The 72,089-nt window shown below is 42.8% G+C and overlaps 1 protein-coding gene across 1 annotated transcript; it reads left to right on the top strand.

Moving 5' to 3' along the window:
• The first annotated feature begins 17,410 nt into the window (after positions 1–17,410).
• Positions 17,411–62,339, top strand: LOC124616063. Its single transcript, XM_047144298.1, has 4 exons — positions 17,411–17,587; positions 31,140–31,325; positions 57,247–57,477; positions 62,038–62,339. Exons 1-4 carry the CDS (start codon positions 17,574–17,576, stop codon positions 62,210–62,212), a joined length of 606 nt encoding a protein of 201 aa, XP_047000254.1. The 5' UTR covers positions 17,411–17,573; the 3' UTR covers positions 62,213–62,339.
• Positions 62,340–72,089: the final 9,750 nt, after the last annotated feature.

Below are 72,089 nucleotides of genomic sequence, written 5' to 3'. Positions count from 1 at the left end.
CAAAAAATGAAATGACTGTGCTGCCTGATGCTCCGTACTCTCCACACCTGGCCTCTGTGGACTTTTTTTATTTTCGAAGTTGAAATCCCTTTTGAAAGGACGAAGATCTGCAATGATAGACGATGTAAAAGAAGATTTTAAAACAGCGTTTTGCGTAATCCGTCTAGAGGCGTACCAGGACTGCTTCCACATGTAGAAACAACATTGCGAGCGGTGTTATCAATTGTGGTGGAGAGTATTTCGAAAGAGAGCGTGTAGAAATAGAAGGTAAGCATAGACAAATTTTTTGGACAAAGTTCTAGAATTATTTCAACAGACCTCGTAAGGTGTATGAAACAGGCAAAATACTCTCCGAGTTCAAGGAGGGTGTCACGATTCCAATTCCAGAGAAGGCAGTTGCTGTACTTACGGTTGTGTATTCTACTGGACCAACGGTTTACTAAACCATTGTTGCAAAATACTGACACCGTGAGGACAAGTCAACGAATAAGTCACAAATATCAGTTTACCTTATACTGTGTTTAAATCGCGCATACATACTTTGCCAGCAGATAGTGGCACGTGTACACATTTAGAGGCTGCAGGGAAGTGTACACGAGTAGAATAGTATGTGGTCGTGCATTTCTTGTGGGTGGAAGGGCTGTTCACAGGGGAAGTGTATCGTGAAATGGGTCCCGTGTATGTTGACAACTGTTTATCACAGAAATCTGCGTTCACTCGGATCAGGAGTTTATAAAGGGAAGGCAAAGCGTCAGAGATTGGGAGCGTGCTTGCTGTCCTGCAGTGGTTGCAACTGAAACCGAGAAGCAGTGTGTGGAGCAGATAATTCGTAACGAGTGGTATGTGGTGATCAGTGACGTAGCACGTGCTGTAGGCTGTTCGTGTCAAACAGCTTACACTATAATGGGTGAGCAGCTGAAGTTTCATAAAGTTTGTGCACAGTGGTTGCCTAGCATGGTGACTGAGGAGCACAAAATGAATATAATGGGCTTTTCTCAACAGCACCTCATTCGATGCTCTGGGGAAGGAAGGAGGGAAGGAGAGGATTTAGTGGCACAAATTGTTGCAGGGGTCAAGTTTTGGATTCACCACTTTCAACCAGAGACCAAACGACCATCCACGGAACGGAAGCATTCTACCTCCTCGACAATAAAAACACTGAAGGCCATTCCATCAGCCTGCAAGATTCTGCTCACCACGTTTTGGGACACGTGAGGGCTGTACTGGTGAAATTCCGGCCTCACGGTGAGGCACCGAATGCCGTGTCATACTGCACCAGTGTGTGGGAACTCTTGACACACCATTCACCACAAATGTAGTGATTCCTCTAGATGACAGTGCCTGCCCTCGTACAGAAAGACAAATACGGGACCTGTTACCGATATTTAATTGGGAATGCTTTGAACAGTTGCCCTACGGTCCCAACTTACCCTCGGAAGACTTCTTTGCTGCCAGTTATTGAAGGCTTGTAAAAAGGTGGGATAAGTGTCTGAATGTACAGTGTGAATATGTAGCAAAGTGAAACAAATTTCAGGAAGTTACTTCGATTTTTATTGTCTCTAGCCTGTTTTGCAACTTATTTATTGACACGCCATCATGCTTACAGAGGTACGGGAAAACTAGTAGAAGCTGGCCTGGAGGAAGGTCAGTTTGGGTTCCAGAGAAATGTAGAAACACACAGGGCAATACTGCCCCTGAAGTTAGCTGGCATAAAATACGGGGAGTGAAAGGATATTTATGGCACGTACAGAAAGTAGACTGCAGATGTAAGAGTTTAAGGGCACGAAAGTTGCAGTGCCGTACAGTATCGATACCGTGCCAGGCAGAACGCATCCGCTGCCGTCTTGAAGCCACATCTCTGGTCATACACGTATGTAGCACCACTGCTGAACTGGATAAGAAGACACTGCAATGAGCCAACTAGTAGTCTATGAGTGAAGGTTATAGTGGCATTTCTGTATTTTGATCATTTATAATGATTAGGCTCTGTCTAATGGAATCTCTTGGACATGCTGTACGAATTTACGTAAACAGCAGTGCCACTGTGATTGTGCATACTTCTAATCGTATCTGCTCTCTGTCTAAGCACCCGCTATTCCATGACACCCGCCACGTGCGGATCCGACGAAAGGGAAGCAGTGCTGCAAAGCGAGGAAGATGGGGTTGTAGCCTAAACCAGGTGTCGTTCAGTCTGTTCACTGAGCGAGCAGTAAAGGAAACTGGGAATAAATTTGAAAATGGAATTAAAGTTCAGGAAGAAGAAATTAAAAGCTTGAGGTTTCCTGATGACTCTGTAATTTCTGTTAGTGTCGGGAGAGGGCTCGGAAGAGTAGGTGAACAGAACGGATAATGTCTCGAAAGGAGGATATTAGATGAACATCGACAAAAGCAAGACAGGGTAGCAGAATATAGTCGAATTAAAACGGGCTGTGGCGAGAGAATTAGATTGGGAAATTGGACACTAAAAGTAGTGGAGGAGTTATGTTATCTGAGTAGCAAAATAACATAATTGCTGAATTAGAGAGGATGTATAAAATGCAGGTTATCAATAACAAGAAAAGCATTTCTGAAAAAGAGGACTCTGTTAACATCAAATTCAAACTTAAGTGTCAGAAAGTCCACCTCTGCAACCAAACGATTAATGTTGCTGCCTTCAGTGTGGAGGTCGCAGGTTCAATTCCTGGTACCTCTTCAGATATCTTTTGAGATAGGGAGATATGGTACGGTATTCACTCAGCCCTTGTGAGGTCAAATTAAGAAGCAACAGCATCATCAGGATTCATCTGGTGGCTACAACGGCTGGAGCAATTGTCAGCATGCCGATCACACGTTCCACCGTCGTAGACCGCTCCTCGTAGTGCCTTTTAGGCAGCAGTTGGCCAGCCAGAACAGGCCTGAGGCCTAATCCGTGAGCGGTGTTTACGTTTATGTTAGGAGACCTTTCCTGAAGGCACTTGTGTGGAGTCTACACTTGTATGTAATTGGAACGTGATTGATAAGCAATTCAGACAACAGTAAAACAGATCCTTTTGAAATATGGTGCTACAGAAGAAAGCTGAAGGTTAGATGAGTAACTGACAAAGAGGTACTCTGTGAAATAGAGGTAACATAGATTTAGGATTGTCTGACGACAATGCTCTCACCATTGAAATCCCTTTAAGGTCAAACGACGGTAAAGGTATAAATAATATTTACAAAAGAAACTTCTCTGTGGACAGCTGTCATCTGTTCATAAGTATCTTAGAAAAGAAAAACTGGTTAGATGTTATGAAACAAACAAGTACAGATGAGGCATATAGTGTATTTTCATCGAATTATCTGATGAACTTTGATATGTGTTTCCCAAAGAAACTGACCAGAATCAAGTCTAATGGACACATAAAGTCAGGTTCTCGGATGACTCTTGGCATTAATAAATCGTGTGAAAAAATGAAAAAACTCAATTCAGAGTTGAGGGAGTGTGCAGATACTGATTTTATAGAATATGTCAAAACGTATAGGAAAATATACTGCAGAGTAATTGCAAATGCAAAGTTAATAAGTAATGACATGGAAATAAAACAGTCCAGAAATAAAACTAAAATAGCATGGGAAATTGTGAGAAAAGAAACTGGGGTACCTATCAAAGATAAGGAAATTATTCTAAAAGATGAGGAGAATAAAATGTTAGATAAATATGCCATGCCCAGTTATATAAATAATTACTTTTTAAATACACCCCAGACATTAAGCAGGAATTTTGGGGAGCAGATGAGGAGAGCAGCACCCAAGGCACCCAGCAGTATGATGGCAGTCCCAACATATGAAAAGGAAGTTTTAAAAATGATTAAAAGTCTCAAGTCCAAGATGTCAGCTGGAGTAGTTGAGGTGTCAATAATAATAGCAAAGAAAACAGCTAATCAAATAGTGAAACCATTGGTGCACGTAGCAAACGTGTCAATGGCTGAGGGAGTGTTTCCACAGAAACTGAAAATTTCTAAAGTCGTCCCCCTGTTGAAAAAGAGAATTAAGCTTAAAATAGAAAACTACAGACCTGTCTCACTTCTCCCAACTTTCTCAATGTGTGACTCTATATTTCATTTGTATCTGTAAAACCTTAATCTTAATATCCACAATCTGGTAAACAGTAATCAGCACAGTTTTCAAGCTGGGAGAAGTACCAAAACAGCTGTACTGGAATACACAAAAGAAATAATCAGTAAATTGAGAGAGGGAAAAAGTGTAGTTGGATTAAATCTAGATCTGTCAAAAACCTTTGACACTGTTGACCACAGCATACTTTTGGAAAAACGTGAAGCTATAGGTATTAGAGGACCGGTAAAAAAGTGGTTTGAGTTGTATCTGGAAAAGAGGAGGCAGGTAGTTGAAATTACAGCACCAAATATTAACCAAAAAATTAAACTAAGGTCAGGTCCAAGGGAGGTCACTGTAGGAGTACCCCAAGGAAGTGTATTAGGCCCTTTGCTATTCCTCATTTACATTAGTGATATCCGGGTGTCAGAGAGAAAAGCTAGAATCGTGTTATTTGCTGATGATACGTTTAATAGTTAGTGATATGAAGCAGTCATTGCACAGTGCTGTGGACCATGTCTTACAAGATATACAAAAATGGTTTAGTGCAAACAAGCTAACAGTGAATGAAAAAAAAAACTAATTATGTGCAATATGAAAAAATAAGTGAACATGATGACCTAAATGCCACCATGGAGGACAAACAACTTGAGTACAGTGTGCAAAATTCCTCGGTATGCACAGTGATGAGAAGATAAACTGGAAGGACCATTTGGTGAGCTTAGCACTAAAACTAAATTCAGCATGTTTTGTACGTAGAATAATTTCAAGAGTTTGTAGTAATGACTGTACCAGATTAGTATATTTTGGCTATTTTCAGTCCATTGTGTCCTATGGGATAGTATTCTGGGAAAAAATAAATTGTCGTCTAAATGAGACTTTCAAATTGCAAAAATGCGCTATTCGGATAATGAGCCAGAGCCCACCTCAAACACATTGTAGGCCCCTTTTTAAAGCATTGAAAATTTTAACAATTCCATAATTATACATTCTGAAATTTCTGTTGATGATCAAAAGAAATCAGGACAAAATTAAAACCAATACAGACTATCATAATTACGATACACAGCAATGTAAAGATCTCCCCTTACAAGCTGTAACAAGGACCCGAAGTCAGAAACATGTTTGTAATCAAGGCATCAAACTTTTTTAATGCACTACCAAAACATATCAAAGAGCTGGAAAATGAAGATAAATTTAAAACTGTTATAAAGAGTCACATGCTTGACAAATGTTGATACAGTGTAAGTGAATTTCTAGGCTCAACTGTATTAGAATATAAAGAACCACATGCTTGACAAATGTCACTACAGGATAAGTGAATAGCTCTGCTCAACTGTATAAGAATATATGATATCATAAATGTGACAAATGAAATCACAACATCAAGGAATAGGTCTGTTAAGCACATAAGAAATTATGTTATAAAAACACTTATTAGTTGTATATTGTATTAAACATAAGATAGATTCATATGAATTCAGCATAGAAAAACATTTTGTTAAGATATTATATAGTTGTTGAAATGTATCCTGACAAATCCTATATCACAAGTGTGATCATTGGGATGATAATAAATAAATAAATAAATTGGGGGGAAAATAACTCCCTGGCACAATATGGCTAAAGGAAGGAGTAGCTCGATACAGCACAATCTGCGGCATTGAGGAGTAATTAATTTGGTGGTGAAGGGAAGTATATTTGATTATAATGCTTTACTTGGACTGAAGTTCAAAATACTTTTCAGTTACTGGTGCCTGCTATATGAAGCGGACTTTGAAGGAATATGAGGAAACTCTGTACACCATAATAAATCTCCATTTCATCGCAATAATATAATAGTTTTGTTGTAATACTTCCTTCTTTTGTTTACCCACCTCAGTGTAGAAAACTATTAGTAGATCAGTTTTCTTGGATTTAGTAAAATAATTTGTTCTTATTTTTAAGTCAAAGACAACTACCACTCATTGCTGTAATAAAAGGCTTATTACATTCTCTGAGTTTCTAATTGCAATCTTCCATTTGGGCTAAATGGGTCTTTAATGCTTCTTTTCCATATAACTTCCCAAACTCTGTGCAAAATAAATAAAAATACCCAGTTGCAAATTTTTTTAAATTGTGAATAATTCCTCTCACTACAGATAATGTGATATTGTGAATTGTGATAATTGTGATAATTCCTCTCACTACTCACTATGAATCTACATTATACATTCACAAATCATTTCCTATGATGAACAGGTGGAAAATAATTCTACTGGCAATAGGCAATAACTGAACATTTTCTTAATATAAATTACACGGTACAGTTACAGAGCCGTCACCTTTTTTTTATTGACTATACAGCTGCCGTGTTCTCACCTTTGCTGACTGTCAGCTAAAAAATCGTGGTGCCTGGTGTTGCATCAGATGAGAAAGATGATACCACACTGTCAGTATTGTAAACTCCACACGAAATGGAGAATGAGAAAACATTTGAGTAAATGTATCGAAAAGAAACTAAACTAAACTACGCCCGAACAGGCCGTGAAGGCACAACGGTACCGACCGGCTGCCATGCCGTCCTCAGCCCACAGGTGTCACCGGATACAGAGGGGGACGTGGTCAGCACACTGCTCTCCCGGCCGTACGTACGTTTAAGAGACCGGAGCTGCCACTTCTCGATTGAGTAGCTCCTCAGTTTGCCTCGCGAGGGCCGAGGGCACCCCGTTTGCCGACAGCGGTCGGCAGATCGGATGGTGACCTGTCCGAGTGCTAGCCCGGCCCGACAGTGCTTAACTTCGGTAATCTGGTGGGAACAGATGTTACCACTATGGCAAGGCCACTGCCAAATGTATTGAGATGAAGCTAACGTAAATGCTGTGAAGTATAAAATTATGAATGTTTGCCTGATGTCATTTGGGCAGGGAATGTTAGTAAGACTACATTCAAACAAGTGTAGGCTGAGTGGTTATTCAGAGATGAAGAGGCAGACAGCTGCATCAAACTAGGCAACTCATACAAATCTCTGGATGTAAGAATTTGTAGGGAAATTGAACTGAACTGTTTTGTAGCCTCTGCCATAGGTAAACAGGTGGCAGACTTTGGTTCATTGGTAGAACACTAAGAAAATAGAATGAGTGCACAAAAGAGATTGCTTGCAAAACACTTCTGCAATCCATTCTAGAATAATGCTCAGGTGTGTGAGACCCATACCAGACAAGACTGATAGGGAATATTCAGAGGATAGAAAGAAAGGCAGCCCAAATGATCACAGGCTTGTCTGACCCGTGAGAGAGTGTCACAGATATACTGCGGATACTGAATTGACAGACTCATCTACATCTACATCTGCATCTATACTCTGCAAACCACGGTGAGCTACACGGCGGAGAGTATGTCCTGTTTTACCAGTTACTGGGGTTTCTTCCTGTGACATTCGTGTATGGAGCATGGGAAGAATGATTGTTTAAATGCCTCTGTGTGTGCAGTAATTATTCTAATCGTACCATCGCGCCACCTCTGTGAGCAATACGTAGGGAGTTGTAGTACATTCCTAGAGTAATTATCTAAAGCCAGCTCTTGAGGGATCATTAACAGAGTTTGTTGGGATAGTTTACATTTATCTCCAAGAGTCTTCTGGTTCAGTTCCTTCAGTATCTTTGTGACAGTCTCCCACAGATTAAAAAAACCTGTGACCATTAGTGTTCCCCTTCTCTGTATACATTAATATCCCCTGTCAGTCCTATCTGGTACGGCTCCTACCCACTGGAGCAATATTTTAGGATAGGTCACACGAGTGATTTGTAAACAATCTCTGTTGTAAACTGATAGCACTTCCCTAGATTCTACCAATAAACTGAAGTCTACTACGTGCTTTATCCATGACTGAACCTATGTGATTATTCCATTTCATGTACCTACAAAGCATATACAAGCACCTGGTTGTAGAGATGGCTGATTCCAGCAGTGACTCATTGGTATTTTGGTCATAGGTTACTACATTTTTTTCATTTTGTGAAGTGCAAAATTTTACATTTCTGAACATTTAGAGCCAGTTGCCATACTCTGCATCATGTTGAAATCTTATCAAGATCTGACTGAATATTTATGCGGTTTCTCTCAATTAGTACTTCATTATAGATAGCTGAATCATCTGCAAAAAGACTGGTTTTACTATTCATATTGCCTACAAGTCATTAATATACAACATGAACAGCAATGGTCCCTGGTGCACAGCCAAAGTTACTTCTACATCTGATGATGGCTCTCCATCCGAGATAACAGGCTGCACTCTCCCTACCAAAAAGTCTTCAACCCAGTCACAAATTTCATTTGATACCCATATGATCAAACTTTTGACATTGCAGTACTAAGACAAATGCTTTTTGGAAATCGAGAAACACTGCGTCTACCTGGTTGCCTTGATCCAAAGCTTTCAGTATGACATGTGAGAAAAGTGCAAATTGGGATTTTCACATGATCAATTTTTTAAAAAACCGTGCATCACTTCTACAACGCTTCTTGTAGATGAGTGTGACCTGTGCCATTTTTTCAAAAATTCGGCACGGCTTTTTGTTCGAGGATCTACGATAGATTGTAGTGAGGAGAGGGGTTAACTTGGCTGCAAATTCAGCAGAGAATCTGACAGGAACTCCATTGGGCCCTGGAGCTTTGTTTAGTTTTAACAATTTCAGCTGTTTCTCAGTACCATTGACACTAACACTTATTTAATTCATCTTTCCAGTGGTTTGAGGATTAAATTGGAGCAATTCTCCTGGGTTTTCCTTTGTAAAGGAACATTTGAAAATTGAGTTAAGCATTTCACCCTTTCATCTACATCTACATCATACTCTGCAAGCCACCTAATGATGTGTGGTGGAGGGTACTTTCACTACCACTTTTTGACCCTGCAACCCTGTTCCACTCCTGAATAGTGTGTGGGAAGATTGATTGTCGGTAAGTCTCTGTATTGGCTCTAATTTCTTGAATTTTCTCCTCGTGGTTAATACACGGGATGTATGTCGGGGCGAAGTAATATGTTGTCGGACTCCTCCTGAAAAGTGCTGTCCTGAAATTTCAATAGGAAATCTCTCCATGATGCACAATGCCTCTGTTGTAACATCTACCAGTGGAGTTTGTATAACATCTCTGTAATGCTCTCTCGCCAGCTAAAAGATCCCGTGATGAAATGTGCTGCTCTTTGTTGGATCTTCTTTATCTTCTCTACCAGTTCTACCTGATAGGGATCCCAGATAGATGAACAATACTCAAGAATCAGATGAACAAGTGCCTTATAAGCCACTTCTTTTGTGAATGAGTTATATTTCCTTAAGATTCTTCCGATGAATCTGAGTCTTGTGTCTGCTTTTCCCAGTATCTGTTTTATATGGTCATTCCACTTAAGGTCACTCTGGATAGTTACACTTGGATATTTTATGGCAGACACTGTCTCAATATGTTTGTCATCAATAGTGTAGCTGTACAGTAGTGGATTTCTTTTTCTATGTATGCGCAATATGTTACATTTATTTATGTTCAGGGTCAACTGCCAGAGTCTGTTCCATTCATCAATTCTCTACAGGTTGTTCTGCAAATTCTTATTATCTTCTGATGTTGCTACTTTGGTATAGACAACTGTGTCATCTGCGAATAGCCTTAAAGAGCATCCGATGCTTTCTTCTAAATCATTTATGTATATTGTTAACAGCAACGGTCCTATCACACTTCCCTGTGGTACTCCGAATATTACCTTTACACCTGTCGATTTAGTTCCATTAAGAGCAACATGTTGAGTTCTGTCTGCAAGAATGTCTTGAATCCAATTGCAGGTCTGCTGTGATACTCCGTAACCACATATTTTTTTCATTAAATGGCAATGAGGGACGGTGTCAAATGCCTTACTGAAATCAAGGAACACGGCGTCAACCTGAGCACCATTGTCCACTGTGCTGTGGATCTCATGGAGGAATAGAGTGGGCTGAGTTTCACAGGATTCCTATTTGTGGAATCCATGTTGATTTTTATAAAGGAGATGTTCATTTTCCAAAAATGTCATAATTCTTGAGCATAAAACATGTTCCATAATTCTACAACAGATTGACATCAATGATATACGTCTGTAACTGTCTGGATCTGTCTTACGGCCTTTCTTAAAAACGGGAATGACCTGCCTTTTTTCCAGTTGTTAGGTATTTTTCATTGCTCAAGCGATCTGCAATAAATTACTGCTAGAAGGGGAGCAAGTTCTTTTGCATAATCTTTATAGAATCTTATAGGTATCTCATCTGGGTCTCAAACCTTTCCACTATTAAGCTATTGTAGCTGCTTTTCAGTTCCGTGATCAGTTATCTCAATATCTGCCACTTCGATGTTCGTACGATGGTTGAAAGTCCACGGTGAAGCAACTTCAGAAGACCGAATTCAGTATTTTGGCCTTCTCTTTGTTATCTTCCATTTTGGTGCCAGTGTGGTCACCAAGAGAATGAATAAATGATTTTGACCCACTTACTGATTTTACATACAACCAAAATCTCGTAGTCTTCGTTGATCCATTATGGACGCTGGCATGAACTTCCTGATGCGATAATTTACCAACAGCCGTATGTATTGTAGAAATTTATTTTATTTTATGAAATTCTATGTGCTATCAGTTTCGGCATTACATTGATGCCATCTTCAGGCCCCACACGTCATAGTCGTAAAATTGCTATACACGGAGGGAGCCATATAACTGGATCCGTGATTCAAATCATTGTGCAACAGCTCTTGGTGGCCAGGCGACACAGCCTCTCTTAGGGTTTTTTCTCAGATTTGTTGACAATGTCTTACTTTCAAAATCATTGAACGCTTCTCTCATTGCTCTCCTTACACTCATTTTTGCTTTGTTCAGCTTTTGTTTGTCACCTAGGTTTTTACTTCTCTTGAATCTGAGTTGAAGTGCTCTTTGTTTATGTAGTGCTTTTCTAACATGACTATTACACCATGGTGGATCTTTTCCATCTCTTAAAACATTACTCATAACATACTTGTGTAGGGCATATTGAACGATGCCTTTGAATTTTTTCCATTTGTTCTCCACATCTTTGTCCTCATCACCGAATATTTGATACTAACTGCTGAGATATTCTGAAATTTATATCCTGTCACCCTTGCTGAGCAAATATGTCTTCCTACCTTTCTTAACATTCCTTGTAGGACCCGTCATCATAGATTCTGTCACAGCCTTGTGATTACTGATACCTTTCTCTGCGTTAACTGATTTTATAAGTTCAGGTATGTTTGTTGCCAGGAGGTCTAAAACGTTATCCTCTCGAGTTGGTTCTCTAACTATCTACTCAGAGTAATTTTAGGGCAAGACATCCAGGACAATGGCTCATGATTCTCTGTCTCTGGCACCACTTTTGATGGCATAACACTTCCAATCTATACCTGGCAAGTTGAAGTCACCCCCTATTACAGCAGCACAATCAGAAAAATTACTAATGATATTGTGCAAGTTCTGTCCGAAGCATTCTACAACTACAGATCCTGACCCAGGTGGTCTATGAAAGCATTGGATAACCATTGTTGACCGTTATTTGATACTCAATTTCACCCAGATTAATTCACATTCGGAGTCCGTGGTAACCTCACTAGATATTATCGAATTTTTTACTGCAATATGCACGCTGCCACCATTGGCGACTAACCTATCCCTAGGATAAACATTCCAGTCTGAACTTAGGATTTCATTGTCACTGATGTCTGGTTTCAACCAGCTTTCTGTTCCCAATACTAACTGTGCAATGCCACCTTCAGTAAGCGATACTAATTCTTGGACCTTTCCTGGGATGCTCCTGCAGTTTACTAAAATCATATTAATCTTTCTATCTCTGATCTGCGAGGACCAAGAATCTCCGTGGTTGCTGTGGTTGATTTGACATGCAAATCATCTTTGCTCCCAAGGGAGGAGTTCTCTAACCTGAAACAGCTCCGTGTGCACACCACACGTACTCCACTACTGTAGTAGCCGCATCCTGCATTTATAGTTCAATTCTTTTATCTTGGCGGCTTGCGCATGCCCGCCCAGATGCGGGAGATTGCTGCATTGCCAGTTGCAAACGACGTACACGCCAAGAGAAGCAGCGCCAACTTACGTTTAGGCGGGAGCGCGCAGTTTATGAAGTAAAGCCACCACGGCCGCACTAACCCTTTCGCTGCTAAGAGACGTGCTGCCCGCATTCCGTTTAACAAAAGTCCTGGAGTACTCTAAAATATCAAGCAAAATACCGACAAACACTGTTGGTATTACCGCTTTTCTTTATTGCAAAAAAGCGGTTCGTGAGAATGATAGAAACACCTTTCCTTGCTATCACCTGAATTAGGAGGCTTATTGCTTGTTTGGCTTAATTAATTAATATAATATGAAGCAGTTGGTATAAAGAATGCTTTTTCCAAACTTTCTATAAAAAAAAGTCTGCTATCAAGACTTTGCTTTTGTTCGATTACTTTATTTATGACTGAACGTTTCTAAAACTTAAGACACTCGTCCGTGCTCTGCACTGCAGTCGAGTTCTGGCAACGTCGTTCTCTGTTCATCGGCTGACTGTGTTTTGTGACGTCAGATGCGCAGAAAGAACCTAAACTTGCCCGCCGTCGTAAATGATGCGCACTTTAGTGCACGCCTGACCTATTAATGGGAACCTTAAAATTCTGCACCCGATAGTGGAGGTCGTGAAATTTGCATCCGATACTGCCACAGAGTCGTCTGAGCCTCTGGTTTAGATCTTCCACTCTGCTCCAAACCGGAGGACCACGATCGACCCTGGGTACGATGCTACAAATAGACAGCTCAGCCTGCAACCTGTGTGCAAATTTTGAGGCAGTGGCTACCTTCGCCTTACACGCTTAATTACGGTTATATCTGTTATTGGTTGCTGATTTTTAAGTACTTTGTCACACACAATGATGATGGTTAACATTCACAACAATCCTCACTGCAATCGATGGTCGTTACTGGCAGACGCGGTTCATGCGAAACACAAAATTCGGCACTTGTCACTTTCGGTTTTATATCACTCACAAATCGGTATTGATGAGGGTCAACCCCACAACGATAATGGGGACGCGCTCATTTGTTACACTTCCGTGAATTTACGATTTACTCCTCATTCGGCACATCCGCCATTGACACCATACTCGGCTCGACCACCCTTCTTGCCCGTCTTCTCAGTACTGCCGCTCACTCGACACTCCTCTCACTGCCTCCTGCAGTGCTCGACAATCGACTCCTGTCTACTATTGACCTGGGCGTCGGATACTAGTATCTGTGTTCGTGGGATCACAGATCCCTTACAACATTAATCTCATTTCCTTCTTTCAAGACATTGTCCATTCTGTTCAGCTGCTCTTCCAGGTCCTTTGCTGTCTTTGAGAGAATTACAAAGTCATCGGCAAACCTCAAAGGTTTTATTTCTTCTCCATAAATTTTAATTCTTTCTCCAAATTTTCTTTTGTTTCCTTTACTGCTTGCTCAATATACAGATTGAATAATATCAGGGATAGGCTACAACCCTGTCTCACTCCCTTCTCAACTGCTGCTTCCCTTTCATGCCCTTTGACTCTTATAATTGCAATCTGGTTTCTGTACAAGTTGTAAATAGTTTTTCGCTCCCTGTAAATAACACCTGCTACCTTCAGTATTTGAACAAGATTATTCCAGTCAACATTGTCAAAAGCTTTTTCTGAGTTTTCAAATGCTAGAAACATAGGTTTGCCTTTCCTTAACCCATCTTCCAAGTTGTAGGGCCAGCATTGCCTCACATTTTTCAACATTTCTACAGAATCCAAATTGATCTTCGGTGACTCAGCTTCTACCAGTTCTTCCATTCGTCTGCAAAAAATTCGTGTTAGTATTTTGCAACCGTGACGTATTAAACCAATAGTTTGGTAATTTTCACATCTATCAACACCTGCTTTCTTTGGGATTGAAATTATTGTATTCTTCTTGAAGTCTAAGGGTATTTCACCTGCCTCGTACATCTTTCTCACCAGATGGAAGAGTTTTGCCATGACAGGCTCTCACATGGCTGAGTGTTGTGGAGTGTTGTCTACTTCCCAGGCCTTGTTTTGACTTAGGTCTTTCAATGCTCTGTCAAATTCTTCAGCCGTATCATATCTCCCATTTCATTTTCATCTACGTCATCTTGCATTTCCATAATATTACCCTCAAGTACATTACCCTTGTATAGACCCTCAATATACTCCTTCCACCTTTCTGCATTTCCTTCTTTGCTTAGGGCTGGTTTTCCATCTGCGCTCATCTTTACAGTTGACCTCTAGCCATCCCTGCATAAGCATTTTGCCCTCCCTGTCGATCTCATTTTTGAGATGTTCGTATTTCTTTTTGCCTGCTTCATTTATGGCATTTTTATATTTTCTTCTTTCATCAGTTAAATTCAATAACTGCTGAGTTACCCAAGGATTTCTGCTAGCCCTCATATTTTTACCTACTTGATCCTCTGCTGCCTCCACTATTTCATCTCTCAAAGCTGCCCATTCTTCTTGTATTGTACAGTTAACCATTAGGATTTCAATACTCTCACCTGTGGGAGACATTTCTTTCGATCTTACACTGATACTTCTGGGTTTCCTACATCTATTGTTATTTGGATTGGATGGAGAGTCGCCTAACCTGAGAAACCCTTGTGTGAATCCCACACACAGTGAGTTACCTCTGATGTGTAGTGCATGCCTGACCTACTTAGGGAGTCCCTACAGTTCTCAACCCTATGGTGCAAGTCCAGGAAGTTGTAGCCTAGTTTGTCACACAACTTTTGAATTCTCTGGTTCAGTCCTTCCACTCTACTCATAACCAAAGGGCCACCATCACTTCCGGGGACAATGCTGCAAATTGTGAGCTTCATTGAAACTCCACGCACAATGCTGGTCCTCTCAACCTTCTCTGCCAGTTGTCGGAATGACACAAGAATGATTTCAGAGCCCAGACGACAGACATCATTTGTTCCAATGTGTGCCACAGTCTGTAGTTGGCTGCAACTTATTCTTTCAATGACTCCTGGAACAGCCCGTTCAACATGTTGAATGAGGCCCCCCCCCCCCCCCCCCCCCAGGCACTGAGTGCACCTGATGTTCTTTCCCGTCCCTTGCTGCCATTTCCCTGAGGGGTACCACCATTCACCGTACATTCAAAGTGCTGACGATTAATTGACCCCTACCCTTTTGCGTTTGCTTCCTCCCGACACTGGACAAAACAGGTTTCCCCACAACAGGTGTAGTGGGTCCCACTGGCTCAGTTTCAGTGAAAGACGGCACTTCGAACTTGTCGGTTAGGGGGATCGGTACGACAGCCAGAGTCCTCCTTGGTCACCGTCCGCCCTGTACAAGCCACGCAAAGTCAGTTGGACAGGTAATGACAGATCCTGTACTTTCTGCAGAGGAGGCAGGATCCACAGGAGAAGAGGTACCTCTGGTAGAGGTACCTCTGGTAGAGGTATCACAGGTACACGACTCTCGGGAGTTCTTCCGACACACCAATTCGCAGCAGCTGTCAATCGTTTGTCAGTAGTCGTGGTAATTTCCGACTGCTTCTGAACGTCGACCAACTCGTATAGTTTACATATATCTTGAGAAAGCCTGTTAAAAGCTTCAAGAACATGCTTGTAATGATAATTCTATAAATATACTACATCCCCTTATATATATTGCTCACATAAGGATTGTGAGAACAAGAGTAGGTTATTTACAGCATGCAGAGGGGCATTCAAACAATCATTCTTCCTGTGCTCCGTACATGAATGGAATGGAAAGAAACCCTAATAGATGACACAGTGGGTCATCCCCTCTTCCACTCACTTTGTAATGAAGCAGGGTTGCCCACTGATATCCTGTTTTGGTTTTACACTGCTTTAGTAACTTAGTTAAGCAATGAACTTGTATTTTTTTTCATTTTCACTACTCAGATTCCGACTACAGATTCTGTGACGTTCAGCCTCATCGTACAGAATTCAGAAATAGTTTAAATAAAATTCCCCTTGTAAAATCTATTATTTCAGTACATTCTAATGTCCATTCTGAAAGTAATGAGCTAATTAGTTTTATTGGAAATGCATCATATTAACAGTTATGAACAATGACATATATTGTGCAATACATATTAAATAAAATTTGAGTGAGCTAATAGATCGAATTCAGCTAGAAGACTGCATCCAAAAGAAAGCCTAAATTTTACTGATTCCAGCAAAGTGTTTAAATTAACCTAAAGTCTATTAATTAAATAGATATTAAGACTTGAAATCTGCAGCCTGTATGACTTTAAGTGCCAATTGGGACCAAACTACTGTATAATTCCGAGATCTGTTTTGATACTTTTGCTACCTATATTTTCTTCGTAAAATGACTCCAGTCTCAACTTTGTAAGTGCATTAATTAAGAATTAAGTAAATTTGAATATGTAAAAATTATTGTTCAAGACGTGCCATGGTTATAAGTCGGGAATTCCCACGGCGGATGCATAAGTTAGTTCCCTGTATTTAAATTGATACAGCTCACTCATGTTATTTAAGTAATAAAACCCTATAGTTAACTTCAAAACCAATTAGAAAGGATCATTTTAACCCTGGGAAATTATAAAGTATGATATATTAACTTGACGATTAAGTGTAAGAGGCCTGGTCACATGAATATTGTGTTTGCGAGTGATAACAAATAAATCGCACTGTGGTTGACATAAATGTTCAACAGTGAATACGATCTTGACTTTTGATTTTGGAAAACTTAACCCAGGATCCTGGCTTCTTAATTTCAGTGTGATTTAGGTGAGACAGACGCAGCTACCGGGAAGACAATATTGAATAAGCAAAGCAAGGTAGGTCGAGAACACTGCGCACTATCTACTGGGTGAGGAAATGTTTCAAAACCGGTTCATCCAGTTGTGACATGAACTTTAAGTGGCACTAATACACGATACATGTCCCGGCGCGCTCCAACTTCACTGCGGTTTGCTGAGTGTGGATGTAGATGGTGTTCTTACACTCATTTTCACATTAACGAGAATGCAGCTGTATAAATCCGTAGAGAATATTAATAGCAATACTAGTATTGAGAAGGTTGGTTTCAGTGTATGAAATATGACAATAGTAAAGGAATAGTTACACCCCATAATGAGATGTAATCTATGGAAAATACTGATGTACTAACAAATACACTGCAATTTGTTCTCCCTGCAGCTCCTGAAGTACATATTTGAGAAGTGTCCGAAGATAGAGAAGCTGATAATCGCCAACAACTTACTGGCCGACCGACAGTACGCGGAGTTGGTGTCACGCCTGGAACACTTGCAGAGCCTGGAAGGGTTCGAGAATCGGAGAGGTGCGGGGCCCGTGCTGCTGCGCTTCCTGGCAGACACCTGCTCGAAGTTGCGGGAGATAAACCTCAGCTGTGACTACCACCCACTGGAGGACGTCGAGTACTTCGTGAAGGCCAAGAGGGACACACTCACTTCTGCCACCGTGCGCTGGACCATGGCGGGGAAGAGGTGAGCCTGTCGGCATCTTTCTCCGCGTTCTGGTACGTCACCTAAATTCACACAGACGTAAAATACTCCACGAGCCAGTGTACGGTGCGTGGCGGAGGATACCTTTTACCACCTCTAGTCACTATCTTTCCTGCTACACTTGTAAATGGAGCAAGCTGAAAAGTGGCTATCTGTTCTCCTCTGTACCAGTGCCGATTTCTCTTACCTTACCTTTGTGGTCATTACGTGATACGTATGTCGCTTGCTGTAGAATCATTCTGCAGTCTGTCACAAATGCCAGTTATCTAAATATTCTCAATAGTGCTTCACAAAAATGATATTTTCTTCCCTACAGGCATTCGGATTTCAGTTCTCAGAGTATTTCTGCAATACGCGTTGATCAAACCTGTAACAGATTTCAAATCTGAAATAATTGCATGTATTCCTTTAATCCAATCTGGTACGGATTCCAAACACTTGAGCAGCATTCAAAACACAAGTATTCTATTTGCAGACTTCTTTATAGCTAAGCTACATTTCCATAAAATTCTCCCAAAAAACTAAAGTCAACCACTTGCCTTCTCTTTACACACTCATTCCATTTCCTATCACTTTGCTACATTATGCCTAGATGTTCTGTCAGGTCACACACCACTAATACTGTATTCAGACATTACAGAATTGTTTTTCGTAGTCATTTTTATTAACTTACATTTCCCCACATTTAGAGCAAGCTGCCATCCATCTCATAAAATAGAAACTCTGTCTAAGACGTCCTGAATCTTCCTACAATCACTCAAAGATGACACTTTCCATAAACTACAGCATCAGAAAATTTTCAGTGTCAATGAACTTATTGTATGAAACTTCCTGGCAGATTAAAACTGTGTGCCAGACAGAGACACGAACTCGGGCAAGTGCTCTACCGTCTGAGCTACCCGAGCACGACTCATGAGCCATCCTCACAGCCTCAGTTCTGCCATTACCTCATCTCCTACCTTCCAGACTTCACAGAAACTCTTCTGTGAACCGTGCAGAACTTATTGTATAGTGTACGGGGCCTGAAGATGGCAACACGAACACAAATTGCCGAAACTGGTTGCTTTCAAAATAAAATAAAATATCTTAAAGTGTACAGCTGTCGGTAAGGTTTATTGACATTGAAAAGTACATACTAGCCGATGTCCCCTAATTGCAACGGACCGACTGAGATTGTCAGAAAATTGTTGCTGTTCACCCTATCTGTCTGGTAATTTGTGTATATAGATGTACAGAGGACAAGAGTGGTCCTAGCACACTTCCCTGGGGAAATCCTGATGGTTACTTTCTCTGTGAGGAACATTCACTGTCCTCATTGATGAGGATTTAAATTGGAAAAAACAAATTTTGGAATTCCTGAAACAACTTAGTTCACCCACATTTGCGCTTAGAAACATTGAAAATCCCACGGAAAGACAAAACAGTAAGCTGACATTTTGTATCTTTTAATTCTATAACGTCATATGAAATAATTTTCTGGGATAACTCATCTTTAAAAAATAAAGTCTTCATAACTCAAAAAGGGCTGTAAGAATAATATGTGTTGCTCACCTGTGATCAACTTGTAGACATCTGTTTAAGGAGTTCTGACTACTGCTTCCCAGTGTATTTATCCCCTCATGAAGTTTGTTGTAAATAATCCACTACAGTTCGAAAGGAGCAATGATGTACAAAATTACAATAGGAGAAGGAGAAATGACATTCATCACTCCACATTAAGGTTGTCTTTTGCACAAAAAGGCGTGCACAGTGCTGCAACTAACATTTTTGATCACTTACACAAGGACATAAAATGTCTGACAGGCAGCCAAGTAAAATTTGAAAAGAAATTAAAAAACTTTCTACTTGACAACTCCTGTTCTGTACAAGAATTTCCATTATTGTAACATGTAAAATGTTGTGGGTAAGAGTTACTAACTCACATCTGTATATTTAATACATAATAAAAAAAACTTATAAATGTTCAGCATATAGCCATATTTACAAATTAATTTGCAGTGCGAACATCAAATAAGACTCGTTTGACGATTACGATTTATCATGCAAAAATGATCCGCGGAACACGAAATGAACTAACTAACTTTTCTATTACGTAAACACTCTTAGAGATGCTTACTTATCTGAGAACCTATTCTACGAGCTCGAACCTTCATTAATGGTCTGCTGTTTGGCACCGTGTCGAATGCTTCCTGCAGATCTAGGAATTTGCAGTTTGCCTGTTGCCCTCGATTTACAGTTTGCAGGACATCGTGTGAGAAGAGGACGAGCCGAGTTTCACCGGAATGGTGATATCTAGATCCCTATCGATTTTTGGATACGAGCTTTTCTCTCTCGAGAAAATTTGTTGTAATGGAAACTCAGGGTAGGAATATCGACAATGTAGGAAAAGACAGATTGCTACTTACCGTAAAGAAGACATATTAAGTTACAGACGAGCACAATTTAAAGACATTTATATAAAGCTTTCAGCCACAGCCATCATCAGTAAAAGAGAGACACGTGCCATTCGTACGTACAAGAAAGCATACCTCACGCAGACACGACCACCGACTTCAGTTTCTCGGGCCGGAATGCGACTGCGATGTGGGATACGAGCGACAATCTGGAGGGGCAAGGAAGTGGAAGGGGCGGTAGTGTACGAGTGCAGAGAGAGACGAACGCTGCCTAGCGGAGTGAGTGGGGACTCGAATGCTGACGAGTGCGGCGTTAGGAGGTCGTGGGACAGGTAGGTAGGGAAAACAAGGAGCAAACGAGGAGAGGAGCGAGGAAACGTGGGCAGGTGTAATGGCAGAGAATAGCAAACAAGGAGGGTGGGAGATGGGAATGGAGAGGAGATAACAGAATGTAGGGGAGTGGAAACTGTCGGATACAGAGTGCAGGAACAGTATGTTACTGTAGGTTGAGTTTGGGATAGTTACAGGAGCACAGTTCGGAAAGGCTGGTAGTGAATGGGAGGACCCAGATGCCCCAGGTAATGATGCAGGCGTCGAAATCGAGCAAATTATGTTCAGCTGCACGCCGTGCCCCAGGGCGGTCCACTTCGCTCTCTGCCACAGTTTGGCAGTGGCCGTTCCTCCCGGTGGACAGCTGGCTGGTAGTCGTACTGATATGAAAAGCTGTGGAGTGGTTGCAACAGAGCTGGTAAATGGCGTGGCTGCTTTCACAGAAGGCCTGGCCCCTGATAGGGTGACAGCACTGGAATAGGGAGTGTTGGATGACTGACTGAGCCAATTTTTCACCTCCGTCTTCCTCAGAGATATCTCGTCAATGTGCTAACACGAGGATCAGTAGTGTGTCACACAATTATGAGGCTAAGTAAGCAACATCGTTAAACTTCAGAATCACCACTCTACCATTCCAGCATACCCCCATACTAAGGTATTTGGAATAAAACTGGTTGGACTGCATTGATTTGTACTATTTTTAGGTCGGGTCCTGCCTTCTATTGCACGATTCCTTCCACGTCGACTTACGAGGGTTGCCCAGAAAGTAATGCACCACATTTTTTTTTCTTCAACAACTCTTTATTGAACGTAATGAGAATTACACACACAAAATAATGGTGTTTCATCTGTTGCTGTTGTTGTGGTCTTCAGTCCTGAGACTGGTTTGATGCAGCTCTCCATGCTACTCTATCCTGTGCGAGCTTCTTCATCTCCCAGTACCTACTGCAGCCTACATCCTTCTGAATCTGCTTAGTGTATTCATCTCTTGGTCTCCCTCTACGATTTTTACCCTCCACGCTTCCCTCCAATACTAAATTGGTGATCCCTTGATGCCTCAGAACATGTCCTACCAACCGATCCCTTCTTCTGGTCAAGTTGTGCCACAAATTTCGCTTCTCCCCAATCCTATTCAATACCTCCTCATCAGTTATGTGATCTACCCATCCAATCTTCAGCATTCTTCTGTAGCACCACATTTCGAAAGCTTCTATTCTCTTCTTGTCCAAACTAGTTATCGTCCATGTTTCACTTCTATACATGGCTACACTCCATACGAATACTTTCAGAAACGACTTCCTGACACTTAAATCTATACTCGATGTTAACAAATTTCTCTTCTTGAGAAATGCTTTCCTTACCATTGCCAGTCTACATTTTATATCCCCTGTACTTCGACCATCATCAGTTATTTTGCTCCCCAAATACCAAAACTCCTTTACTACTTTAAGTGTCTCAGTTCCTAATCTAATTGCCTCAGCATCACACAACTTAATTCAACTACATTCCATTATCCTCGTTTTACTTTTGTTGATGTTCATCTTATATCCTCCTTTCAAGACACTGTCCATTCCGTTCAACTGCTCTTCCAAGTCCTTTGCTGTCTCTCACAGAATTACAATGTCATCGGCGAACCTCAAACGTTTTATTTCTTCTCCATGGATTTTAATTCCTACTCCGAATTTTTCTTTTGTTTCCTTCACTGCTTGCTCAATATACAGATTGAATAACATCAGGGAGAGGCTACAACCCTGTCTCACTCCCTTCCCAACCACTGCTTCCCTTTCATGCCCCTCAACTCTTATAACTGCCATTTGGTTTCTATACAAATTGTAAATAGCCTTTCACTCCCTATATTTTACCCCTGCCACCTTCAGAATTTGAAAGAGAGTATTCCAGTCAACATTGTCAAAAGCTTTCTGTAAGTCTACAAATGCTAGAAACGTAGGTTTGCCTTTCCTTAATCTACACACCCTATTTTTCTATGTAATCTCCATCCTGTTCTACAGCCTTCCTCCGGCACGAGACGAGGGCGTGTGTGCCCTGTCGGTACCGATCCTTGTTCTGGGGCCAGAGCCAGTGCTTCACTGTCTGAATCGTCTCCTCATTGCCCTCAAAATGTCTTCCACGAATTGCATCCTTTAATGGCCCAAACAAGTGGAAGTGCGAGGGGGCTAGGTCAGGTGCGAGAGCTGTCAACGGTCTCCCCGACCGCTGAAAATCGTGGAGCTCTGCCGAACTGCCTTCGTGTCACTTCACCCTCAGTGCCCAACAACTGACTGTACTTCTGTCAACAGCAGGTGCTCCTTAAACTCTGGACAAGCGTTTTTGAGTATTCCCCACAATTTCTTTTCCTGCAGCGAGTCATTCGATGATGGCACATCACTCGTAACGTCTGTCACCTACAGACGCCATTCTGAAACTGTCCCGAAGCTACGCTATCCGTCGGAAGTGACTGAAACTTGGCACACTCTCTCGGGAGACTTCAAATAATACGTATGTAATGTTTTGCATTTGTAGCATTGTTTCTGGCTGAAAAAATAAAATGCTTTGCATTATTTTCTGGGCAACCCTTGTATTAATGAGAGCATGTAGTTGTCTCAGAGATGAGGCAACAGAGCTTACCTCATCAGCTGTGTCATATCTACTAAGAAAGGTAAAGCTGTGCCAATAGACATTTTTGCTGGATCTGAGCTTTGCAGGTTTGTGTAGTCTGTACTTGAAGCAGCCCATTAGTTAGCTGGCTGGCACATACATTCCAGTGTCGACTACAAGCTCGACGAGAGGTGCTTGATAAGTTATGGATGGTGTTGCATAAAGTGTGAAACCTTTTATCTCTTCTATATCTGTCCCTCTCCTCTCTGTGGCAGTGTGGAAGCTAATTTCATCTCTGCAATCTAGCCATTGTCCAGACTCGAAATCAATGTAAGGCGGTCTTGCAGTAGTTTGCGCACGCACACACAACTGTTTTGAATTTAAATTCTCAGTTCAGAGGCAGTCAGAATCCAGATAGTGCCCAGCACTTTTAGCATCACTAACGTACATCTACATCTAATCAAGATTTCACTAATCACTGTGAGGTGCTTGGCAGAGGGTACCTCCCACTGTACCTGTTATTAGGGTTTCTTCCTGTTCCACTCTTGTACAGAGTGCAGGAAGAATGATTGTTAATGCCTCTGTGCATGCTGTAATTATTCTGATCTTGCAACTTCCTGGCAGGTTAAAATGGTGTGCCAGACCGAGACTCAAACTCGGGACCTTTGCCTTTTGCAGCCGGCCGAAGTGGCCGTGCGGTTAAAGGCGCTGCAGTCTGGAACCGCAAGACCGCTACGGTCGCAGGTTCGAATCCTGCCTCCGGCATGGATGTTTGTGATGTCCTTAGGTTAGTTAGGTTTAACTAGTTCTAAGTTCTAGGGGACTAATGACCTCAGCAGTTGAGTCCCATAGTGCTCAGAGCCATTTGAACCATTGTAATCTGCCAGGAAGTCTCATATCAGCACACACTCCATGCTAGTTCTGCATGGTTTGCAGGAGAGCTTCTGTAAAGTTTGGAAGGTAGGAGACAAGGTACTGGCAGAAGTAAAGCTGTGAGGACGGGGCGTGAGTCGTGCTTGGGTAGCTCAGTTGGTAGAGCATTTGCCCGCAAAAGGCAAAGGTCCCGAGTTTGAGTCTCGGTCCGGCACACCTTTTTAATCTGCCAGGAAGCTTCATATCAGCGCACACTCCGCTGTACAGTGAAAATCTTCCTGTGTGAGTGATATGTAAGGCATTGTAGTATATTCTTAGAGTCAGCATTTAAAGCCAGTTCTTAGAACTTCAGTAGACTTTCCTGGTATGGTTTATGTCTCACTTCAAGAGCCTGCCAGTTCACTTCTTTCAACATCTCTGTGACAGTCTCTTGCTACGGCTCAAACAAACCTGTGACCATTCATTCTGCCCTTCTCCGTATACGTTCAGCATCTCGTGTTAATCCTACGTAGTACAGGTCCCACACACTTGAGCGATATTCTAGAATAGGTCGCACAAATGATTTGTAAGCAATCTCCTTTATAGACTGATTGCACTTCCCCAGTAATCTACCAATAAACTGAACTCTACTGCCTGCTTTCTTTACTCATTACTGAGCCTATGTGATCATTCAATTTCGTATCCCTATAAAGTGTTACACCCAGGTATTTGTATGATTTGGCCGATTCCAACAGTGACTCATTGATATTTTCGTCATAGGATACTACATTTTTTCTGTTTTTCGAAGTCCACTATTTTACATTTCTGAACATTTAGAGCAAGTTGCCAATCTTTGTACCACTTTGAAATTTTGTCAAGAGCTTACTGATTATTTATGCAGCTTCTTTCAGATAGTATTTCATTATAGATAACTGCATCACTTGCAAAAAGTCTGAGATTACAGTTAATATTGTCTTCAAGGTCATTAATATACAACATGAACAGAAGTGTCTGGACACACTTCTGTGGGGCACACCCTGAGTTACTGCAACACCTGACAGTGAGTCTCCATCAAGATAGCACACTGTGTCCTCCCTCCCGAGAATTCCTCAGCCTGCTCACAACTTTCACTTCACAGCCCATACAATGATCCTTTCAGTAATAAGGATAGCTACGGTACTGAGTCAGACGCTTTTCGGAAATTGAGAAATGTTGCATCTCCGTGACTGCCTCGATCTGTGGCTTTTAAGATTTCCTGTGAGAAAAGTATGAGTTGGGATCCACACGATCAATGATTTCAAAATCCATGCTGGTTGGGATGGAGGAGGTCATTCTGTTCAACATACAGCATTACATTTGTACTCAGAATATATTCTAAGATTCTACAGCAGATGGATGCTAAATATATTGGATGGTAGTTTTGTAGATCACTTCTGCCATCCTTCTTGTGGAAGTGTGTGTCCTGTGCTTTCTCCCAACTAAGGGCACAGGTTTTTGTTTGAGTGATCTGCGATAGATTATTGTAAATTAGCCACAGGTCTGATATGGAATTTGATGGAGATTCCGTCAGGCCCTGTAGATTTGTTCAGTTCTAGTGATTTCAGTTATTTTTCAACACCACTGACACTGAAATCTATATTGCTTATCTTTGCAGTGGTGCAAGAATTAAATTGAGTCAGCACCCGTAGATTTTCCTTTGTAAAAGAACATTTGAAAATCAAGTTAAGCATTTCTGCTTTTGCTTTGCTACTCTCAGTCTCAGTCCCTGTCGTGCCCACGAGTGTCTGGAGACATACCAGCAACAGCCTTTACTCGCGATCTGAATTTCTTTTGGTTTCTCGACAGGCCTTCGATAAATTTCTGTGACGGTAGTCATTGCTCTCTTGGCAGCCAAATTTGTAGCGCCTCTCTGTCCGTAGCCCAATGTTTAAAGAAAATGAACTGCTCTACTAGGTACATATCTGTCAAATTTATGGGCAATTATTTTTTTAAACCTAAGCCACAGTTTGTCTGCAGTATTCTCACTAGAGCTCAATGTTTTGAGTTCCTTACTGAGATATGGCACTACGTCATCTCTATCTAGTTTACTGAATTTGTGAATGTTTCTACTCATTTTGGTGCTTTTTGTATTTTGCTAATCATTGTTACTACAGCTGCCTCAGTCACTGATACTGGCCTATGTGTAAATCCTCAAAGAGCTCAGGTTTATTTATTATTGTTATATCCAATATATTTCTATCGTGACTGGTCTTCCAGACAGTATGAAGTAGGTGGTTTAATAATGTTTTGCAGGGTACCCTGCCATGCCCACCACTTATAAAACTGTATTCTTCTCATCTACTATGAGAAATACACTACATCCATTTACATTAGCCTACTCTTTCAATACGCATTTAAAGTTTTCACAAAAATCTCACTGCCATCAGTTTCCAGTTTTAACCGGATTTCTGCACCTAGCATTATGTGAGTCACTCTCATCTGAATCCTGCTGCAATTAATCAGTAGGATTTTAAGACTCTCACCTGTACGAGGCATTTCTTTGAATCTTATACGGACACTTCTGCGTCCCCTACATCTGTCATTGTCTGGAGTGAATATTGGGTTACCTAATCTAAAAAGCCCTTGGGTGCACTCAATACACATTCAGCTACCTGGGTAGCAGCCTCTGATATGTAGTGCATTTCTTATCCATTTAGGGGGACCGTACAGTTCTCAATGTTATCTTGCTATTCCAGAAAGTTTCAGAACCTTTGAAGCCTGTCATTCGACCCTTCCACTCCATTCAGCACTGTGGTGCCACAGTAAGTTCTGGGGTCAGTGCTGTAAACCGTGACCTTTGAACAAGGATGGTCTCCTCAGCCTTTCCTGCCATCTGCTTGGGATAATTTGAGTATGACCTCGGAGCCAAGATGACAGGCATCATTTGTTCCAACACCCACCACAACCGGTTCTCGGTTGTACCTCATTTTGTCAACGGCTGCCAGACTAGCCTCTTCGGTATGCTGAATGAGACCCCCCAGGCAGGTGAATCTTATCTTCCTTTACATCCCTAGCTGACATTTCCCTAACAGGTACCATTATTTGCCATACATTTGAACTACAAATTAGTGATAGACTGTACACTTTCACATTTCCCTTCTCTTGACCTGAGACAGAACAGGTTTCCGACGGTGAAAGTGAGTCTCACTGGCTGAGTGTAGTTTCAGGGGAAGTCAGCATTTTGAACTTGTCTGTTATTGAGATGGGTCTAACACACGGAGTTCTTCCTGGTTCCTTTCTCCCCTGGAAATGTTGCCTAGCCCTCCCACTGACACGTCACCCACAGCCGAGTGGATGAATAGTCTTCTGTAGAGGAGACAGGAGAGGATAGTGCTGGAGGTAACTTTGTTACCTCTGGTACAAAACTCTGGGGAGCTCTCCCAACACACATATTCAAAGCAGTTTCCAATTGTTTGACAATAGTTAGGCAATTTCCATCTATCTCATCCCATGTTTGAGAACAGCCTTCACAGTGAGGCTCCGTTGTGGCGGGTGCAATGTTTTACTAAACAGCAACAAATAACTTTAAAATAAGTCTGCTGATTCTCTTTTAATTTCTGGATTTGTTAAGCTAAAAGTATTACTAATTACCTTTAAGTGCTGAAGCAATAAGCATACAAAACAGTATTTCCATAAAGCAACCTGGGACAAAAATTACTAATTTCATGAAACTTACTTTCAGAGTTATAGTCGTTAAAATTTACGAGAAATGTGGACAGTGGAAATGTCGAGACATTACTGGCTGTCACCTTTGATCCAAGAAGTCACGAATATAGCATACTTAGCCATATTACCTCTGTCCACCACATTGACAAACTCAGTAAATTAACAAAACAAAAACAAATACAAAATTTGATTATAGTAATTTAAAGAATAACATGAAAGTAACAGGAAACACGTAGGAATTAGGGGATTTTGGGTAGTGATAAACAAAACAAATGACTTTCTGTGTTAACTCACATACCCAAGCAAAATAATACACAGGAATCAATAACATCTACATTGCATGAAGGCCACAAAAACCCACACAATTTGGTATTGTCATTTTTTATTAACCTGTTTAGGTAAACCGAGCTTTATAATACCAATTAATGAGTAAATCTGTAAGAAAATGTATCAAAAAAGTCTAACCAAAAATCCAAACCTCACTACAAATTCTCGCATTGGAAACTTCAATTGACCACATAGCTAGAAAGAAGTCCACGATACTAAGGAAGCAAAACTTGCTACAAAAATTGGCACTGAAACCTCCACTTGACCTATATAACTAGAATTCTGTCCTCAGTACCAAGAAAGCAAAACATGCTGCAAAAACTGTTACTGAAAACATCACTTGATGTACATGCATAACTGACACATTGCCAACCTATGAGCATCAGACACACAGCATTCACTGGCCCTGACACTCATATATTTAGGTATACAACTGAATCACATTCTGCTATATCAAATAAATCCACGACATTCTTCTTAAAACGCAAAAAATTAAAAATATACTTACCAAGCAAAATCCCCCTTCACACGCGCACGTGCACACACACACACACACACACACACACACACACACACACACACACACACACACACACACACACACACACACACGAACTTCATTAGCAGGGAAAGATGTGTGTGTGTGTGTGTGTGTGTGTGTGTGTGTGTGTGTGTGTGTGTGTGTGTGTGTGTGTGTGTGAAAGAGAGAGAGAGAGAGAGAGAGAGAGAGAGAGAGAGAGAGAGAGAGAGAGAGAGTGTGGGGCAGTGTGATAAAACTTAAGAATATATCTGAATCCAATTAAAAGAGATTGTCATATATCAAAATCAGATTTTAGGCACTGACATGTAGGTAAGAAGTACATCGAACAATGAAAAATCCAGGAAGCTGAAGAGACTGTGGACACGTGCGTGCGTGCATGTGTGTGTGTGTGTGTGTGTGTGTGTGTGTGTGTGTGTGTGTGTGTGTGTGTGTGTGTCTGTCTATTTTTACAAAGGCCTTATTTTGTGACAGTCTTTTTGTTGTGCCTATCTGCAACTCAGCATCTCTGCTATATTGTAAGAAGTACGTCATTTTATATAAATCACCAAAATTGCTAAGCAGTGCACTGAAAAGTATCTTTTAAGAGAAATAGATCAAATATGGGAACCAGTGAGACAAAAGCGTATGATAAATGTAATCATGGTGAGTAACTGAAAATACAGGGCGGTATAATGAAATATAGGTGTGCAGAATGCTGACATATGAAATTTAATGCTGTGTAATATTTAAGCTGTTCTTTTAGGCTCCTGCGAAATCACGACCTTGGAAAATGGAGCATTCCAAAACAAAACAAAAACCACGCTACGTTTTTGAGATTATTATTTAAACTCCCACATTCAGATGTGACTTAGACTTTGGGCTACACTACAGATCAGTCTGCCGCGGCAGCCAGTTTTCTTCCATTCACATTTGATGGCTTCCCCAACTGACAATTAATTAAACATTCCACATTAACATAAACTTCAGGCTATGCTACATATGTGTTTGTCATCACAGTGAGTTTTCTTTGATTCACATTTGTTGGCTTCACCATCTTGCAACCAAACTGTGACATTCCAAAGTAGCCTAGGCTTATAGCTACACTACAGATCCTTGTGTACTGTGATCATTTTCTTCCATTCACATTCATTGACTTCACCAGTGCCCAACCACACTAACATTTCAACTGTACATTGATCATTCCATAATACTTTGCTCAAGAATGTGTTTATTTTAGGAATGTCTTTTAATTTTGTTTCTCCCTGCCCAAAAATCTATAATTCTCAAGCGTCATGTTAGTTTCATGTTCTGAAGTGAAATAAAATGGTCTCCGGTTGTCGGTAGTAACCGAGTCCTTGTTTATAGTTCTGTCTGTCATTCTGATGCTTCACGCAATCACCTTTGTCTCATTTGAGCCCGATGCTTGCCTTCTCGTAGCTCTCTCGACACTGTGGAAATGCTGCACAGTGCCACTACTTCTGGCCGTGTGACTTCGACTCCTCCTGCAGAAGGTCGAGGTTGTAATACCTCTTTATATTCGATGAATTATTCTGATACAATTCTACCCTTGAATGATGTTTACTAACTTTCTATCTTCATACTTCCAGAATCCATGCGCAAAGTAGTTTCATACAATAGCTATGCCATGAGCACATAATTAATCTTTGTAGTACTCTCTCTGGTGGTTGTCAGAAAAAGCTTCCGAGATTGTCTTCGTGCCGATTAGCCTGAGCTTTGTTTGAAGAATTGTAATCTGAATATTGAAATTTATGACAAAAGATAACTGATACGAAATTGTACGATTAAAAGGGATATATATATATATATTGCTCCTTTATACAAAAGGTGTGTATTTGACATTTGAGAATTAATGATATCCATCAATTTATTGCGTAGTTGTTAATCAGAAGGGACCTTCCGAAAGACTGGATACGAACCTGCATTTAATAATCCAAGAGCTCCATTACTTCTTCAGAAGGTTAAACTTCATCAAAGCCAAATATCCGCATAATCTGCGGTTTCCCGACTGATTATACAACGCTCCCAAAATTACGAGGCATTTTATTTGTACAGATTAGCAGACTGCCACAAAGCACGAGCCTGCAGAGAAGAAGAATCATCGCCTGATTTCATTCTAACAAGTAAAATTTCTGAATCATTTGAGTGACTGAGATATGATTGTGTTTCCTATTATGAATGACTGATTGCTTGAACGAATTGAGAACTACATAACTACATAATTACATAGATAGGAGGAAAAATTACTCAGTCTGTAAGAGAGTGCAGATGTACGTCAACTATTTACACAAAGATGTAAACAGTGTATCGTTAAATCTTCTGTATTATATGTTCACTACTTCTCTGTGTACAACTTCAGTGACACTCTAGGTGAACAGATCTCAGGAAGTCTCAACATACATAAGTCTTGCTTTGATATTAGCCAATGACTGAGTGACAGTTCTAACAACTTTCATCATTTGATTTCTCTGTTGACTTTCTTGCACACTTCTTTTCACTCCTCGTCCTTCAAGCCACCACTGAGCTGCGACATCCCAAAGAAAAAGTGCTCTGCCACGGCAGGTGGAGTGTTTTATTCACCGTCGTGCCTTGCTGATGTCTGGAGCTGACATTATTTACAGTTCATCTGCACAGACGTAAAATTAGGGCACACACAGTGTAAGGTTGTCCACTTAATAAATACCTAAAATATGTTTTCCACTCTAATACAGCCGGTATTGGAAATTTTGGTATTTCTGTACATCCCGTATAATAAAAATTTTTAAAAAGCTTAAAGTGTGTCACTTGCTGACAGATGTGTGGTTCCCGTGCTGAAAGAGGCCGCCAGCTCTCTCGAGAAACTGCAGCTGCGCCTCTTTGACGTGGCACCCGAGGAGGAGGCCACGACGTTTGCAGATCTCGGAGAGCTGCACAACCTGTGTGAACTGCACTGCAACCAGCTCTGCCCGCACCGGCCTCGCCTCATCTCTCTCGCCTTCCAGTAAGTCATTCCTCACTATTTATAGGTACAAGGCTGAGTCGATATAAATCAGATTTTATTTTTAAAAAATTCATTTATTGAAAAAAAGGCAGTTACAATTTATTTTTCCACATAATTCCCTGCTTTAGAAGTACATTTTTCCCAGGGAGAAGGAAGGTTTCTTTATTGCAGCATTATAGAATGCAGCTGGTCACGTCAGAAGCCAACTGCGCACGGATTCCTCCACACCCCCGTCATCTTCAAATTGGTGCTCTCCTAGAGCTTTTTTCAAGCTGTCTAAATAAATTGAAATCACATTGTGATAGGTGCGGGCTGTAAGGAGGACGACTAAGTTAAGTCCAGTGCATTTTCTGTAATTTGGAGATCACCAGAGCTGCAGTATCGGGTCCAGCACTGTCACAGAGGACGACGATCTGTCAAAGCGGTCGACCTCGTCTTTTGAAGCGATACGCAGCCCTCACCTTCTTCGGCAGCTCACAGTAGCGTGCAGCACCGATTGTGCATTGCTCGTGTAAAAATGCAGTGAGCAAAATGGCTTACCGGTAAAAATGAAAAATGGTGGAAAGAACCACGCCAGCTGACAGCTGAGCCCTGTCTTTCCCTGGGGCTTCCTCCCCCTTCCTCCAACACTCCTTACTGGCCCGTCTGGATGTGCGAGTGCAGTGGTGGACCGACACACAGGTCACAGCTGACGATCCGACTGAAAAGTGCATCACTTTATTTCTCAAACCTTGCTGTAAGACTTTGACAGACCTCCGAATGTGTCAGCTTCTGATTTTTGATCAAAAGGCGAGGTACCCATGTGGAACAAACTTTCCGGAGCTGTAGGTAATTTGTGACGATCACTCGAAAGCTCCCGTAACTTATTTCTGATACTCTCACCTATCGGTCGCCTTCGAGAATGTATCGAACTGCACAAATGTCTCAGTTTGTAATACTGGTCCGAGGATGATGATCGTATTGCTGATTTTCCACACGTTCCCATTCTTCCTCAAAATCTTTATGCCAGCAAACACACGCATCCTTGACAGTATTTGATCACCGAACTGTGCAATCAGTCTCTGGAAGATTTCTATCACTCTAACTCTTTCACGAGCAAGAATTTTTGTAATAATTATGCATCGCGCAGTGGAGAGGTAGACCTGTCACTCAGATATCTTGCGCATTACGGACGGAGCTGTCGGAGGTATGCGATAGCCGGCTCTCCCTGCTCCTCACGGAACCACCCGACAATACTAGCAGCACAGGTCCGGTCCTACCAACTGTTGGTGCTCAGGAACAAAAATCCCACTTGTATTTGATTCACCCTCGTACCAACTCTGTTAAGTGTCAGGATGGTTTGAAGAAGACTGTAAAAAGAAAATGACAGAGGGAAATGAGGCAAGAAAGAAAATGATAAACAGGGCAACAAAATCTAATACGGAAGATTTCACAAAGGAAAGGGAGGAAGTAAACAGAATCAACAGAAGAAAGAAATGAAAATCAGAGAAGACACGAAGTATGGAGCTAGAATAAAAATGTAACGGCGAAGAAGTAAGAAAATTCTATGAAAGGGTTCGTGAACTAAATAAAGGCTTTTATTCGTGTACTGTATTCTGCAGTGCTAAAGGAGGAAATTTTATAGGAGGAGAAGAACAGATTCTAGAATGGTGGGCTGAATATTTTAGTAAACTGCTGATCAGAGATATACGGAAACCTCTTTATAACTTTCCCTCAGATAATGTTTCCCCCGTGTTCTGTCTTTCTTTTCCAGTCCCGACGAAAAGCCCGTTTGCCCACTGCTAAAGTTTCCTCTTTAGTATGTTTACTCTGTACAACACTTTCCTCCATGTAACATTCATATTTTTGGAACCCTAACCAATTATTTCTCTCCTCATAGCATTTAAGCCTTTGGTGGAGGTGCTTCATTTCCCGTCCTGTGTACTTGCACAAGCTCTGAAAGGTCACACTGGGCGTGAGCCACACGTCAGCGTCAGTGCCCGCGTGATGTGAGATGTGACACACATTGTGCTTGTCGTTTGTCTCGTCGGCACTGTTTTTTTTGTTTTTCGTGTGAGCAAATGGTGAACAGCTGTACGGTGTGTTTAACACTCCACCTCAATTACACTATACACCTGAGGTGCACTGCAGGCATACGTGTTTGGAACTGCAGATTGGTTCACGTCAACCAATTACACAGTACACACAGGGTATCCCTGGCACGAATCTGCGTGTTTACACTAGATGGAATAAAATGTGAAAATGGAAGGAGAATTAGTGATTTTTCGTAACATAATTCATTTGAATTAAAAATTTCTGACAGGTGTGACCTTGAGGTTCCTATTTTTTAAAGTAATTGTTGTTCTGTTACGTAGCTAGCACAAAATTATTTTATTACTGTTCTGAATTATGACCCAACTGTTTTGTATTATAATGGTTGTTTGCTCAAGGACACTTTATCTAAATTTATAACAATAATGGAAATTCCAGGATGGAGCAATACGTAAAATAAGGGAAAGGCAATTACCTACGGTCTAACAGATTGGTATGTGGAACATAGAAACACTTAAAAGCAACAACATTCATCCTAGCTTTTGAGCATTTACTCTTCTTCCAGCAGTAGTACACACAACCACACAGGCCATAAATTTACACACGGTAGACGTAGCCGTTTTTCGAATATTTCCCTGGCAGTGCCTGTAACCATTAGGATGAGGGCAGGATGATGATGTCAATGACTGTGATGAAAAAAACAAACGTTTTTGGGTTCACCCTGGATGGGAAGAAGGAATCTGGGGCCTGAAGATCCATTTATACAAAGGTGGCTGAAGGATTTGAAACATTCAAAACATTCAGAAGATTTATGATGACCCCTCGGGTACAACAATAGCACAACTTTCTCATTTGGAGCAAGAAATGGTTCTAATACAGCCCAGAGGAAATAGGAAGCAGACATGTTTGCTTGATTACTTCAAAGAACCCTGGGTACAGGATGTTCAATTTGTGTCAGTTCATAGATTTTTGCGAAAGTCTGACAAGTTGTATTTTACAAGTTCATTATTAAAGTAATTATTTGTAGCTAATTCTTTTTTAATTTTTACTATTTACTGTCTTCTTATGTAGTATAACCTCAGTAAAATTTGACTCAACTTTTATAATCATCAATTAGAAGTCTTCACCTTTACAGTGTTTACCTCGATGCAGTGTTGAGAATTCGTGTTCCCTTGAAAAAAAATATCATAGAGAGATTTCACTGTAGTAATACTGGAAGAAAATGAAACAGGGCACAGTCGGCCATGCACAGTGGTAGCTAGGATGAAATATTTGCACCCACAACAATAGTAGAGAAAATTAGGTTGCCAGTTAAAAGCCTGAAGAATAATGGGGTCTCGGAGAACAATAACATTTCAGCAGAGATGACTGAAGGTGGTGGTGAACATCTGACACACCCTGTCCACCAGCTGATCTTTGAAATATGAGAAAAAGAAGTGATGTCAGACCAGTGGAACTTGGCCATTATTTGCCCGATTTATAAGAAGAAGGAGAAAGCAGATTGTGAAAATTACTGTGGTATCGCCTTATTTGATGTTGTGTACAAAGTCTTAGCCAAAGTCATTCCTGTGAGACTCATTCCATTTGCAGAAGAGATACTTGGAGACCATCAGTGTGATTTCTGACAGGGCAGATCAGTGACTGACTGTATATTTACTATAAGGCAAATAATGGAGAAGCACTATGAACATAATGTGGATGTACATCAGCTCATTGTAGGTTTCAAAAAGGCTTACAATAGCTTTAAAAGGAAGAAGCTATATCAGATTGTAATGGGTATGAAATTTCATTATAAACTAATGAGATTGGTACAATTGGTCCTCACCAGCATGAAATGCCAAGTGCAAATAGAAAGAAATTCTTCTAAAAATTTGAAGTTAACCAAGAGTTACGACAGGGGGATCTACTATCTGCACTACCTTTCAACATAGTGTTGGAGAAAGTGATGAGAAGGGGAAAGATCAATAACCCATGTGGTACTCTGTTTAACCATGTGAACCAAAACCGAGCATATCCCTATGATGATTGCATGTTGTCCAGAAAATTGAAAGAACTGGAACAAGTATTTGGCAGACTAGAAAAGAAAGCAGAAGAGTTGAGCATTTGAGTAGACGACATCAAAACTCAGTACTTCTTTGCTTCCAGGAGAAATGCTGCTGTTAAAGAGAAATACATCGAGTTGAACGGGACCAACTGTGAGAGATGAGAGAAAGTCTAGTGCTCAGAAGTGCCGATAATTGATAATAACAGCATAAGCGAAGAAATAAAAGGTGTGGATTGCTGTGTGAGATAGAGCTTACTGGCCCCCGATTAAGATTATTTAGTCACATAGACCGAGCAGAAAATTGAGGTGACTTTCTGTCAAGCAGTTATGAGGCAGGTTGTAAGACAGACTATGTGATCAAATGTATCTGGACACCTGACTAAAAATGACTTACAAGTTTGTGGAACCCTCCATCGGTAATTCTGGCATTCACTTTGTTGTTGGCCCACCCTTAGTCTTGATGACACCATCCACTCTTGCAGGCAAACGTCCAATCAGGTGCTGGAAGGTTTCTTGGGGAATGACAGCCCATTCTTCACCACAGAGCACTGCACTGAGAAGAGGTATCGATGGCAGTAGTAAGGCCTGGCATGAAGTCAGTGCTCCAAAACATCCCATAGGTGTTCTATAGGATTCAGGTCAGGACTCTGTGCAGGCCAGTCCATTACAGGGATGTTATTGTCATGTAACCACTTTGCCATAGGCGGTGCATTATGAACAGTTGCTCGATCATGTCGAAAGATAAAATCGCCATCCTTGAATTGCTCTTCAACAGTGGGCAGCAAGAAGGTGCTTAAAACGTCAATGTAGGCCTGTACTGTGATAGTGCCACTCAAAACAACAAGGGGTGCAAGTCCATTCCATGAAAAACACGTCCACACTATAACACCACGAGCTATAAATTTTACTGTTGCCACTACACACGCTGGTAGATGACGTTCACTGGGCATTCGCCATACCCACACCCTGCCATCGGATCGCCACATTGCATACTGTGATTTGTCACTCCACACAATGTTTTTCCACTGTTCAATCGTCCATTGTATGTTTATGCTCCTTACACCGAGCAAGGCGTTGTTTGCCATTTACCGGTGTGATGTGCGGCTTATCACCATGAATTCCAAGTTTTCTCACCTCCTGCCTAACTGTCATAGTACTTGCAGTGGATCATAATGCAGTTGGGAATTCCTGTGTGATGGTTTGGATAGATATCTGCCTATTACACATTACGACCCTCTTCAACTGTCAGCAGTCTTTGTCAGTCAACAGACGAGGTCAGCCTGTACGCTTTTGTGCTGTATGTGTCCCTTCACTTTTCCACTTTACTGTTGTTGTTGTGCTCTTCAGTCCAGAGACTGGTTTTATGCAGCTCTCCATGCTACTCTATCCTGTGCAACCTTCTTCATCTCCCAGTACTTACTGCAACCTACATCCTTCTGAATCTGCTTAGTATATTCATCTCTTGGTCTCCCTCTACAATTTTTACCCTCCACGCTGCCCTCCAGTACTAAATTGGTGATCCCTTGATGTCTCAGAATATGCCCTACCAACCGATCCCTTCTTCTAGTCAAGTTGTGCCACAGACTCCTCTTATCTCCAATTCTATTCAACACCTCCTCATTAGTTATGCGATCTACCCATCTAATCTTCAGCATACTTCTGTAGCACCACATTTCGAAAGCTTCTATTCTCTTCTTGTCGAAACTATTTATCGTCCACATTTCACTTCCATACAAGGCTACACTCCGTACAAATACTTGCAGAAACTACTTCCTGACGCTTAAATCTGTACTCGATGTTAACAAATTCCTCTTCTTCAGAAACGCTTTCCTTGCCATTGCCAGTCTACATTTTATATCCTCTCTACTTCAACCATCATCAGTAACTCATTTGCTACTTTAAGTGTCTCATTTCATAATCTCATTCCCACAGCATCACCCGATTTAATTCGACTACATTCCATTATCCTCGTTTTGCTTTTGTTGGTGTTCATCTTATATCCTGCTTTCAAGACACTGTCCATTCCGTTCAACTGCTCTTCCAGGTCCCTTGCTGACTCTGGCAGAATTACAGTGTTATTGGCGAACCTCAAAGTTTTTATTTCTTCTCCATGGATTTTAATACCTACTCCGAATTTTTCTTTTGTTTCCTTCACTGCTTGCTCAATATACAGATTGAATAACATTGGGGAGAGGCTACAATCCTGTCTCACTCCCTTCCCAACCACTGCTCCCCTTTCATGCCCCTCAACTCTTATAACTGCCATTTGGTTTCTATACAAATTGTAAATAGCCTTTCGCTCCCTATATTTTACCCCTGCCACCTTCAGAACTTGAAAGAGAGTATTCCAGTCAACGTTGTCAAAAGCTCGCTCTTAGTCTACAAATGCTAGAAACGTAGGTTTGCCTTTTGTTAATCTGTTTTCTAAGATAAGTCACAGGGTCAGTATTGCCTCACGTGTTCCAACATTTCTATGGAATCCAAACTGATCTTCCCCAAGGTTGGCTTCTACCAGTTTTTCCATTCGTCTGTAAAGAATTCGTGTTAGTATTTTGCAGCCGGGGCTCATTAAGCGTATAGTTCAGTAATTTTCACATCTGTCAACACCTGCTTTCTATGGGATTGGAATTATTATATTCTTCTTGAAGTCTGAGGGTATTTCGCCTGTCTCATAGATCATGCTCACTAGATGGTAGAGTTTTATGTGGCCTGGCTCTCCCAAGGCTGTCAGTATTTCTAATGGAATGTTGTCTATTCCCGGGACCTTATTTCGACTGAGGTCTTTCAGTGCTCTGTCAAACTCTTCATGCATTATCGTATCTCCTATTTCATCTTCATCTACATTCTCTTCCATTTCTATAATATAGTCCTCAAGAACATTGCCCTTGTATATATCCTCTATATACTCTTTCCACCTTTATGCTTTCCCTTCTTTGCTTAGAACTGCGTTTCCATCTGAGCTCTTGATATTCATGCAAGTGCTTCCCTTTTCTCGAAAGGTGTCTTTAATTTTCGTGTAGACAGTATCTATCTTACCGCTAGTGATATGCACCTCTACATCCTTACATTTGTCCACTAGCCATCCCTGCTTAGCCATTTTGCACTTCCTGTTGATCTCATTTTTGAGACGTTTCTATTCCTTTTTGTCTGCATCATTTACTGCATATTTATATTTTCTCCTTTCATCAATTAAATTTAATATCTCTTCTGTTACCCAAGGATTTCTACTAGCCCTCGTCTTTTTACCTACTTGATCCTCTGCTACCTTCACTATTTCATCTCTCAAACCTACCCATTCTTATTCTACTGTATTTCTTTCCCCCATTCTTGTCAATTGTTCCCTTATACTTTCCCTGAAGCTCTCTACATCCTCTGGTTCTTTCAGTTTATCCAGGGAAATAGAGGGTCTTTCAAAAAAAAGTAAAGAATGTTTTGATCTGAGAGCTGCACAATTCTACCCCCAATCCCGCCACTGTGTCTTACACCTTCATTGTCTTCAGTGCCAGTATGACACAAACAGCATGTGTCATTTACTGTTTATTTGTATGATTTTTAAACGTGTGACAAAATTAATGATCCCACCAAGTGAGAGTGTAGAGTGTTTTTCTGTATGGCTGTGAAAGCTGGGAATTGAAGGCGAGAGAGACAGAATATAATAAATTTAAGAAGAATATAATTAACTTTCTTGAGAATGAGAAGCTTATGTACACGGATCAGCACAGTTTCGCTTGTGTGAGTCAGCTTGCCCTTTTCCCACGTGACATACTGAGAATTATGGATGGTGGGCAACATGCAGATTTCCAGAAAGAATTTGACACGCTACCCCCTTGCAGGCTGTTAACAAAAGTACGAGCATATGGAATGAGTTCACAGATATGTGAGTGGCTCGAAGACTTCTTAAATAATAGAACCTAGTATGTTGTCCTCGACGGTGAGTGTTTGTCAGAGACAAGTGTTTCTCCAGGAGTGCCCCAGTGAAGTGTGACAGTTGTTCTCTGTATACGTAAATGATTTCGTGGACAGGGTGGGTGGCAATCTGCAGTTGTCAAAGTTCAGTGACTGTATGAAGATGCAAGATGACTTAGACAAAATTTAGTTGGTGTGATGAATAGCAGCTAGCCCAAAATGTGGAAAAATGTAAGTTAATATGGATGAGTAGGAAGATCAAACCTGTAATGTTCAGATACAGTATTACTAGTGTCGTGTTTGACACAGTCAAGTCATTTAAATATCTGGGATTAACGTTGCAAAGTGATACGAGGTGGAACGAGTGTGTGATCACTGTGGCAGGGAAGCTGAATGGTCGACTTCAGTTTATTGGGAGAATTTTAGGAAAGAGTGGTTCACCTGTAAAGGAGACTGCATATAGGAAGCTAGTACTACTCGAGTGTTTGGGATCTGTATCAGGCCGGATTGAAGGAAGACGTCGAAGCAGTTTAGAGGTGGGCTGCTAGGTTGGTTACCAGTAGGTTCGAACTGTACGTGAATGTTATGGAGATGTTTCAGGAACTCAAAGGGGAATCTCTGGAGGAAAGGTGAAGTTATTTTCGAGAAACACTATTGAGAAGATGTAGAGAACCCACATTTGAAGCAGGGTGCCAAACGATTCTACTGTCAGTAATATACTCTGTGTGAAGGGCCGTGAAGATAAGATAGAGAAATTAGGGCTCATATGGAGGCACGTAGATAATCATTTTTCCCTTGCTCTATTTGCGAATAGAGCAGAAACAGAAATGACAAGTATTGGTACAGAACACCCCCTGCCACACACCATATGACGACTTGCAGAATATCTATGTGGATGTAGATCTAGATGTAGAGAGAGAGAGAGAGAGAGAGAGAGAGAGAGAGAGAGAGAGAGAGTGTGTGTGTGTGTGTGTGTGTGTGTGTGTGTGTGTGTGAGGGAGGGAGATTTAAAGAATTTGAGATGTGAGGTTGAAAGAAGAATGGAGAAAACAACATGAGTGGGTAAAGTGAGGAGTAATGGGGTAGTGAAAAGCATAAAGAAGCAAAGAAATCTCCTAAACTTCATTAAGAAAAGGGGAAGAGATTTAGCGGAACACATAAAATGAGTAAAAGGATTTCTGACAACAGCTCTTGAAGGTTCAGTGAGAGCACAGAAGAAAGTGGGAAGGAGTAGAATAAAAATGTAGGATGTAGTCAAAAGAGGAAAATTCCAGCGCAGGAAGCAGTTGACCTATGGAAAATGGTGTCAGCAAGTAGGCAATAGTCACAGCACCTTGTAATGATCATGAAGTGTGAGGTTCTTAGCATAATGTGGTTTCTGAATGCCAAAAAGTCTGCTCTATTGAAATTTATAAACACATAACAAAACATTATGGAAGTGTGTTGAATGAAGTTTTAGTTCAAAAATTGTGCATCACATTTAGTGGCAGACAGAGGAAAATTTATGATGAAGAACGATCAGCCAGACTGGCAGTTGCTACTGACAAACCCAGGAAAAAAATTCGATGCCATAAACGTTCCACTTTTGATGGACTGAACTTGTACTTTCCTGAAATTTCATGATCAGTTTTTTCAAATTGATTCTGGTGATTTGGGCTATAGAAAGTGTGTACCACATGGATTTTATCAAACTGATTCTGGTGATTTCGGCTATAGAAAGTGTGTACCAGGTGGTATTCTTGACATTTGGCAGCAACATTTCTCACACAGCATAACAAGTATGGTGGGGATTTTTGTAACCGCATTGTCACTGGTTGCAAGACGTGGGTTCCATGTAAAAGTACAGAAACAAAGTGCGTGTCATTCAAATGGCACCATTCGTGATTTACATCAAAACAAAAAAAAAATCAACAAATTCTGATCACCAGAAAGGCTACAGCCACAGTGTTTAGGGATTGAATGGGCATCCTGCTCGTTGGCTGTAGGGTTAAAGGAGAGACCAAAAATGCTGCAGCCTGCCGTCAGACCCTTCGGAGACTGTGCCAGGCAAATCAAAACTGATGCATGGGTTGTTTTCCGGCAGCACTGTGGTTCTTCACGATAATGTTCAGCCGCATTCTGCTGCGTCGCCATGGCAGTTTACGTGGAAAGCTTTTGAACAGCGACGTCATAGCCCAGATCTGGTCATGAAATGATTATGATATTTTTCACAAAATGAAGAACTGAGAGCTGAGAGCACAATGGTAATGACAACAAACTGAAAGAGGTCAGTAGTGACTGGCTCAACAACTTGATGGCAAATGAGTCTGTGACAGGTATTTAAATTTGAGTGGCAGCTACATAGAAAAGTAGCTCAGCTACCAAAATATGTTGTAAAATAAGTTTTCTTCAATTATCTTCAATGAAAAGTGCTGGAGAACCAAAAACCAAATATTTTTTTCCTCGACTCTCGTATTTGGTACTATTCGAGAGTGTACTTGTTCAAATGTCTTATTAGAACACAGCTGGTGACGTGTTTGACAACCGCCAATATTTCGATAGGCACACACCCCACCGTTTGAGAGCCACATATGCAATGAGAGATGAGAGTGTGCTGTGCAAGGAAGTTTAAAACCTCGGTATGCTGGTCAAAAAGGACACACACACACACACACACACACACACACACACACACACACACACAGAGAGAGAGAGAGAGAGAGAGAGAGAGAGAGAGAGAGAGAGAGAGAGAGTAAATACTAGCTCCACTGCACAACCAAAGATGATGAACACCGGAAGTTATTGATTGTGAATATTAATTATCAGCAGGAGAGGAAGCAACATTAACTCTGTCTCTCTGTTGTTTCAGGAGAGAGAGAGAGGGAGAGAGCTGGATTTTAAATGGAATTTAAGCAAAAACTTCCATTTCTAGAGACGTCACCATTTAGTATTTGCTATTGATAACTTTTGACATCTATCATCACAGTGTTTATCTGAATGTGACCTGCATATTGAGGTTTTAAACTTCCTCACACAATGCTGCCCTACTGCATTTGTGCTGCGAAAATGAAGGGCTGTTCACCTGGCTACGTGTCATTGGTTGCCTAAAACATCTCCTGACTGTGCTCCCTCAAGTTGTTTGAATATCTTATACATCAGCAGAAATTCAAGTTTCACAAGTTTGTGATTGGCTTTGATACGACCTAAGTGAACATTTGCGTGTGCCAGCAGAGAGTGCCATTCTAAGTGCACCGTACACAAAGTTACTCACCCCATAAAGACATCACATTAACACCTTCACAGTGGCTGAGAGTCCAGACGCTGTTTCAGGTATGCCAAACCCAGCCGGAGCCACTCGTCAATGCTCAGATCATCTAGAGCTACGCCGGCACGGTAGCTCAGCGTGTTCGGCCAGAGGGTTAGCTGCCCTCTGTAATAAAAAACTGAGTTAATCGATCAACAACGAACTTCAATGGACGTCTTATGACGTCCGCCCCGAGCAAATGCAACGAACAAAATGAGATTAAAAAAAAAAAAAAAAGAAAGAAAAGAAAAAAAAACAAAGAGCTACAAAAAATGTGGGGATATCGATTGCTACTTCCCACCACTATTTGAGATAGTCCTACATATTTTTCAGTTGAAACTTCTGGGCTGAGAGGCCGTGGTCGATGTATAAAATTTCCACCTGACGTTTCGTCTCCATCTGCGGGAGACGTCTTCTGAGGTCGACCGGCTACTGCCACTGAGGCACCATGTACTCTCGCATTTATAGAGCGCGTAGAGGGCACCACCATTCGTCACGTGATGCCGACGGTATGCCTATCTTTGGGAGGCGTCATCATTCTCGATTAAGAGTAATTGATTGTCATTCTGCTGGCGCAACGTCGACATCCATATTTTGTCCAACTTTAAAACTTCCTCTTTTCTATTAAAGTTGTTATGGTGTTTGTGAATTTCTATTGCTTCTCTACACATGCGAGCATGATAATGGGATGTTCGTGCTAGAACGCTTGTCTCATTAAATTTAATTTCGTGATTCCCATCTCGAAAAACATGCTCAGCTACGGCCGATTTTTCGATGTGTCCTAAGCGACAGTTACTTCTATGTTCGGCTAAGCGGGTGTTTACACTTCTTTTCGTTGTTGAAATATATACTTGTCCACAACTGCATGGAATTTTGTATACCCCAGGTGTTGCTAGGGGATGTCGGGCGTCTTTTGCATTTCTTAAATATTCCTTAAACTTCATGGTGGGTCACGGACCGTATCGAGAAAGTTCTGGCCAAGTATGGGTTCGAAACAATCTTCAGACCCACCAAGAAGATTAAGGAATATTTAAGAACTGCAAAAGACGCCCGACATCCCCTATCAACACCTGGGGTGTACAAAATTCCATGCAGTTGTGGACAAGTATATATTTCAACAACGAAAAGAAGTGTGAACACCCGCTTAGGACACATCGAAAAATCGGCCGTAGCTGAGCATGTTTTTCGAGATGGGAATCACGAAATTAAATTTAATGAGACAAGCGTTCTAGCACGAACATCCCATTATCATGCTCACATGTGTAGAGAAGCAATAGAAATTCACAAACACCATAACAACTTTAATAGAAAAGAGGAAGTTTTAAAGTTGGACAAAATATGGATGTCGACGTTGCGCCAGCAGAATGACAATCAATTACTCTTAATCGAGAATGATGACGCCTCCCAAAGATAGGCATACCGTCGGCATCACGTGACGAATGGTGGTGCCCTCTATGCGCTCTATAAATGCGAGAGTACATGGTGCCTCAGTGGCAGTAGCCGGTCGACCTCAGAGGATGTCTCCCGCAGATGGAGACGAAACGTCAGGTGGAAATTTTATACATCGACCACGGCCTCTCAGCCAGGAAGTTTCAACTGAAGACAACACCGGCTGTGAAAGCCTACATTGTATGAGTCCCACATATTCTCCAATGGGATTTATACTGGCTGGTATAGAGGAGAAGTCAAGGTGTGGCAGGGCTATTGAATGTTCATGAAACTGGGTATGTATGCTTACAGCCCTGTGAACATGGCTGTTGTCATCTCAAATGACAGGAGGGTCCACAGCATACTGATCAGGAACATACACAGAAGGAAAACGTTTGGTTACTGAGAATGTGGAAATAAACACTGTTAATGTTCACAGTAACCTCAACAAAAGTGCTCAAGTCACGGTACATACTGCAGATTAAACACCTCATTGGGTCACCAGTACACTCGATACCTCATGTCGTACAAAAATAAGCAGTATCACGACCCACTGGACCAAACCGTACAACTCCAACTGGGTACTGTCTAGTCCGTGTCATTTGGCTCGTCGAATGTGTGCAGCTCGCGGTTGCTCCACCTCTTCCTCACGGTCAGATGGAAGGTGTCAGTGTAAAACTATTGCTTAGGTGGTTGGGCTGCAGAGAATTTTCCACTGTGTTCGTGCCGGTTTCACGAGTGTGCAGAGTCGGAGCGAGCCAAGCTAGCACAGAATGTCACCAGGGTGCGATAGCGGTCAGGTGTCGCCACCTGTAGTGTAGGCGTCACTCGTGCTTTGCGTCGTGGCTCGGCTGTGTCTCAGAAGGCAGAGAATGAGACGGGCCACCCAGAATGACGACGTCCAGACGGACGGTTGAAAGGAGCTGAAGAAAGGTGTCATTCTCTTCTGATCTGTTCTGAGATTCCTTTTGGATATGTTTTTCTGATTAACAAGAGATGCAATTATAAGCTCCCGTCTCCTTGGAGATTATATGGCTTAACTAATGATTATTATGTTACATTCCTCTTGTTTTAGTTGACCGTGTATATCGAGATTTCGTTCATTGTTACATGCAGTGGTGTGGTACTAACTGATGGAGACGCATTAAGAAATGGTAAAATTAAATTTTTTTCCCTTCTCACACTGCACAAACATAAACACACTATTAATCAAACTGTGCCACTACTATTAAACACAGAGGTAAATCCTTCGCTACGTAACCGCCTTCGGCTCACGCAGCCTACACCGTCCACAGCCTCTCGACAACTGCCTCTACTTAGCGACTCTCTGCGCCACTGGGCATTGTCGCCCACCAAAGAACAACCACTTACAGATACTACACACCACTACCCTCACACTGTGTTGTAATTGTTAGAAAGAACAACCGAAAACATAATGGTTCTTCAAAGAGTTGTTACATCATTTAGTAGTGTAAATACTACAAAGCTCTCTTCCCGCCCTCGGTATTTTGTAGACGGAGAAGAAGTCAGACTGTAATATTTGGCATTGTGTAGCAGGTCCTGTGCACCGAGAAAATTTGAGAAAGGCAACTGTGTGAGAAGACAATCGAGGTAAAAGTCATCGAGAATAATACTCGAATGACGGACCGCTCGTGAAGTTGTCGACTCAATTACAGTGCGTAACTCGAGCTGCAACTTTGAGCTTTACGTGCAGCTCTGAATGACGGCCTTCTGTGAGGCACCAAACACCGTTCGTTCGTTACGTGCAGTTCTCTTTACAATGTTCATCTCGAAAATGCAGCAGTTCTTGTCAGGTACGAAATTATCGTCGAAAAGGCGCGACACTCGTCTCCCTGTCAGTTAGAATCTCGTTAGGACCTCTGTTCTATTATGCTGTGAGTTGTGCAGTAGCCTCTGTAGGCACAGCAGACGCTCTGTGTCGATACCCCAATAAATGCGGCAACTTCGCTGACGGTGTGGTCACGGGCACCTGCAGACGAGACACCTCCTCTGCGCCACTCTGCCACGTCTCCTGCTCAGCACGCCTTACTGCACCGCCTCGTGACCGCTCACTACCAGTTCCACACGTGTGCAGCGCTCCAGAGCGATCTGTGTACCGTTGTTGTTGTTGTGGTCTTCAGTCCTGAGACTGGTTTGATGCAGCTCTCCATGCTACTCTATCCCGTACAAGCTGCTCCATCTCCCAGTAACTACTGCAACCTACATCCTTCTGAATCTGCTTACTGTATTCATCTCTTGGTCTCCCTCTACGATTTTTACCCTCCACGCTGCCCTCCAATACTAAATTGGTGATCCCTTGATGCCTCAGAACATGTCCTACCAACCGATCCCTTCTTCTAGTCGAGTTGTGGCACAAATTTCTCTTCTCCCCAATCCTATTCAATACCTCCTCATTAGTTATGTGATCTACCCATCTAATCTTCACCATTCTTCTGTAGCACCACATTTCGAAAGCTTCTATTCTCTTCTTGGCCAAACTATTTATCGTCCATGTTTCACTTCCATACATGGCTACACTCCATACAAATACTTTCAGAAACGACTTCCTGACACTCAAATCTATACTCGATGTTAACAAATTTCTCTGCTTCAGACACGCTTTCCTTGCCATTGCCAGTTTACATTTTATATCTTCTCTACTGCGACCATCATCAGTTATTTTGCTTCCCAAATAGCAAAACTGCTTTACTACTTTACTGTCTCATTTCCTAATCTAAGTCCCTCAGCATCACCCGACTTAATTCGACTACATTCCACTATCCTCGTTTTGCTTTTGTTGATGTTCATCTTATATCCTCCTTTCAAGACACTATCCATTCCGTTCAACTGCTCTTCCAAGTCCTTTGCTGTCTCTGACAGAATTACAATGTCATCGGCGAACCTCAAAATTTTTATTTCTTCTCCATGGATTGTAATACCTACTCCGAATTTTTCTTTTGTTTCCTTCACTGCTCAATATACAGATTGAATAACATTGGGTAGAGGCTACAATCCTGTCTCACTCCCTTCCCAACCACTGCTTCCCTTTCGTGTCCCTCAACTCCTATAGCTGCCATCTGGTTTCTGTACAAATTGTAAATAGCCTTTCGATCCCTGTATTTTACCCCTGCCACCTTCAGAATTTGAAAGAGAGTATTCCAGTCAACATTGTCCAAAGCTTTCTGTAAGTCTACAAATGCTAGAAACGTAGGTTTGACGTTCCTTAATCTAGCTTCTAAGATAAGTCATAGGGTCAGTATTGCCTCACGTGTTCCAATATTTCTACGGAATCCAAACTGATCCTCCCCGAGGTCGGCTTCTACTAGTTTTTCCATTCGTCTGTAAAGAATCCGCGTTAGTATTTTGCAGCCGTGACTTATTAAACTGATTGTTCGGTAATTTTCACATATGTCAACACCTGCTTTCTTTGGGATTGGAATTATTATATTCTTCTTGAAGTCTGAGGGTATTTCGCCTATCTCATATATCTTGCTCACCAGATAGTAGAGTTTTGTCAGGACTGGCTCTCCCAAGGCTGTCAGTAATTTTAATGGAATGTTGTCCACTCCCGGGGCCTTGTTTCGACACAGGTCTTTCAGTGCTCTGTCAAACTCTTCACGCAGTATCATATCTCCTATTTCATCTTCTTCTACACTCTCTTCCATTTCTATAATATTGTCCTCAAGAACATCGCCCTTGTATAGACCCTCTATATACTCCTTCCACCTTTCTGCTTTCCCTTCTTTGTTTAGAACTGGGTTTCCATCTGAGCTCTTGATATTCATACATGTGGTTCTCTTTTCTCCAAAGGTCTCTTTAATTTTCCTGTAGGCAGTATCTATCTTACCCCTGGTGAGATAAGCCTCTACCTCCTTACATTTGTCCTCTAGCCATCCCTGTGTACCGTGTTTACTCGAATCTAAGCCACACTTTTTTTCCAGTTTTTGTAATCCAAAAATCCGCCTGCGGCTTAGAATTGAGTGCAAAGTAAGCGGAAGTTCTGAAAAATGTTGATAGGTGCCGCCACAACTAACTTCTGCGTCGAATATATGTAGTGCTACACAGGCTTGCTTTGCAGGCACAAAGATAAATACTGGTGCCAAAACCTCTGCGTCAGTAAATAAATTAAAAAAAAAATGGAAGATGAGCTTTTTCCTCCGCCCCGAGTTTCGACCACTGCATTTTCATACATTATCCAACGAAGTAAATACAAATACCGTATTGTTCATCTTCGAATGTAGCAGCATTTCAATGTACTATGAAAATCCGACTGGCAAGACTGTTTGGGGTTTTTGTCAATATGGCCAACTCTACATTCTGAATTTTTACCTACCTGTGAGAAGAGATGGTTGCTAATAGGAAATTTTATGAATTGTGAATCACATGCGGTATTCTCTTCACCACAATATAATAATACTAATATATAAACATTTTGCCATGTATTCTTTCGTGTTTGCTGCTATCTCATTTAAATCCTGTCTGCGTAATAAACTACGAAACTAGAGTGAGACAACAGCAAACGCGGAAGAATGTACATATCATGTCATGTTTATATTCGTATTAAATGGTTCAAATGGCTGTGAGCACTATGGGACTTAACATCTGTGGTCATCAGTCCCCTAGAACTTAGAACTACTTAAACCTAACTAACCTAAGGACATCACACACATCCATGCCCGAGGCATGGCGACTGTAGCAGTTGCGCGGTTCCGGACTGAGCGCCTAGAACCGCTAGACCTATTCGTATTATTCTTATGCCTATTAGTGATACAGTCAGAAATGAAGCACGGCAATTGACTAGATTTTTAAATCTAAGATGACTCTAATTTCTGTGCAGAATGTAATGTACTAAAGAGGCGTCTGCAAAGATTTTCAAACGGAGAAAAGTTTTCGCTAAACTCTCGTTCAGAACATCTTCCCCCGCCCCCTCCCCCCTCCCCCCCCCCACCCCCCACCCCCCGCTGCCATTGTAAGCGGCGGTAGCGCGCACATAAGCAAGCCATGCCGCGAGCGGCGACAGGCCGTAAACACTCACTATCATAATGCTACAAACAATGCGTGACACAGTACATTAATGCATTTTCCGCTCAGAGTGACGTAAACACCTATAACAAAGAGAACGGCACTTACGAGATCAAAGAAATATAAGCAATCAATGCAAACCAGACGAAGCACGTGAAAAAGGAAGGGTACCCGTATAAATACCGACGGAGCGCCTGACGCATAGCAATGGCTACCTGGTAAAGCTTAATTGCTAAGCTTACGACTCGAACCAAACTACTGTAGCTGTATCGTCATTCATTCGACCTAAATTGTGTCTCGTATTAAAATGAACCAACTTTGTTTCGATTTGGAGGTGCGGCCTAAAACTTTTCTCTCCCCTTGAATTTCGAGTCTCAAATTTCAGGTGCAGCTTAGATTCGGGAAAAATTTTTTTCCTTGCTTTCGAGTCTCATTTTTCAGGTGCGGCTTCGATTCAAGTGCGGCTTACAAGGGGAAGGCCTCAGACACGGCCAACCGATTCGGCTCAAATTTGGCAGGTCGCTTGTGTACAACCTAAAACGAAGGAATCTAAGTTATTTTGGGTCAACACCCCCGCATTTTTGAGAAAATCGCCCCTAAAAGTTGTGAAGAGCAATCGACTCGAAATTGGAGGGATCGATAGATAATTGTAAATAGAACATTTTTCATCATCGGGTATGGGGTCCGTAAACGCAAACTTTTCCGATCTATGCAAAAAATGGCAGTAGTATACGGCGCTCACAGTACAGCATTCTTGGACAAAACTGATGAGAACTTCCTTAATATAAAAAAAGACTGTCGCAATAACCTTCCCCACACAGAGACAATTTTAGGCACTCCGTGGGTGTAGAGTCGTCAGTGGGTGTAGATTGGTCTTTTTTGTGCCATTTTGGGCTGCTTTTTTCGATTCCCGTGCGTAACAGTGTACCCACGTTTCATCACAGATCAAAATCCGGTGCACAAAATGTTCCCCTTCAATTTGGTAGCGTACCAGTAGCTGTTTGTACGCCTCAAGGTGATGAAATTTGTCGTCTGTGGTGAGAAGATGGGGTACCCACTTTGTGGACTCTGTTTGAAATCCGACGTTGTCACTAATGATCACCGAAGCACTACCGTATGTAATGTCTCTTGCGGCGGTCTCTACGCGATATTTTCAGAAATATTATAAAAATATATAACTCAGTACATATCTCGAAATATCTCTTCTTATCTTTTATCAATGCAAAGTAGTTTCAAGCCCTATTATTCCTTGGAGCGTGCATTTACTCCATGGAATACCTTCTCTGCTATCTATGTTTTCTCTTATGAAAAGAATGAAGGAGATCTTGCCGATTAGCCGTGAAAGAACGAAGATGTATATGTATGTATTGTTGAGCTAGTAGCCATCTTGATGAGATTCTGTATAAGGAATTTAATACATGAACTAAACTAAAGTAAGTGTGTTCGCGTATTATTTGACTGATTATTATTGACAGTGTCTGCTTACTACGCTGTGTTGCACGGGATCAGTGGGGAACGTCTGATTTACACTGGACGAACCTGCCGTTTTGTACGCTCGAGATATCCAGTTTATTACTTCCAATAAATGGGCTAACACGGTCTTACCAGCACATCTCCGGTCTTCCCCGTGTGATCACTGAAAGTTAATAATTATTACAAATGTTTTCAGAAGATCGACTGACAATTTTCGTCGCACCGAGACTTCGAAATTGCTTCACTGCCTTATGGAATTTAAGTTAAGCTCAATTTAATCAGGATAGGACAGCATTGAACTGTGTGAATGTGATAAGCCTGCTTTGTGAATGAAAATTCCCTTAATATTCGCGTGTTTTTTACTATCCTGATCTGTGAAGCTCAATCGGGCCGGTGTGAGAGAAGTTTTTAAATTTCAGATCCCACAAAAAATATTAAACGTAGCTTATGCCAAACTTGTGGCAGGCATCCCACAGAATCACGTGGGTAGCAGCACGTCAGTGTTTACCTGTGGGAGGAGATTTAATGGCCGGGCCAACCTGTGACGACGGTGGAGCACCCAGCGAAGCAAAAGCCAGTGCGAGCTAGACCTCCACGCCTCGTGGACAGTTACGCCTATTTCCGATTCTGTCAGCCACGGACCACGCGGATCGAGTACAATGCGTGGCGCCCCACTGACACCTTGACGGATTTGAACGAGTGCCGACTGTTTGCATCGTCCTGTCGTGTCCACGAATCAAACGGTGCCAGTGAGATGAGCCGGCCGCGGTGGTCTAGCGGTTCTAGGCGCGCAGTCCGGAACCGCGGGACTGCTACGTTCGCAGGTTCGAATCCTGCCTCGGGCATGGATGTGTGTGATGTCCTTAGGTTAGTTAGGTTTAAGTAGTTCTAAGTTCTAGGGGACTGATGACCACAGTAGTTAAGTCCCATAGTGCTCAGAGCCATTTGAGCCAGTGAGATGAGACGTAGTTTGCACATTGGGCGGCACGCGACGGCAGTCCGACACAGTTGCGGACTCGTCGTCGTGCACGTGACGTGTGCGTAGCCACCCGGAACGGCTCCACTGTATACCGGAAGCATCCCTGACGTGTCACGGCATCACCCGGACGGACGCACTTCGGCTCGTACTTCTCGGCCTGCGAATAATCCCAAGGACGACATCGGTATTCCACCTGTACACCTCGCCTGTGCTCACTCGCTCGCCATTCCCGGTGAATTAGTGGAGGAGGTACTACCGTCACACGCTGCCTCGGTGCCCGACACCGGCACAACATCTGCGCAGTCGTACAGCCGACCTCCGACTGCACGCGCCGACACGGCACAGTACCAGTGGGTATTTGCTCGAGCCGATTTACACTGTTCCACATTATACAGGGTGAAAAGTATTTATACCGACAAACTCTGGGAGGTTGTAGGGGACATCAAAACAAATATTTTTCCCCAATGTCATTTTTTCCTATGAGGAGTATTTAAACCGGTAGAGGAAGATTTCTCTGGCGGCAAATTAATTAAACCAAGAAACACTTTTCCATTTTTTTATGACCAAGAGACAACACATTAACACAACCCAATTTCAATTACAGTAGATTTTCAGAAATGCCTCCATTGACCCACGTAAACAAATGTTACACCATCGGATCATGTTATGTCTGACACGGGCAAAACCCCAGGAGTATCCTGAACTGTTCCTGCTGCTGCTACTATCCGGGCAACCAGACCCTCTTCTGATGCAACAGGAGGTGCGTAAACAAGGTTGCGCATCTCTCCCCACACAAAAAAGTCCAGAGGGGACATATCTGGGGATCGAGCAGGCCACGGTACAGGACCACCTCTGCCAATCCACGTTTCTGGGAACCGTCGGTCCAGGAATCGACGCACGCGACCACTGAAATGTGCCGGCGCCACATGCGTTGTCTTGTAGGGAGCGGCACGTCTTCCAGCAATCCTGGCAATGCTCTGGCGAGAAAACTGTAATAGTGCCTGCCATTTAATGGCCTAGGTAGCAGATACGGCCCAATTAAACAGTCCCCAACAACACCGACCCACACATTAACGAAGAACCGCACTTGATGAGCGCTAGTAACTGTGGCATGTAGGTTATCCTCACTCCAAACATGCGAATTGTGCATGTTGAAGACTCCATCGCGCCCGAACGTTGCTTCATCGCTAAACAACACAGAGGATGGAAATGTAGGATGCATTTCACACTGTTCCAGGTACCACTGCGAAAACTGTGCTCTGGGTGGATAATCAACTGATTCCAGGTTGTGGACACGCTATAAGTGAAATGGACGTAACAATTGCTCTCGAAGGACTGTTCTTACATTCGTCTGATTAGTCCCAATGTCACGTGCAATTGCACGAGTGCTGACTGAAGCACCCGGCTCCACATGCTACAAGACAGCTTCCTCAAACTGCAGTGTTCTTACCGTGCGACGGCGTCCCTGTCCAGGTAATGTGCTAAATGACCCGGTCTCACGCAGACGTTGGTACACAGCAGCAAAGGTCGTATGATGCGGGATACGGCGATTAGGATATTGCTGTTGCTAAACCCGCTGTGCAGCTCGTCCGTTGTGGTGCGCTACGTAGTACGCACCAACCGTGTCAGTGTACTCACTCCAGGTGTATCGCTCTACTAGTAAACAGAGACAATGCACTACTACACTGGTGGACAGCAGTTGCCCACAACTGAAGAGCGTAATAAACCCTCTAACATCTCAAGATCGCAATACGGCGTCTAACAACTGACGAGCATAATACAGCCTCCACCAGTTTAAATAATCCTCATAGGTAAAAATGACATTAGGGGAAAATATTTGTTTTGACGTCCCCTACAACCTCCAGGAGTTTGTCGCGTTAAATACTTTTGACCCGGTATTGTGCGTAGACGTGGCACGGCCACCACTTACGCTGCCATAGAGTGCACCGCACGATCACCGTGACGAGAACATTTTGCAGATCAAATGTAATGGCGAGCCGACTAAAGTCTCCGTGGACAGAATTGAGACAGCTTTCACCTCAACTACTCCGATTATCGTTCAGATCTTCAAACCAGTGGAGGACTTGAATGCGATTTTCACTCTGCAGCGGAGTGTGCGCTGATATGAAACTTCCTAGCAGATTAAAACTGTGTGCCGCACCGAGATTCGAACTCGGGACCTTTGCCTTTCTTGGGCAAGTGCTCTACCCCTGAGCTACCCAAGCACGACTCACGCCCCGTCCTCACAGCTTTACTTCTACCAGTATCTCGTCTCCTACCTTCCAAACTTTACAGAAGCTCTCCTGCGAAACTTGCAGAACTAGCACTCCTGAAAGAAAGGATATTGCGGAGACATGGCTTAGCCACAGCCAGGAGGATGTTCCCAGAAAGAGATTTTCACTCTGCAGCGGAGTGTGCGCTGATATGAAACTTCCTAGCAGATTAAAACTGTGTGCCGCACCGAGATTCGAACTCGGGACCTTTGCCTTTCGTGGGCAAGTGCTCTACCCCTGAGCTACCCAAGCACAATTCACGCCCCGTCCTCACAGCTTTACTTCTGCCAGTATCTCGTCTCCTACCTTCCAAACTTTACAGAAGCTCTCCTGCGAAACTTGCAGAACTAGCACTCCTGAAAGAAAGGATATTGCGGAGACATGGCTCAGCCACAGCCTGGAGGATGTTCCCAGAATGAGATTTTCACTCTGCAGCGGAGTGTGCGCTGATATGAAACTTCCTAGCACTTCGAGTCTCGGTCCGGCACACAGTTTTAATCTGCTAGGAAGTTTCAGTGGAGGACTTGTCCACGGACGACACTCCCCGTGCGACCTGTTAGGCAGAGCCCACTCCCCTAGCCGTCAGCGGTGCACGGGTACCGCCAGCTGCCAGTGCGCAGCCACACCCACCTCGTCCCGTCCCCGACCTGGCCGGGCAGCCCCCGAGACCGTGCTCCAAACGGGCACTCCGGCAGCCGGCAGACTGCGTCACGCGAGCTGGCCGCCGCGTCCATTTCGAATGCCCGTGCCGCACCGTAATGACGTCACACCACACGACACGGCCAGCTTGCACCCTGCCTGCCATCTGCTCTTAACACACTGTCCCCGGCAGGCCACTTCACTGGCTGTGATCTCGTCTTCAGTTCTCCAGACGTCTCCTCCCGTCTCGTCGGCCGACTGCCCGTCACAGCTCCCGGGCCCACCGTCGTCGCATCGGGCATTGGGGCCACTGTCGGTGTGCGTGTCACGTTCCCGCTGAGCTCCAGATACTACCCCGACCGCGTCCGGGCTCGTCCGTCGCAGTTCCCGGACCCGTGTTCCGGTCCCAACGACACAGCGAGCCTGTGCTCTCCGTAGTCATGTAGTGATGTAAAATTATGATGTAAAATGTGCCCGTATAAATCAATAAATGTATGAAAATGCACCACTCATTAATGAAGACCCTGTACTTTTTACCCTTAGCTGCAAAGGCCCAGAAGATTGTGCCACGGGACAGAGCTGAGTGAAAGTCTGTTCCCGTGCATGTACTTGCAACAGCTGCTGCACTTAGTGTGCACAGGAAATTACTCACGTGTAAATGCCGCTCTAAGTCAAGAAAACGTCACACCACGAAGGAATTGTCCAGAGGGATGGAAACTGGCAGATGTGATGTACGTGCACAGACAAACAAATCATTAAAATTTCAGAAAAGTTGGATGATTTATTCGAGAGAAAGAGCTTCAGAAATTGAGCAATTCGACTACGCGTCGGTCTACCTCTGGCCTGTACGCAAGCAGTTATTCGGCTCGGCTTCGATCGACAGAGTTGTCGGATGTCGTCCTGACGGATATTGGGTGCCCAATTCTGTCATCGAAATCCTGACATCATTAAAGCCCTGCCTGTAATGCTCCAAATGCTCTCAGTTGGGGAGAGATCCGGCAACCTCGCTGGCCGAGGTAGAGTTTGGCGAGCGTGAAGACGAGCAATAGCAACTCTCGCAGTGTGCGGGCGGGCATTATCTTGCTGAAATGTAAGAGCAGGAAGGGCAATCAAAAGGGGCGTAGAATATCGTTGACGTATCACTGTGCTGTAAGGGTGCTGTGGATGGCAACCAAATAGTGTCGACTTACTGCTATGCCACAAGTTTTCCGAGGATAACAACCGAAAGTGACCTGCTACGAAAACAAGTGGCACTCCAGACTATCAGTTCCGGTTGTTTTGCTGTCGGTTGGTACCCCACTACATTCCGGGGTGTCCCCAGGCAGGTCTTTGCTGGTCACTGTGGCTCAATTTCAAGCAGAGCTCATCACTGAAGACAATTTTATTCCAGACTGAAGACGCGTCTGGAGGTACCCCGGATAGCAGAGGGATATCAACGTGTCTGTCACCCGCCATACGGTGCGACAACCGGAAGTGACGGTTTGAGGTGCCATTTGTTTTCAGCACTCCTTCGGTTGTCGTCCTCGGAACACTTGCGGCACGACAGTAAGTCGGTGCTACTCAACGCCCCGTTTTGTCGCCGTTCGTGGCGAGCTGTCCTTGGCTTACGTTTCGGCAAGATAATGCCTGCCTCCACAGGGCGAGAGTTTCTACTGCTTTTCTTGGTGCTTCGCAAACCCTACCTCGGTCAACAAGTTTGCCGGATGTCTTCCCAATTGAGAGCATTTGGAGCGTTATGGGTAGGGTCCTCCAACAGTCTCAGAATTATGACGATCTGATGGATCAATAGGACAGAATTTGGCCCGATATTCCTCAGGAGGACACTCGACAACTCTGTCATCAGTGCCAAGCTTGCACAGGTGCCAGAGATGGACCAATGCGCTATTGATTTGCTCAATTTGTGGAGCTCTCTCTCCTGAATGAATCATCCAGTTTTTTCTGAAATTGTAATGTGGTGTGCGTACTGTAAGACATTCGGTACACACACCATCAGATTATTTGACTTGTCGATCTAACGAAGTAGGCGAGTGTCAGCAATATGTCTCGTGGTCTTATTGTGGCGTGTTTATCTTCTGCCGTTAGGTCGGACGGTAGATATGCCACTTGCACGCTTAGAGTAGCAGGTTGACGGTGACCGACTTCAAACAGAACTTGATTAATTTTCTCACACATTTATTGAAATGATAACAAGCATAAACATTACGTAACTTGATTCTGGATGCTATTTACAATTGACAATCTGAAGTTCCTTTGGTCTTGGTACGTTAATCTTATTCTCACATATCTCTGATACTTGACAAAGTGTCTATACATTTATCTTCGTGGCTATGTACAGGAATATGATAATCTTATTAGGCGCACACTGAAACTTGACTATAGACTGGTACAGACTAATGCAGACTGACTAATTGGAGGTCTGTACACTCGTTATAATACCTCGCTTGTTCAGGTATCACTGCGCGAGTGTGATCCGAGAGGAGAAAAGGTTCTACGTTAGCAGCAATCTCATTGGCTGCGTTACATATTAATACGCAGATCGACGGAAGCAGAATTTGGTCCGTCTCTAAGGCAGCGCCATCTCGTAGTGCGGAGACGGACGAGCGCTGCGCCTGCGCTGCTGTGCTTAGCGGGGTGCGCTCTAGTGGGACAGTTGTGTACGCGCCGACTACACGGAACTATGTATACAACATGTAACCATTTGTTTGTCTGTACATGTACTGATTTCTGTCCCATTTGGATAATTCATTGCCTTTCTTTTTTGTCGTACTGTGTATTACACAGCAAATTTCATGTTGTCAGCAACATCTTAAAGTGTTACATTATTTTTCTGTTTGTTCTTCTAGACTGGATCTTTCCGGATGCAGTGGGCTGGGCGGATCTGCCGTGGCGCACGTGGCGCAGCTGCCGGCCCTCCGCACGCTGCTCCTCCAGTACATTGACGACCTGACAGATCTGCAGCCAAGCCTACGGCACGTCCTGGACTTGAAGCAACTGCGCTGCCTCGATATCCTGTACAGCGGCCACATCAGAGCTGTGCCATTTGAAGAATTTTCTGTGAGGCTCGTGAACCTCAGGTAGGTTGCTCCTGCTGCTTCTGTTCACCGTCCGAGCCCGGTTCTGATGACTTTGCGTTTCTACCGCGCGACCTCGATGACTTCCACGAGACTGGGAACGGAGTGCTAGTATTAGAGAGAGTGTAAGGCAGGGATATAAACTTTCAATCCCAACTTTCCAGTTTATATATCAAAGAAGCAGTGAAAGAAACAAAAGAAAGATGGAAGAGTGGATTAAAATTCAGGGAGAATGGATATTAATAATATCATTCACTGATGATACTCCTATTGGCTTGTGAAAGGGAGGAAGAATTTCAGAACCTGTTGAATGGAAAGAACAGTCTAATGAGAACACACTACAGATTGAGAAAGAAACCAGGAAAGATTAAATTAATGAGCTTTAGCTATATCAGATTAGTTATGGATTTAACATCAAAACTGGTGTCCATGAAGAAGTGATGCAGTTCTGATACATTGGAAATAAAGTAACACACGATGCATGAAGCAATGATGACATACCAAATGGCTGTAATTAAAGTGCAGATACTCGCAGATGTCCAGTAATTATCATATGGAAGCGAAACTCGATTTGTATTCTAATGCGTTAACGCAGAACAGTTTTACGCTGGAGAAAAATTAGTTTCAATTTTGGCGACCAGGTGCGAATCTGGTGCTGCGAATGCAAATAGTTCCCACTTATTTGTTTTCTCTTTAAGTTCAGTGGTAATCCGTGTTCCCACTTCTAACTTATGCTACCATCTCTGTTAGAGTGTGCTAACTATGTATAGATTGTCAACAGTTAGGCTAAAGCTGTTGTTTTTCTACCTTGTGAGTCAATCATTGCAGAAGCGCAGTTCCCGTGTGAAAACGAGCCACTGTTTCGACCGCTACAGCGTTTTTTGGATAGTGTGCTTTCCTTTTGCGTGTGAAGTGACTTGTGTTGTATTCATCTATTTTTGTATTTATGAGGGAGATAGTATTCGTGGATATTTGCTGCATTTGACTGAAAATTACATAAATATTACAAGGTAAGTTAGTGGAAGCAGAACTGAAGTATTCTGCCCATTGGCTGTGGCAGAGTATAATAAAATAATGGGAGGAGTCGATAGATTTGATCAGCTGCGTCAACGGTATGCTGTAGGCCGTCGTTCGTGGAAGTGGTGGCACAAACTGTTTTCCTTTCTTGTGCATTTGGCAGTTGTCAGTTCCTACGTTATGTGGAAGCTACAGAAGACAAAAGCAGACCAGCTAACATTTAGACTGCACTTGGCAAGGCAGCTTATCTCTGGCTTCTCAAGTCGTAAGAGAAGAGGAAGGTCAAACACCAATAAGAGGTGTGTCTGGAGTACCAGATGAAGTTCGTCTGGAGAAAGTTGGAACTCATTTCCCTACAAAAGGTACAACAAACAGAAGATGCCGCCAATGTAGCACCAAGAACAAAGAAAAGCGAACAAAAGTAATGAGTAGCAACTGTCGTGTACCTTTGTATGTAGCACCATGCTTCTCTAAGTTCCATAGTACATCACCTTAGTGAACTCAAAGGACAGTATGAACTAATACAAATATAAATGTAATGTTTAACATGTTTTTGTACTAAAAAATAAAGGAAATACATTTGTTTTAAATTAGCAAGTGAAGTTACTCCACAGTTCCAATAGTTCCCACTAATTTTTTTACACTCATAGGCTAAACTCTCATTTCAAGATTTAAACTATGATTTTATGAACGGTTTCTTAGCCCAATAAAGTGTTCATAAAAAATCTACAACTTCCAGAAATAATTTGGTCACTAAAGGGTTAATTCATTCTGTACGAGCACTGGAGATGTCGAATGAGATGCTACTTCTGTAAAACGATGTGATCAACACTTGCTCACAGTAGTTCCGGTGGAATTTAAGCTATGTGTTCCTGCGTACTGGCCTTCAGATCAGGTAGAGACCTAATGTGCCTCTGGTAAAGGTATTCTTTTAGGTATTCCCAGAGTCGAGAGTCATATGGATTCAGATCAGGTCATCTTGCAGGCAATGCATCTGAAAACCTCTCGATATAATATGTTTTAAGGAAGGTTGCACTAAGCAGATCTTTCGCTGGGTGAGTGACATGCAATGTTGGCCCATCTTACATGAAAAGAATGGTTTCCACACAGTTGTGCTCTTCCAAAGCAGGAATCACGTGCTGTACAAGGAGGTCTCCATAACGTAAAGGCATCACAGAGGGCCCCCCCCCCCCACCACCCCCGACAGGCGCTATGGATGTATCCTCTTCACAGAACGGACGAAGAATAAAGATGCTTGTGACTCCACACCAAGCAGTCATATACAGCAACTGCAGTGGTTCTTGGTGCACAACATGCAGTTTAACAGTACCCTTAAATTTGGCAGTTCTGTGTATTTACTGTACCCTGTAGTGTAGAATGTGCCTCTTCACTCCATAGAAAATTGCCTGGTCGCATGTCATCGACTTCTATCTGTCCGAAAACTGAAGAGCTAATTCAGTACGTTGCTGCAGATATGATGATTTGGTTGCTGCACCGTCCGGATCTTGTAGGGGCACCAGTCTAAATGCACGCGTTTTAGCTCACGCAGGCTGGCGTGAGGAGGGAAGGACTATGCTGACGTGAGGTCTGGAACATGACAGGGAATGAGAATTCAGAAAGCGGACGTAATTACTTTCATACTTAACTTTAATCCATTGATTAAAGTTGACGGTACATGATTCACAATATTATTTGTTCAGAATACAGTCTTGAAGTAATTAGTTACAGTAACTGAATATGGCGCCTTGCTAGGTCGTAGCAAATGACGTAGCTGAAGGCTATGCTAAACTGTTGTCTCTGCAGATGAGAGTGTCTGTAGTAAGTGAACCATCGCTAGCAGAGTCGGCTGTACAACTGCGGCGAGTGCTAGGGAGTCTCTCTAGACTAGACCTGCCGTGTGGCGGCGCTCGGTCTGCAATCACTGACAGTGGCGACACGCGGGTCCAACGTATACTAACGGACCGTGGCCGATTTAAAGGCTACCACCTAGCAAGTGTGGTGTCTGGCGGTGACACCACACAAAAACTGTCCACACCATTGACCACAGGATGGACAATTCTCGTGGAAGGGCACAAACACTAGCATTAGCCGGGACACGTGCTGCATACTGAGTTGCAGCAACAATAACTGTGTCAATAACTTCCACTGCGGTAGGATGCATTCCTCTTCCAGGTGCCACACCTAGCCCACCCACGTTTTTAAATTTCATCGTCATTTTCTTTAAAGCATTTAATGACATCTGGCCCCTCTGTCAGTGCAGCACTGGAATTGCTGCCGTTCACATGAAACTGTTTCACTAACAGCACACAGTCTTTCTCCTCAATTATCACTACTGTTCACTCACGTTACAGCTTGTCAAACGATAGTGTGGATGTCGTACAAACGGTGTACTGTGCCAGATTTGCTCGTAGTGGCCGTAGTTGGAAGTAATTGTTTTTCCAGCATAAATTGGTCCTGCATTAACACATTAGCATACCTACCAAGATTCACTGCCATATGATAATTCAGCCCACACTGGACCTGTGTAAGTGGCTGAACTTTAATTATAACCAAACAATACGTATAAAGCAAATTAGCACAGGCATAGAGGGCATTTCTGGCCAGGAGAAGTCTGCTGGTATCAAACATCAACCTTAATTAGAAGAAGAAATTTCTGATAATGTACGTTTGGAGTACAGCATTGTATGAAAGCGAGGCACAGACTATGAGAAAACTGGAAGAGAAGAGAAGAAAATTGATAGAAGAGTGTTGAAAGTTAGGTGGGCTGTTATAAGAAATGAGAGAAGGGTTATGTGCAGAATCAGTGTGGAGAACACTGACAAGAAGAGGGATAGGATGATAGGAGAGAAACAGGATGATAGGATATGTGTTAGGACATTGAGCAATGACTTCCGTGGTACTAGGAGGAGTTGTGAGGAGTAAAAAGTGTAGAAGGAGAGTGTAATACATCCAACAAATAATTGAGGACACAAGATGCAACTGAAATCAAGAGATTGGCTCACGGGAGGACTTTGTGGTGGGTTGTATTGAACCAATCAGAAGACTGACTGGAAAAAAGGGAAAATTTTGAAAATATCTTGTAGGATGGTCCTCAGGTATTTAAGGCACAGAGGAAAAAAACACTTTCTTTAAAATCATCAGTCGCAAAATAGTGCATTATTCCAAATTTCATTGGATTTGATGTATTCGAGAAATAATTAGAATGAAAAACACAATAGAAATCATTTAGTACTTACCTCAGCTGCATGTTGAGACCAGTTTTCACTGTTTTTGTAGGTTCTTCATTTCTCCAAGTCCTTTATTGAGATATCAGTCAAAACACCATATGCTACCCACATATTTCCACAGTTAAAACCTGTTTAATATGAAGATAGGTATTAACTAGAATTTGTATCTCCTAAGTTTAAAAATTCTGATAAATTTCCTTTGCACTTCATTTATGACACAGTTCATCAATGTTTATGGTTTGTAGTATTACAAGAAATAGGGTGTAATAAAATACAGAAATACAAATTTTGCAGTTACTTTTTCTCTTTCTTTTTCCAGAGAACTACATGTGACGTATGAGGAAGAGGATGAGGTTTTCTACAAAAATGTTTTTGCTGAGATGCAGAGTCAAATGCCTCGGCTCAGGATAATTAATACTTTCCGATGGACAGATAATGACTTCCTAACAGATTACGAAACGGATGATGATGATGACACTGACATAGGGTACTGAGAAATAATTTTGGTTTTCAGACTGCAGAATGTAACATTGGAGCCCCTGGATGAGTGAACTGTTTGAAAAGCAAGTAAAAGACAAAATATGGATTTATGAAATTATTGTATAAGAGCCAAGAAAGTGTTGGCCGAAATAAAAATGCAATTTTTCGTGTTTAAAAAAATTTTATTTCACAAAAGAATTCATTATGTCAGACACTGAAACTGATTTTATTTCCCTCCATATTGAAACTCATTGTCACAATTATCATTACACAAATGGGAATTTTTGGCACCATAGTGAATGTCATATTCATACCTTTTATTGCCATATCCTTGTGTTGATGAAATTGTCCTTTAAATCTGAATGGGCAGGCAATCCTACCTCCATGTGTCCTGAATGTCTTTCAGATGCCTGTTTCACACTTTTCAGTTATTTCATATGTGCACTATTTTGATGTCACCTGCAGATAGTAATACACTAACGAAAGGACACAACGATTTTTATTTGGGACGAAATGGAAATAAATTAATAAAGTGTCAAACAATGGAAAATCCAGGACGAACTCGGCATTTCCGCTATATGTTGAGTAGCAACTTTCCTTCTCATAATGTTGTTAATAAAGTGTCAGTCATACATACATTACATGCTTTCCATGTTGCACTGATCCAGAGCTCAACTGTCAGATCTGACCAGTTTTCATATTCTAGAGGTTCTGAAACACATTGCTGCACAGTCAGTGTCACCAGAAGTCACACTTCACTGCCATTCCATTGTTCAGTATTTCTAATCTATATTTCACGATTTACATATAATTAGAAGTTATAAAACATAAACATTAACAACATCACAATTGGAGGGCTCATTAGGAAAACAATTTTTGTCATTTTATTTCATTTGTCGTGGTTTCAGCACACATTGTGGATTGGCACAAGTGTGGGTTTGGTGATCCACTCCATGAATGATCTGTCACCCTGCTGATGTGTGTGCCAACTTACACATTATAAATATCTTGTGGTCACCATTCTCGATTTTGCTTGCTGACAGACCTGCAAAGCTGTGAGTCTAAAGCATAAGCGACCCTCCACAGCAGGTGGAAACACGCACTCACCGTCGCGCCTTGTCGTCATTCTTATTTGTCTCGTAATACACAATTTGTGGGAGACGTGTCAGGATTTAAAATAAGAAACATTTTTAAAGAGAAATGCAATAGTTTACATTATTTTATGTATACTACTGAGATACTGCTACACAAATGCATACTGCAGTTTCCAGTATACAAAAATAAAATGCATAATTACCATCTTAAAACTCTGAAACTGTCCCCATTGAATTCGTCAATAGACTAATAACACTTTTCCACTAGAATGGTAAAAACTAATCTTTTAAATGAACCAAACTCCATGTTAAATATATTACTGCCTTTTATTTTATTGTAAATTTTAAGTCCCTTCTACCCTGGTGTTTGGGTAAAAAGTTTTCAGTAGTGTTTCAAGAGTTTAAAATTCTCTCTGTGGTGAGTATTTTAGTTGTGGACGAAACAGAGTTTACTGTATGCTGACTTTTATATAAGAATAACATCACCTCATATATGTAAAGGGAGGGTATAGATAGTGTATTGAAATCTTTTAACAATAGTTGACAGGACACCTGTTGTTTGGTAACACTTATGTTCCTAAGTATTTTCTTCTGTAATACTAGGAGTCTCATTTGTTGAATTTCCCCATAAGATTATGCCATAATGAATAGCTGACTCAAAGTAGAAGTTATAGACTACCTTTCTAGTCTGTGTTTCTCGCACCTGCCAAAATACAAATTGAAAATACTAAGCTGTTAAGTAGTCAATGTGTGCCTTCCAGTTTAGATATTTTTGGAGATTTAAGGTGTAAAAACGTCATACGTTTTGCTTCTATGACATCCTAATCATCGTATGTTACCTTTTAACGATTTAGCTTCAAATAGCATCATTTCGGTTTCTCCATTCCCGTCAACCTACAGTCCCCACACCCTCCGTCCGACAGTTTTCGCACCCTCTGTCCCGTCACCTCCTTCCCATTCTCGCCCGCTCACCCTCTTTGTGTGCCACACTCTGCCAATGCGTCCCCCCGTCTTCCCCCTTCCCCACTCCTGTCCTTTTCCCCTCACCTCCCAACCCCACAACCTGCTGACACTGCGCCTTTCGGCAGTCTGGTCCTACACAGTCCGCCAGTCAGCGTTCCTCTCTCTCTTCCCCCCCCCCCCCCCACCCATTTGCTGCTGTCCCCCCCCCCCTCCTCTAGAGATTGCTGTTTCCATCCCACATTACAGCCACATCCCTGTCCCACCTGTCAGAGATGGTGGTCGTGTGTGTGTGTGTGTGTGTGTGTGTGTGGTGTGGTTGCTCGTGTGAGTGAATGTGTGTGTGTTTCACTTTCTGAAGGCTTTGACTGGAAGCTAAATGTGTAAGCATCTTTTCATTGTGCCTGTCAGCAAGCCAATGTGTCATCTTTACAGTTAGTAGATCTATCTTTTCCTTATACTGTTGAAATTCAAACCTGGAGTTTCCATTGTTTGATTTTTGCCTAACGGGTTTTCTACAATCGCACAACTCTGCAATGTTTTCCTTTGTTACTATTCTCTATAGTATTATTCTTCTCTCTGTACATTTCCTCTCTTCTTTCCAGTGTTTATTCACCGCCTTTCAAACTGCACACACTTCCGAGCAACTCTGTACGAACGATTTCTTCCACTAAAAATGTGGCTTCGTGACTGCACGGGGTGTCGGTGCAGCATCTGATGCTCCAAGTTCTTCCCACTGCAAATAATAATTATTCCTATTGATCCCATTTTATGCCTCATCCTCACTTATTTTTACATTTTATTCTCCACACCTACCTGTGCCACACGAACTTTGATCCTCAGTCTAACCGATCCCCCGTCCCCCACTTTTCCCTTACGCACGCATATCCCGTTCCTCGTCGGTTCCTTTTTTCGCTTGTTTCTGTACATTTTTAACGTATCTGTGCATGTTTTTGCGTGTCGTATTTTTTTACTCCTCTTTTCTGTTATTGAGCTCCCCTCACGACAATCTAACTCCTTCATTTGCCCATTTCCGTGTCCTTCCCGTTTTACCTACAGTGTCCCTACCACAATGTACCCGCTCCATCTTTCTGCACCAGTTGAGAAGAGTATCCCTTTCCCTGGCTAAAACCCAGTCCCACATCCTGTTTCTTAAACGCTGCCTAAACCACAGTACACCCCCCACCCGTACAATGGTCTAACTGCAAAAATTCCTTTCTCTGGATCCCACCCCTGCTTTCATAATGAGCATCTTCTCAGGTTGTGCTGGTCCCTGGTCCTCACTAAACTGGTACTGCAAATACACATCTGTACGGCACAGGCATGCCAGAACTACCTCAGCAACCCTCCAAGACAAGCTGTATACGTCGTGTCTCTGAAACTGAATCCCACACTGTCCAGCACCTGGAACGGCATTATGAGCACCGCTTTCATAAGTCATCCAACCTGCTGACATGCTACTGCCACCTCAGTGAACCAGTATCCAGTCCCTATCCTCCCCACAGCGCTCCAAACCCTGCCTAGCTGATCTTTTCAACTTGCCACATCCCAAAAACTTCCTGGTAACACTGCACCAAATCCAGAGCCAGAACATTCCCCTAACACTGTTGTTAACCTTTCCTCCAAAACCCTCAGCCCCACAGAAGTTTCGGTCGTAGGTAGAGGCCTCACCTTCCGCCCGACACCTGAGCTTGACCTTGATGATGTGTCAAAGACCTACTCTCCTTCTCCTGATTCATGAAATGGAAACACGTCTTTTGCCACCAGTCTCTCCAACCAGACCCAACGTAATCCCAACACTGATCCCTGTCTCTCCTAGTTCATAGCACTGTCCAACCATGATCCTCACCCCCCCTCCACCCTCCACCTAACCAGCCGCTGGTCACGATCCAGGAATTCCTTACCTCCAGCTTGACCTGTCCCTTCCTCAGAACACCAGCCTTTCAGCAGAAGCAATGTAATACACTACGGGCCATTAAAATTGCTACAGCAAGAAGAAATGCAGATGATAAACGGGTACTGATTGGACAAATATATTATACTACAACTGACATGTGATTACATTTTCACGCAAGTTGGGTGCATAGATCCTGAGAAATCAGTACCCAGAACAACCACATCTAGCCTTAGTAACGGCCTCGATACGCCTTGGCATTGAGTCAAATAGAGCTTGGATGGCGTGTACAGGTACAGCTACCTATGCAGCTTCAACACAATACCACAGTTCATCGAGAGTAGTGACTAGCGTATTGTGACGAGCCAGTTGCTCGGCCACCATTGACCAGACGTTTTCAATTGGTGAGAGATCTGGAGAATGTGCTGGCCAGGGCAGAAGTCGAACATTTTCTGTATCCAGAAAGTCTCGTACAGGTCCTGCAACATGCGGTAGTGCATTATCCTGCTGAAATGTAGGGTTTCGCAGGGATCGAATGAAGGGTAGAGCCACGGGTCGTAACACATTTGAACTGTAACGTCCACTGTTCAAAGTGGCGTCAATGCGAACAAGAGGTGACCGAGACGTGTAACCAATGGCACCCCGTACCATCACGCCGGGTGATACGCCAGTATGGCGATGACGAATACACGTTTCCAATGTGCTTTCTCCGCTATGTCGCCAAACACGGATGCGACCATCATCATGATGCTGTAAACAGAACCCGGATTCATCCGAAAAAATGACGTTTTGCCATTCGTGCACCCACGTTCGTCGTTGAGTACAGCATCGCAGGCGCTTCTATATTGAGCTAACAGTCATTAGATCTGGACCAACGCGAGCAGCAATGTCGCGATACGATAAACCGCAATCGCGATAGGCTACAATCCGACGTTTATCAAAGTCGGAAACGTGATGATACGCATTCCTCCTCCTTACACGAGGCATCACAACAACGTTTCACCAGGCAACGCCGGCCAACTGCTGTTTGTGTATGAGAAATCGGTCGGAAACTTTCCTCATGTCAGCACGTTGTAGGTGTCGCCACCGGCGCCAACCTTGTCTGAATGCTCTGAAAAGCTAATCATTTGCATATAACAGCATCTTCTTCCTATCGGTTAAATTTCGCGTCTGTAGCACGTCATCTTCGTGGTGCAGCAATTTTAATGGCCAGTAGTGTATATAGATTTTTCCTTGCTACTGCAGTGTTATCTTGAAGCTGTGAGAAAGGAGGACAGGCCCACCAAGGTGCGGAAGCAGAGGGGAGTGTTTTGGGACCATTGCTTTCACAACATATATATATATATATATATATATATATATATATATATATATATATGACCTAGTAGATAGTGTCGGAAGTTCCATGCGGCTTTTCGCGGATGATGCTGTAGTATACAGAGAAGTTGCAGCATTAGAAAATTCCTGCGAAATGCAGGAAGATCTGCAGCGGATAGGTACTTGGTGCAGGGAGTGGCAACTGACCCTTAACATAGACAAATGTAATGTATTGCGAATACATAGAAAGAAGGATCCTTTATTGTATGATTATGTGATAGCGGAACAAACACTGGTAGCAGTTACTTCTGTAAAATATCTGGGAGTATGCGTGCGGAACGATTTGAAGTGGAATGATCATATGAAATTAATTGTTGGAAGCCGGGTGCCAGGTTGAGATTCATTGGGAGAGTCCTTAGAAAATGTAGTCTATCAACAAAGGAGGTGGCTTACGAAACACTCGTTCGACCTATGCTTGAGTATTGCTCATCAGTGTGGGATCCGTACCAGGTCGGGTTGACAGAGGAGATAGAGAAGATCCGAAGAAGAGCGGCGCGTTTCGTCACGGGGTTATTTGGTAAGCGTGATAGCGTTACGGAGACGTTTAGCAAACTCGAGTGGCAGACACTGCAAGAGAGGCGCTCTGCATCGTGGTGTAGCTTGCTGTCCAGGTTTCGAGAGGGTGCGTTTCTGGATGAGGTATCGAATATATTGCTTCCCCCTACTTATACCTCCCGAGGAGATCACGAATGTAAAATTAGAGAGATTCGAGCGTGCACGGAGGCTTTCCGGCAGTCGTTCTTCCCGCGAACCATACGCGACGGGAACAGGAAAGGGAGGTAATGACAGTGGCACGTAAAGTGCCCTCCGCCACACACCGTTGGGTGGCTTGCGGTGTATAAATGTAGATGTAGATGTAGACCTGCAGACAAAGGTTCTTCCACCACTGTTGTTATGAATCACAGTTAATAGAAGGCGGAAGGTCTCTGCCAGTTACCTGACTCCTCCACCTGTAAACTCTGCCAGAATAATCCCATCCCTGAAGTCCAACGTAACCTTCAATCTGCTTAAAGTGGTAGGCCCTTCCGGCAACCACTGCCCTAAATCCGTATCACGGTCCTGGGAGGACCGCCTGGGCGTCAGCAGGCGCCTCCAGCGGCTCCAGCGGCTGCGGGCTACACGACACCACGCCCGGCCCGAGATAGCGCAGCTCTGGACAGGTGGTAGCAACTCGGCTCCAAGGGCAGCATCTGCACGTACCACAATGGAGCAGCGCCAGCTTGCCTCTACTCAGCACTTCGCATCACAAACACAGCGAGTCATGACGACCCCTAACTCTGCCGATACTGAGAGCAGTATTTCAATAAGCGATGCGTTACAGTTGATCCCTCAGGCCTTTGATGGCACTAAGTCAACATTAAATGAATTTATAAAGAATGTACCTACCACCTTTGGACTATGATGTGAAGGAGATCATCCTATCCTTTTAAAATTTGTCAAAACAAGAATCCAGGGTCCTGCACAAAGCAAATTTCTCGTGCGCGAACTACACTACTGGCCATTAAAATTGCTACACCACGAAGATGACGTGCTACAGACGCGAAATTTAAGCGACAGGAAGAAGATGCTGTGATATGCAAATGATTAGCTTTTCAGAGCATTCACACAAGTTGGCGCCGGTGGCGACAACTACAATGTGCTGACATGAGGAAAGTTTCCAACCGATTTCTCATACACAAACAGCAGCTGGCCGGCGTTGCCTGGTGAAACGTTGTTGTGATGCCTCGTGTAAGGAGAAGAATCGCGTTTCATTACTACAGAAACAATGTTGACTTCTCTCCAAGCAACTAAGGCAGCTACGTTCACCGCTTGAAACCTCTCTTCGGAGTCCAGTAGCTTGTTTCCGACAGACCACAGATCATGCACATTAACCCATCACACCGGCACACTGACGATGCGTCACAGAAATTGCGTCTCGTTTGAATACTACGGGCTCCATGTCGACTGCTCTCCAAGCTACTAACGTGGATACCTTCAGCACTTGGAATCTCTCATGGGAGGCCAGCAGCCTTTTTCCGATGCTCAACTTCCCATTTGTTGTTACCCTCGCACCTTCACATCGATGATGCAACACAGAATTTCTGTCACAAATGAATGCTACAGGCTCCATGCCGACTTCTGTCCAAGTGACTAATACGGCTACGGTCACCGCATGGAATCTCTCTTCCGAGTCAGTAGCTTGTCTCCGGTGCACCACTGCCCATTTACTGTTACCCTCGCACCCTCATATTGATGATGCGACGGAGAAACTGCAATGCGATTGAGTACTGCAGGTTCCATCCTGACTTCTCTTCAAGTGAAGCGAGTAGTCTGTTTCTGATGCACCACTGCCCGTTTATTGTAACCCTCGCACCCTCATATTGACAATGTGATGCAGATATGCCATCACGATTGAATACTACAGACTCCACGCTGACTTCTCTCCGAGCGTCTGACACGGCCACAGTCACTGCATGGGACCTTTCCTGGGAGACCAGTAGGTTGTTTCAAATGCCCTACTGTCTGTTTACTGTGACCCTCACATTGACAATGCGACACAGAAATTGCGTCGCGTTGAATACTACAGGCTTGATGACGACTTATCTTCATGTGACTTACGTTACTACGGTCACCAAATGGAACCTCTCCTGGGAGGCCAGCGGTTTGTTTCTGGTGCACCACTGTCCATTTACTGTAACCCTCGGAGTATCACATTGACGATGCAACACAGAAATAGCGTCGCGATTGAATACTACAGGCTCCATGCCGGCTTCTCTCTGAGCGACTAATGCCACCACGGTCACCACAAGGAACTTATTCTGGGAGGCCAGTAGCTTGTTTCCGATGCACCACTGCCCATTTACTGTAAAACCTCTCACCATCACATTGACAATGCGACACCGAATTTCTGTCTCGATTGAAAACTACAGGCACCATGCCGACTTCTCTCCGAGCGACTAACGCGGCTACAGTCACCGCATGGAACCTCTCCTGGGGTGCCAGCTGCTTGTTTCTGTTTTGCCACTCCCGTTTACTGTATCCTTCACACCCTCACATTGACGGACGACACAGAAATTGTATCGATTTTCAAAACTGCAGGCTTCATCCCGAATTCTTATCAAATGACTTACGTGGCTACATTCATCAAATGGAACCTCTCCTGGGAGGTTAGTAGCTTGTTTCCGGTGCACCAATGCCCATTAACTGTAACCCTCACACCATCACATTGACAATCCGACACAGAATTTCTGTCGTGATTGATACTACAGGCTCCATGCTGATTTCACTCCAAGCGACTAACGCGGCTACAGTCATTACATGGAACTTCTACTGGGAGTCCAGTTTCTTGTTTCCGATGAACCACTGCCCATTTTCTTTAACCTTCGCACACGTACGTTAATGATACTACACAGAAATTACGTCGAGCTTGAATGCTACAGTTTCTATGGTGATTTCTCTCCAAGCGAGTGACGGTGCTACGGTGACCGCACGAATGCTCTCCTGGGAAAGCGGTAGGTTGTTTCTAATGAACCACTCCCCGCTTACTGTAACCCTCGCTCCACCACAGTGACAATGTAACACAGAGATTCCGTCGCAATTGACTACTACATGCTCCATGCCGACTTCTATACGGATTAGCCGCGACAGCAGCTAAAACACCTACTCGGGCATCATTATTTGTTGCAGGTGGTGGTTGACGTTTCACATGTGGCTGAACACTTCCTGTTTCCTTAAATAACGCAACTATCCGGCGAACGGTCCGAACTCTTGGATGATGTCGTCCAGGATACCGAGCAGCATACATAGCAGACGCACGTTGGGCATTTTGATCACAATAGCCATACATCAACACGATATCGACCTTTTCCGCAATTGGTAAACGGTCCATTTTAACAAGGGTAATGTATCACGAAGCAAATACCGTACGCACTGGCGGAATGTTACGTGATACCACGTACTTATACGTTTGTGACTATTACAGCGCCATCTATCACAAAGCGAAAAAAAGTGGTCTAACTACAACATTAATATTTCTTTACGTACTACACGAATATGTAATAAAAAATGAGGGTTCCTATTTTAAAAAAAACGCAGTTGATATCCATTTGACCTATCTAGCGGGCCAACCATAGCGCCATCTGGTTTCCCCCTTCAAGCTAGACGAGTTTCGTTCTTTAGTTTTTTCGTTTGATGCTTATTTCGTGAGATATTTGGCCCGGTCACTGTCAGTGGACCACCCTGTATCCTAAGTGGTGTTCGGAAAGTATGTGGCAACTCAGTGACGGACTGGAGCTGCATTAACCTACTCTTTTCACTGGATATAATTGTAATTTTCTGAACAATTCGTGTTTAATAAGTGACAGCGGTTTTGGAAAACTTTCGTTTGCGGGTCGGTTACTTTATGCGATAATTAGGGTGTCTCTCATCGTTTACTTTGTGGGAAAGCTGCTTCTTTCCGCCTCGGCCTATACTACAGCAATGAGTGAATGCTCACATTCATGATACCTCACTGGATGTACTACTGCAACTGCAGCTAAAGATTCAAATCCCGCTGGAAAAGTATATTTCAAGTCAGATGGTTTTGTT

This window comes from Schistocerca americana, chromosome 5, assembly GCF_021461395.2.
Source record: "Schistocerca americana isolate TAMUIC-IGC-003095 chromosome 5, iqSchAmer2.1, whole genome shotgun sequence".
In the NCBI taxonomy this organism is placed as follows: Eukaryota; Metazoa; Arthropoda; class Insecta; order Orthoptera; family Acrididae; genus Schistocerca; species Schistocerca americana.
Note: the sequence above shows the minus strand (reverse complement) of the source record. Positions and strands in the feature narration are given on the sequence as shown.

Bases quoted from the DNA above. Each gene is read 5' to 3' on its own strand.
- LOC124616063 (XM_047144298.1), top strand. The intron at 31,326-57,246 runs GTAAGTCATTCC...TTGTTCTTCTAG, and splicing joins CTCATCTCTCTCGCCTTCCA to ACTGGATCTTTCCGGATGCA. The intron at 57,478-62,037 runs GTAGGTTGCTCC...TTCTTTTTCCAG, and splicing joins GTGAGGCTCGTGAACCTCAG to AGAACTACATGTGACGTATG.